Source organism: Heterocephalus glaber, unplaced genomic scaffold (genome assembly GCF_053883595.1).
Source record: "Heterocephalus glaber isolate CG9 unplaced genomic scaffold, H.glaber_assembly_v1.0 deba00001523, whole genome shotgun sequence".
In the NCBI taxonomy this organism is placed as follows: Eukaryota; Metazoa; Chordata; class Mammalia; order Rodentia; family Bathyergidae; genus Heterocephalus; species Heterocephalus glaber.
Window position 1 is genome coordinate 10,914,418 of NW_028258327.1, and position 72,089 is coordinate 10,986,506.

Here is a 72,089-nt window from a genome sequence, read left to right on the forward strand (position 1 = left end):
CAAATAATTCTCTAAATTAGCTATTCTGCTGTTTCAAACATTTTTAATTTATATGCTAATTTTTTCAGTTATACTACAGGTTTCTTTTAGTGCATTGAAAAGAAAGTTTTGTGGTATTATCCATTTTATCTCTATAACCATGAATCTTTTTTTGGTCATTGAATAACTACTTTGAGGATAATAATACAGTGTAATAACTATTGTTATTCTCATATTATTTTATCATTAAATTTTATTTTTTGTAAAGTGAAAAAGGAATATTACTGAAAAGAATTAAAAAATATTGTTCATAATAAATATAAACAATTTCAATCTTTAAATTCAGTATGGAGTTCACAAGGAATCAGAATTTGATTTGTATTCTCTTTAAAATAACAGAATAGTCTTCAGTTTGGCTGTAGGAGAGAAAAACTATGATACTATAGGGGGAAAAATATAGAGACTTTCCTTATCTTTGATACAGGTTTCCAGAATAAGTGTGCTTTATTACTTAATTGTGATGCTTGCTCTTAATTCAAATCTATAATTGTATTATGGTTGCATTTAGAAACATTTAATTAAATTCTACTTTGTTAAGAACATAGAGATCCAAGTTTATATCTCTTCTATAAGCATTACGTACAACCTAAAAGTTGAGCCCCTAAATAGTTGGGCTGTAGTGATCATGTCGTTTTTTGAGGATAGTTAAAAACTGGGGTTACCACTTGGGTCAGTGTGTGATGAAATGCATGCTGGCTTATTCCTCACAGCCTCGCAGGCTCCCAAATATTTACTGGACTGTAGCTAGAACATTGCTTGAGAGTAGAATCCTTTTTATGTTTTCCTATGTGGCATTCTCTATCAAATAAGCTAAAAGTATCTCTAATATATCTAGGACTGTTTTATTCCATTCTCTTTGAAGTTACTGTAATTGTATTTTGCTGTGGAATATTTTTTTGGTAGATGAATAGAAATTGGACAAGAGGAAAAGAAGAGGCTAAAGGGTAAAAATATTCAAAAACAAAGATTACTTAGCAAGAACCAAAGGGAGTAAGTAATAATTTTCAAAAGCCATATGTCAGAAAGAGACATATAAAGCCTGGAAAGGATGCACTGATTATATAGCAATAGAAAGTGTGGAAAACCTCAGTATACTTGTTGTATTTTCCTTCTTTTTGCATAATGAGTAGTGTTAACAAAGCATTCTTCTTTGTGGATAGGAAATAATAATTTTCTTCTTTTTCTTCAAATTCACATGCAATTTCAAATTGTGGCCAAAGAGCTCAATTAGCTGCTTAGTCCTCATCCTTCACCATGTTATTTTATTCCTGAACACAAAAAGTGCTTTCCTCAAAGGTGTATGCACAGGCAGAAATGTATACAGACACAGAATCTGTAGATTGGGCTCTGGAAAATATTCCATAAAGTTACAATCTGGTCCCTGTTCTGAAGAAATTTATGATTTATCAAGGCCAAGCCTCAACACTCAGGCATGAATGGTGAACCAGAATGTAAAACATTTTCAACTTGCATAAATTTCCGTTATGTTCTGAGAGATTACTCTTCTAAAAACAAAAGTAGCACATAGCCTGTGACAGACTATTGGTTTTTAGAAATATTAATTATGAGAGGTACTATTTATTTCTACTATGAATTACTAATTTTTTGCTTGATTGTATTTGTTTTATGTTAAAAGATAAATAATTCACATTATGGAATTTTAAAGTGACATTTAGAAATGATATCCAAATTCTATTTTAGTGGTCTTTCATGATCACTGCTGTAGTTATTGTTATGAAATAATAGTCTCTAGATGGCAGCATTTCAAGCCTTTAAAATACATGTTTTAAAATATAAGAAGTGAGGTGCTTTTGAGTGTGACTAGTGATAATTTGGAGAAAGTATGATAAGATTACTTAATTTTTAGTTTTTATTGGTGCATATTTGCGGTACATCATGGTAACATCCCCCTTTGGGATGTCCCCTTGGGGAGTTGGTATATATATATATATATATATATATATATATATATATATATATATATAACACATCTTAATTCTTTTTTCATCCTCTTCTCCTCCCTTCTTCCCCCTACCTCCATCGCTTGGTCCCCTTCCTTCTGCAAAAGATTTGTGCCTATTTCCTATTATCTATTTTTTATTTTGTTCTTTACTTATATTTTGGGTTTCTCAATAAAAGAAATCATAAGATATTTAAGCTTGTCTGATTTATTTCACTTAACATTATGATCTCCAGTTGTATCCATTTTCATACAAATGACTCAAATTTCTCCTTCTTTATAGCAGAGTAGCACTCCACTGTGTATAAATACCATAAGACTGCTTAATTTAATGAGAACAGAATCAAAGACTTGTTGAGTTTTCAGAACATGTTTGTCATTAACTGAAACCAAATTGGCAAAAAAGTAAATGCTAACAAAATAAAGTAAGGGTCTTTTTGTTCACAACAGGACTTTCCAAGGATTATCAGTGTGACTCTATACACCACTCTAAGCTCTAATGGAAAGAAAACTTTCTTCAGCCATCCTTCTCAGAATGTATGAGTGCAAAAAGAACTCTGCTTCAGTGGTCTCTGTGGTTGAAAACAGTTGGCAAAGGGACACAGCCCTGGGCTATATTCACAGGACAATAGCAGATTTGTTGCTCATCATTATGACCACAATAATTGTTTGATTGTATGTCAGCTTCAGTCTACTTACTTTACATAAATTTAGGAATTTATTTCTCACAATAACCATAACAGGTAGGCAACAATAGTCTCCATTGTGTAGGTTGTTATAATTTTGATCTAGAATGTCCCCCAAACCTTATGTATTCAGAGGTGAGGCTTTTTGAAAGTGATTGGATTATGGATGTATTATTTAATCCTCAAATGAGTTTAGAGCTCACTGAACTGAAGAGAATAATCACTTAATCTCTATCGTAGTTTGGAGGTGAAACGTAGTTGGAGATAGGTCACCAAGGACGTGACCTGGAAGAGCATATCTCCTTCCGTGGCTCCTCCCTTTCCTCACTATTTCTTGGCTGTCATGGGTGAAACAGCTTTCCTCCATTATACCCCTCTGCCTTATTATTTCTGCTTTGGATCAGGCTGATGGTGGACTAAACTTTGAACCAAAATAAACCTCTCTTCCTGTAAGTTGTGGGGATTGGGTATTTTTCTCAGTGGCAAGAAAATAAGAGACAAACTACAGGGACATAGTGATTGGCCAATGTTACAGAACTGATTTGAACTCAATCAGCCTTGTTCTACAGACTTTGCTATTATCTACCATGCTGCTCTGTATAGTCTTTGTCAGGGAAAAGGTCTGGATAGAGACAAAATTATAGCAGCGAGTATAGTGTGGCTTTACAGAGAATTCTCAAGGCTCTACAGAGAATTCTTCAAAAGTTTTTGAGCCTACTTTCTGACCTGATACTTAAATTCAGTTCAGCATGCATTAATCAAGTGCCACTTATGATCTAGGAATCAAGCAAGGCACTAGGGACAAAAAGATAGGTAAGATATAGATAAGACTCACACTAAATCTTAGAAAGATGTTCTTTATTTTATAAATGTCCTCAGATGACATTTCTTTGCTGATGTCCTTGAAGTAGCAGTAAAATGCAGAGCTCTAAATGCACACGTGTTTCTAACTAGAGGTTATCATCTCATTTCATTCACCTCTCAAGTCATTCAGCAAAGTACAGCAAAAGATGACATCAAATGAATCTGATTCATGGTGTCCTCTCTAGCTATAAGCAGCAGGCCATGGCTGCTCACAGCTGCTTATTACCCACTGGCTTTCTGATGAGCTTTTTGGACCACAAATATGCAATAATTTTAATGGAAGAGAATAAATCAACTTTATTCTTCCATTCCTCTAATTTGTATTATTTTCACGTCTTGACATGTAGAAAAAACTATCATTTGATAAACAGTCCAGCAAAAAGAAAATGACAGAATGAAGACATGATCTAAAATAGTTTTGCTATTGAAGTTCATGAATTATATGTAATAAACAAATGAAAACCTCATCCTTTAACTGTTTAGCAACAACTACAACTTTTGATTATGGTTATTTTCCACAAGTGAAATGAAGCAATTAATTAGGGAGCCCAGAAATTAGAAAATGCAAAAAGAGAATACTTGTACCCCATAAATAAATGAGTGCACAAGATGAACTTCAAAGGACTTATTTCCAAGTCTCTTGAACCTATGTTTAAGTGCTAGCCTTGTTGGTAGAGATTATTTGGGACCATACTACTGATGACAACCCAAGCATTTTGAGATAATCAAAATAAAAACTAACATCAATTGAATTAAGTCCTATGGTAAATGTTTAACATATACTCTCTCATTTAATCCTTCCAAATATCCATTTTACGTACAAGGAAGTTGAGGCTTAGAAAGATTACCTGTTTAAGGCCATATACATAGTTGTGACAGAATAGGGCTCATGTTTACCTTCCCATACTCTCTGACAAAGTCATTTTACATTTTCCCCTTCACCACATTTAGTGCCCATTCATCCAGCATAGGCCAGCTATAAACCCTTACTGACTTTTTGAATATTTGTGTTATTGTAAGAAATAAATTTACTTTACACTTCTATATTCTCATTGCTTCAGTTACCTTTTCATTTTATAACTTGTTATAGTCATCATCTTACATTCATTTGTGTGGTGATTTCATTAGTGTCAATGTGAGTTAGGCATCCATGTTGCAAATTACTCCAAAATGTTGTGGCTTAAATCAGCAAACATCATTTGTTCTCTTATGGTTTCTGGGGGCCAGAAACTCAAACAAGGCATAGAAAAGAGGCTTAGTTTCTGCTCCATGGTGTTTTAATTCTCAGCTGTGGAGAAATCCTCAAGAGACTTGTGGACTTTATAACCTGGCAATTGGTACTGGTTGTCAACTTAGGATGGGCTTTGGTTAGAACATGTGTGGGCTTTCTTACAACATAATGGCTGGTTCCAAAGCAAACATGAAGATGGGGATGGATAGAGTGGGGGAGGGGGGAGAACAAGAACCAAAGTAGAAGCCACATCACCTTTTCTGTGGAAGGAGGAAGACAGTTTTAAGAGGTATAATTTATATACCATACAATCCTCTCAATGTAAATACAGTATACAGTTCAATGCTAAATTTTAGTAAATGTATATAGTTGTGCAACTATCACCACAATCCAGTTTTAGAATACTCTCATCAACACAAGAAAATCCTGTGATTTTTATTTGTAGTCAATCTCTGCTCCTATTTCCAATCTGGGCTCACCAATGAAGAACTCTATAATTATTTCTTTTCTGAAATTTCATATATTGTACAAGAAATCACATGATATGTAGTTTTTAATATATAACTTCTTTTACTTAGCATAATGTTTTCAGGTTCATCTCAAGTTTTAATTTTTCACTAGTTTGTTATATTTTGTTGCTGAATACTTTTTTATTGTATAAATTTAACACATTTGGTTCATCCATTTACCAATTGGGAGACATTTTTTTCCAGTTTATGGAAAGTCTGAGTACAGCTGCTATAAACATTAATGTATAAAATTTTCACTGGATACGTACATTTTTCACCAGAGAATAAATGAATACATAAATATATATTTATTTATTTTGTAGCTATACTTCGGAGTGAAACCCCAATGTGATATGCCCAATAATACTAACTGGAAATTTTTATTGAGTTCATTGGAAATAATGTTGCAAGTATATTGCTTAGTACTGTAATTTAATTTATTAGATTCTTCTTGTGAAACTACTACTTGAATTCTCATCTGTGCCATGTGTAGTTTTATGTAGTTATTTTCTTGCTTATTGGGACTTGTTGATTCAACTGTAGATTTTCTATGGCATGCTTTGACATTTTTCATCTTTTATTTGTGCACGTTGACTCCTAATTCTTTATAAATTTCTTATTACCATGTACTAAGAATAGAGAAAAATGAATTTTATTATAGCATATTCAAAATGCAAGCATAATTTGATCTTACCTATCCCCTATTCATTACTCTACCCCACTCCCTCCCCCATCCTCTTCCTCTTCTTTAATAGTATCTCCTCTACTTTCCTATTGTCATTTTTTTCTAGATTCCACATATAAAAGAAAATGTGATACAAGGGGTGATCAAAAATATAGAAAATGTTAAAAAATGTTTTAAAACCCCTTATTAATGCAAAACTTATTGCTAAGAATGATGGGATAATTTTGTTATAAGCAAGGGGGAATATTTTGAGTATTCAGGGGAATTAACAGCAATGTGTCTTTTACTGTGATAAAATTCTTTAAACATAAACATATGTTTTGATCCCGCTTCTTGCTTATCATTCTGAGTGTGACTTCTCTATACACACATGCTCTGTATGTTTGTCTGGAACTTTACCTGACTAATCCAAAATAGTTGATAAATGTTGTTTCTGTTGTGGTAGAAGAAAGAGTTCCAGCTGTAGACACTACTGACTGGCTTCTCCATGTTGTTTTCTCCTACTTCATTCAGAGTTCAACAAAACTCTGAATTTGTTCAAATTTATGATTGAAATGTGAGCAAGAAAGTTAGAGTTCTACTCATAACTCCTAGTTTCAGGGAATAAACCATGAACTAAAGTCTGTACTCTTTGTTCATCCTGAGAGAGAGATGGTGTGGGGGAAAGAAGATGGAGGTGCTCTGTTCTGTGACAATGAAAAGCAGCCAACAAAGAAGCAGGGAAGCCAACTTAGAGTTTTAATATCTTCCAGCAGATAATGTAAAAACACTGAAACTTCTGCTTCCAGGGGGCTTAATAAGTGAGATATTAACTCATAGATTCTGTTACTTGAAGACACAATTCCCAACTGTGAAAAGAACAAATTATATTTGTCTCTTTTGATAACAGAACAAAAAATATACAAGTACTTGCTGTCATTCACAGACTTGCTATACATTATGAATTATTCCTAAGATTATTAAAATGTTTCTTTTGGAAAATCAGGGATAGTAATAGTGTTATGTATCTTCTATGCAATTGAGTCCATAAGAACTGGATGTTAAAGCAATAAGTTAAGATTGCAACTAGAAATGTCTTATCCAAGTTTTAAAAATTTACACTTTCAGATCTTAGAGGAGATAGGGAGAAAGCTCTGAAGATTTGAGTAGATGACTTAGAAATAAATGACTTGGGAATTGGAAACCATAAAATATCTCTATAGAAGGGGCATAGACTGCTAAGCTAGGGATCAATTTGAACTGCTGAATTGTGTGCAGGACTCCCACTGGAGTTAATCAGAGTCACATAAAAAAATCAATGGAAGGATATTGCCCTGAAACTTTAAGTGAAAAAAGCCGAAACATCTGAACTATTTCTTGATAAATGTCTAGGAGTGGGGCAGTCTTTGGGGAAGTCAGATACTTGATGGAAAAGAATGTTCTTATAACTTTAATATTGCTAGATAAATTAACAGAAAAGAGAAAATCCTATTCACTTTTTAAAAACTTGGAATGATTTGTTATTTTTAGAAAGCCTTTCACACTTGTTCAATTATTACTTTTTCCAGGTGGTTGAATATTTTAATGAATAATACTCAGTCTTTGAAGAAATGGTATAAAATTAGACTTTAGTCTTAGAAAAAAAATCCTTTTGTTGAGGCTAAACTAAAACTGTGTCCCAGGGGGAAAATTTTGTGTGTTTTTGTTTCTGGAATAGGATGTAGTATTTAGATGAGCATGCACTGTACTACTGTGAGTATACTGGAATGAATAAGGGAGGGTGAAACATTTCAGGCAAGGTTAACTTCCTGAAGTCCATTACGGAAGTATTTTCTCTCTGGTTCAGGGAGTCATTAAGAATCTTCTTCTGGTTCTTGATATGATTTGATAAGGAGTGATTTATTTTTTACAAAACATTTTAATTGACTGGTATTGGAAGAGTGGGTAAACAGAATCTTGCTTACAGTTTATGTTGATAAGAAAATACATGTATCAGTTGTAATTGGAGAGGAAGTTTTTAAACATCTGAATTTTAATGTTTAGTTGTGAAAATTTTCATGAGCTTTACCAAACCAGTTCTGTAATTTGTAAGCTCATTATTTATAGGAGTAAATGGTTAATGTATTTTGTTGTTGCTTTGTTATTATGAGATATTTTCATCATTTGTTAGAATTTTATTACTCTATAACATATATATTAAATTGGTATCAGAGATTATATGATGCAACATTTTAGGATATGTTACATGGCAACTCAGTTTTTGATAAAAAGTGATAGTACTGAAAATGATCTAAGGTGTTTTTTGTGTGTGTGGAAATGGTAGGATATGCTTAATCTAATGTTTGTATTCAGAGCCTTCAAAACATTTGCAGGTAGTGGGACTCCATGATATTGTGTGGAATTTGGGGCTTTAGAGATGACCTTTTCAGTTCTTTTACACTCTAGTGTCTAGGGGATCTCCTCATAAGTTCATTATCTTGTTGAAGACCATACAAACGGTTAGTGAAATAGAAGGAAGCCCGCATATTCTGACTCCTGTCGAGGGGTCTGTTGAGTATGTCATAATATTATCATCAAATACTACCAGGTTTCCCTAATAATTCATTGAACACCTATCATTTCATAGTTACCTAAACCTTTGTTTTTCTAAGACATTTTCAGGGTCACAGGTTCAATTGAATTAACTCATCAGTACACAAAATTTACATTCATTATTTTTGCCCACATATGATCTCTTTAAAATTTCAAGCTTACTTCTGGTTTCAATGTTCTGAGATTTAGTAAATTACTATGCAATATACTTATACCCTCTATAATATAGCTTCTCTTGATTTCAAAGGGCTCATCAGAAAATGAGGGTCTTGCTATAATTGATCTCCAAGGCCCAGACCTAGAATTCTATTAATCTGCTTACAATTTCCACTTATTCTTTGGGTAAACTCTCTTTGGTATTAGTATTTTCTTCTGTTTTTTTCCCACTGGGGAATCAAGGGGTTTTTGGTGTATCCTAAATTAATTATAGCCATGGATGGGTAGAAATATTTTCTGCCGAGTGTCTGCTTCAGTCCTGAATTAAATTGAGTTTAATACTGACCCTGAGGATAAAATAGCTGTAGTCTTTTAGATTCCTAAAGAGTCTAAATTAACAGTATTTTTTCATGTTCTTTAATGCAAGTCTCTCAGTTCTCAGATTGTTAAGAGCCAGAGGTACAGAAACATTCCTTAATTTATCTCCTACCACTTTCTACCTATCTGTGCTTATTGAACTAGCATCCTGAGATGGGTAAGCTATGACTTCATTCTCCAAATTCATAAGTCCTGAAAGTCATGAGTGGCCTGGTGCTCCTAGGACACCAGGCAGTGTGCAGGTAACAGCAAGCTGCTCAAAAACTTCTGGGATTGTTGTGATAACATGAGCATAAGTGACATCAGCTGTGGGACGTGGGGTAGGAGTCAGCAGTGCAAGAATTTCAGACTCTGATTTTTCTGATGCATCAGGATCAGTGTGAAAGTGATTATATTGATGACGATAGCTAAACAGCAAATGCGACTGTTAAAACTTGAAATCTGTACTAATAATAAATAAAACCTAAGGAAAAATTAGTTTGGCTATGCAAAAAATACCAATTATAGTACTTCTACAACCTTTATAATTTAAATTATTGAGCATCAAAATAAAAATTTGTATACAGCTAAATATGTCATATAAATTCTATTCTATTCATTACAATATTCAGTTTTACTTGTGCGCTTTCATTATTTGTATAAACTAGTTCATACTTAGCAATGGAATTATTGTTTTAGAGATCAAGAATATTAGAATGCATCTTGAATAAGTTAATTTCGAGCATAAAGGATTTATACAAATGCTAACAAATCCTTACCCAGTAGCTGTCAGGTGCACGCAGGGAGATCTTGAAAAGCATTTTGGAATTGGGGGACTTATTTTTTTTTAAAACATGTTTTGTTTGTTTCTACAGGTGCATTTCAAAGATAATTAAAATAGAACAAAATATAAAACAAGCATAACTTAGAAATATTGCAGGGTTTTTTTCCAGAACATCAAAATAAAGTGAATATCACTATAAAGTGAATCACACATTGTTTTTTGGTTTTCTAGTGCAAATAAATTTTTAGGCTATACTGTACTTTATTAAGTTTGCAACATCATTATGTTTAAAAATAAAATGCCTATACTTTAATTAAAAATACTTTACTGCCCAAATATGCTAACAGTTATCTGGGGTTTCAGTGAGTGGTAATCCTTCTAGTGGTGGAGGGTCTGGTCTTCATGTCAATGGCTGCTGATCCATCAGGGTGGAGGTGGAATGGCTATAGCAGTTTCTTACTATGAGACAACCATGAAGTTTGCCTCACTGTTTGACTTTTCCTTCCTTGAAATTTTTCTTTGTAGTATGCAATGCCTTTTGATAACATTTTATTCACAGTAGAATTTCTTTCAAAACTAGGGTCAATCTTCTCAAACCCCGTCAATTGCTTTATCAACTAAGCTCATGTAAATTCTAAATACATCATTGTCATTTCAATGATATCACAGTAGTTTTGAACAGGAATAGATTCTATCTCAAAGAATGGAAAGAAATCACTTTCTTTGCTCATCTTTAGGAAGCAACTATTCATCAGTTAAATTCTTATTATAAGATTTCATCAATTCAGTCATATTTTCAGGCTATATTTCTAATTCCAGCATTTCTGCTGTTTCTACCACATCAGCAATTATTTCCTTCACTGAAGTCTTGAACCTCTCAAAGTTATCCATGAAGGTTGGACTCAATTTTTTTGAAATTCTACTTAGTGCTGACATTTTGACCGCCTATGATCACAAATGTTCTTAATGGCATCTAGAATGGCGAATCCTGTTCAGTGGGTTTTCAATTTACTTTGCCAAGATCTATCAGAGGAATCATTTCGACAGCTATAAGCTTATATAGTGTACGTTTTAAATAATCAAACTTGAAAGTTGAAATTGTTCCTTTATCTATGGGCCAAAGAATGTGTGTTGTATTAGCAGGCATAAAAACAACATTAATCTCATTGTACAGCTCCATCAGAGCTCTTGGGTGACTAGGTGCTATGCTAATAATTTGTAAGGTTTTGAAAAGAATCTTTTTTTCCTGTGCATTAAGTCTCAACAATAGGCTTAAAATATTTGTAAACCATACTATGAACGATACCACCCAGGCATTGTGGTCTTACTTATAGATAACAAGAAGAATAGATTTGGTACTGTTCTTAAAGGCCTTAGGTTTTCAGAATGGTACATAAGCATTGCATCGTCTTAAAGGCACACACTGTCTTATGCTTTCATGAGAGAGACAGCCTGCCCTTTGAAGCTTTGAGTCAAACATTGACTTCTCTCTAGCTATGCAAGTCCTAGGTGGCATCTTTTTCAAGTGTAAGGTTATTTCATCTACATTGAAAATCTGTTGTTCAGTGTGGCCACCTTCTGGATAACTTGCGGTAGCTTATGCACCAGCACTTTTTGCTTTATTTTATACTTGTCTTATGCACATGGCTTATTTCCTCAAACTTCATCAATCAAACTCTATTAGCTTCAAATTTTTCTCCTGCAGTGTCCTCACCTCTCTGTATGGAATTGAAGAGAGTTAGGGCTTTGTTCTGGATTAGGTTTTGGGTTGAGGGAATATTGTGGATAGTTTGATCTTCTATCTAGGAGGCCACTAAAACTTTCTTTACATCAGCAATAGCCAGTTATGTTTTTTCATCATTTACATTTTCTTTGGAGAAGCACTTTTAATTTCCTTCAAAAACTTTTCATTTGATTCACAACTTAGCAAACCCGTGCAAGAGTCCCGGCTTTCTGCCTATCTTGGCTTTCTATAGGCTTTCCTCATTAAGCTTGATCATTTTTATCTTTTGTTTGAAGTGAAAAATAAGTGACTCTTTCACTTGAACTCTTAAAGATCATTTTAGGGGTATTAATTGGTCTAACTTCAATGTTTCTGTGTCTCAGAAAATAGGGAGGGAGAGAAGCAGTGGAATGGGCAGTCAATGCAGCAGGCAGAATGCACATATTTATGAGTTAAGTTAGCCATCAACATGGGCATAGTTTGTGACACCAAAAAAATCACAATAGTAACAATAGATATTACAGATCACAGATCTCTATAACAGATGCAATAATAATGAGAACATCTTAAATGCAGAAATATCCAAATGTGACACAGAAACACAAAGTGAGCCCATGTTGCTGGAGAGCTGGCACTGATAAAATTGCTCAAGGCAGAGTTGAAACAAATTTTCACTTTGTAAAAAACACAGTATCTACAAAGTGCAATAAAATGAAGCAACATAAAACAAGGTATATAGGAAAGTTCCTTATGCATAATCACAACATAGGAAGAAAAGAACCAGTAACATTTTGGTGTAAACATGATTCATTCACAACACATGCACACGCACACACTTTTTTCCATGAAAAACTGCTCTCAATAGTCTATGTCTTTTATTTCTATTTTAAAAATTTAAGTTTTCTGAGTTTCAGTGCATTTATCAAAAAATGAAAGTAAGTTATAATTAATCTCCCAAGTCTAATTCCCTTCCTCCCTACCCCCTGCAATTTTATGAATCTTTAAAAATTTTTTATCTATTCTTTGGATAATACTTTTGCACCACAATATATATTGTGAAGTTTATGTTATTAAACATAACTCAATAATATGTTTCTTAATGGTGTTGCAGTGTTTTGTGATTTTATTATAATGTTCTTATCAATTTTTTTAAACATTAAGAATTATTTTTTTTTAATTTTCCAGTGTTGTATTTTATGCTGTCATCATCCTGTACATAAACTTTTATAAACATGTCTGATGATTTGTGGACATAAATTCCTAAGGTGTAATTCATAGATCCTCAAAATAAATGTTTTACAAATTATAGTAAAATGATCTCCATAAATGATGTACCAGTTTATATAATTCCAAATTTTAGTTTAGTGTGTTATTTTAAATATTTATTAACTAAGTTTCATATCATAGTTTTAGCTTATTTTATTTACTAATTTTTATATATTTTTAATCACTTGTCTTCTATAGATTTTTATGAATATTCACTTTATTGGCTCCTTCAGATATTAACATTTTGTTGTTTTATAAGTTTATATTCTCCTTAGTTTATTTCTTGTGATCTTGAACAACATGTTTATCTTGCCTAAACTTCAATATATTTTTAAAGTATAAGTGACTTGAGTTAATGCATTCTGGATCTGAAAACTGGATCAAATTTGAGTGTTGAGTGGAGTTGTGGCTCTTTATTGAGGTGACCACTTTCAGCTTCTTGTTCTCCCATGCTTGCCATTTTATCCGGTTGTAGATATTAAGCAGTATTATTGTTGGCTGTGTGTCTATCAGCCCCCTACTGACAGCAAAATCTATTAATACCTGGCCTATTAAAGTCTCTGGGTTACTTTTCTGATCCTGCCAGCTGTTAAGGTGATGTGGCCTCTCTACTTCTGGTGTCTAAGCACCTCTACTGGACTCTGTTCTGTTATTGCAGGTCCTCTCATCTCCACAGATATTAAGGAACCCAGCTTTGTGCCACCACTCTCGTAGTAAGCCTAGGTCTCCAACGGTCACCAGAGAACTTCTGAGTGAGGCTGATGCCTCTCCCATCTGTGCATTCTTGATGACCTTGCTGAAAAGTGTGCTATTTGGTGTCCCATTCTTACAGTGGAACACAGTCCTCTGGTCAGTATTCTGACCTTGTGTATCTATTACAGCATGCACACTTCTCTTAGTTCCTCTATTCTTTCCTCTGCTACCTGTTAGGCAACTCACACTTTCCCCCTTCACTCATCATAGGCAGTCCCTTTCCTCAGACTTTTAAGAGCCACTCTGACAACAAGAATACCCACTCTCTGTGTTTCATGTTTTAAGAAAGTACCCCAAGTAAATAAGACTTTGTTTATTTCGTCATATTCCAGTCCTTTTGCTCAAATCCTCTTTAAAGCCAATATCAGAGCAATTCTTCTGGCTCTTTCTGGTTTAGACCAGCTACTTTTCCCTCTCCTTTGGATTATATCCTGTTTCCTCTGTTACCAGGATCACCATGTCCCTGTGCAGGTTGTGTTAGGATTTAATCCTAGTTATCAGGCTGCTGGCTAGAAGAGAAAGTGTGGACAGCTCCCAAGAGGGATACCTATTGCTTTGTATGGCAAAGCCTCTTCAGCATCTCTAGCAGAAGGAATCATGTGTCAGTGCTCTATGGTTTTCCACTCAGGGCCCTGCCTTAGGGCAACAGATCTTCCTTGACTGTGTATTTAATCATTGGTGGAGCTCTGTGACTTTCAGTTTTCAAATCTTCATGTGCTGTTTACTGGTTTATTCCCTTCCATTTTGTGAACAATTAATCAGGTTCCTACCTTTCACCTTCAGTTTTTAACTGCTTAAAAACCCTCAGTTTTTCGTTACTCCTTTGTAGTTACCAGTACAATTTAGCAGGAATATGCCAACACTGCTTTCTTTCTGAGCATTGTTCACCTATTTTCCAAAAGCCTTCCCATGTCACCCCTTTAGCAGCTGGGTTGTCTTATACTAGTGCTATCTGTGCCTTATATACCACTCAGTGTGACATTCTTTTAAGAAGGCAGCAGGTGAACTGGTTCCACAGCACCCTCTTATTGCTTCTTTTCTTCAACCACAAATGGTGTCATTTGTGGTTGAATAATTTGTGCTAATAAGATCTTCAAGAAGCACTGTGAAATATTTCTTAGCCATAAAGAAGAATGAAATCATGTCATTTCAGGAAAATATATGGAAGTAGAAATCATCATGTGAAATTAGCCAGACACAGAAAGATGAATATCACCTGATTTCTCTTACATGTGAAAAGTAGATAATATATAAATATATAAATAAGTAACTAAACTAAGGGAGAGAGGACAGGAAAAAAGAAGATAGACATCTGGAATGAGTAAAGGGGACAAGCAGGATGGGAGAGGAAAGAGAGAAGGAGTAACAGAACTGAAACTGATTAGAATAATTAAATGCATGTGCCAGCATTCCAAAATAAACCCATTGTCATATAAAATTAACATGCTGTAATAAATTTTTTAAAAAATGAAGCAAGTGAGGTCTGCGGACTCCCTACTGAGGTCGCCAGTAGCGCGGAACACGCCAAATCAGTCCACTGCAGACAGGCAGGTCTGTGGACACCCTATGAGGTTGGGAGTCACGCGAAGGTGCCGAATCAGCCCACTGCAGACAGGCAGGTCTGCGGATGCCTTAGCAATGTCGAGAGTCACGCAGAACTCGCTGAATCAGCCCGCTCCCCAGCAGCAATCCACTGGACTCCCCCACCCCCGTTCCTCTGCCTTCTTCTCTGTACAGCCACCTGGTTTCACACTATAAAGATGCAGAGGACACAGGACCACCAGACCACTGTACTGGGTAAGTTGGAGTCATCTTCACCTCCCGTCAGGACTGGGACTATCTTCGGGGAAGGGCAGCTGGAACCTGCAGTACAACCCTGCATAGTTCAACCCTAAAGGAGGACAGGGAACCCAACTTGGGACTTGCAGCCAGAAATCTGCCTGAAACTAATGGGTCTGTGACTAGCTTGCTGAGACTCATTGACTTATATCTGCACACTGCTACCCATGTTGTCTATTGTGACAGTAGAGACATACACTAAAAGAGGCCCTACATCTTCATTTTTTTAATTCCCAAAATTAGTATTATTAGTTTGTTTTTTTTCTTTCTTTTCTTTTGCTCCTCTTATCTTTAATTTTTTTCCTACTCTTTGCAAATATTTGTTTTCCTCTCCTTTTTTTTCTTTTCTTTTCTCCTTTCTTTCTCTTTCCTTTCTCTCCTACACTCACTCTCTTGCTCTCCCACATTGTTCATCTTCCCTTTTTGTCCCTGTTTTGGTCCTCATTTGGAGTTCTTCTTTATTTTACTATTATTCTCTTTTTCCTTCTCACCTGTGTCCTCTGGCCACACTGATAACCTTCCCCTATTCTTCTTCCCATCTGTCCCTCCCTCCACAACCCCTTCTAACTCCCCATCCCAAAGGGTAAAGTTGTTATATTGAAGAGTTTATTCACTACATATTGGGATGTTCCTCGATCTTGATTTAATTCATACAGCTAAAGGGGATAGCTTAATAACTACCACAAAATGTCATTTTGGAAGATGTACTTGATGCAATGGTGTTGCTGATTGTATCACTTGGGCTAAGGTGTTGATACTGATCTAGTCAATGAACCTTCCTAGTATAAGGAAAATGAGATAGCCTTAGAGTCATTAGAGACTCAAAACTTAAAGACCAGCTATATCTGGAAGACACCTCTGAGAAGCAATCATTCCATGAGGGTACTAATTACAAGGAACAAAGATACCTACAATAAGCAATTTCAAACTATCAACCCAGGAGTTAAATCAAGGACAGTACCAAAAAAAAAAAAATGAGAGGACATTTAAGCAAGGCACAAACTCAGACTTCCACCACACCAAGGGTAAATCCTGGGGGAAATGAGATAGAAAAGTCCCATAACCAACCACCTGGATACACTGAACTGATAGCAGAGGAAGTAACAAAACAGATGAATGAGGCTCTACAAAAATTCAAAGCAGAAGTAATCTCCCAGATATCTGCAGAGATGGTGAGCAGAGTGAAAGACATGATTAGAGGATCTAGAACAGAAACAGATAAAAAAATAGATGAGCTCAGAAACATGCTCGAAGCCATGAATACCCAGCATAAGAAAGAAATGGAAACTATGATCACCCAACATAAGAAAGAAATGGAATCCAAGAAACAGATTCAAACAGATATTCAGGAGATCAAAAACTCCACTGAAAGTATCCACAGCCAATTAAGGGAATCTGAAGATAGAATATCAGATATAGAAGACAAGATCATGATTAGAGACCATGAAAATAGAGATTTCTTAAAAATAGTAAGGGACCATGCGAAATAAGTCCAACAACTGCTAGATGATGCAAAGAAGAATAACTTAAGACTGATAGGAGTCCATGAAAAAACAAGAGAAAGCCCAATTGACATAAAAAAACTGTTCACAGAAGTAATAGTGGAAAACTTCCCAGGCAGAGGTAGAGAATTGGACATACAGATAAGTGAGGCATATAGAATTCCAACTAGCCATGATCAAAAAAAATCTACATCTAGACATATAATAGTCAAGATCCCAGAGACCCAACAGAATAACAAAATCCTACAAGCAGTTAGAGAAAAGAAACAAATCACCTACAAAGGAAAGCCCAACAGAGTCACAGTAGACTTCTCAACACAAACCCTCAAATCAAGGAGAGCCCAGACTGAAGGATTTTAAGCCCTAAAAGAAAATAACTTCCAACCTAGACTGTTGTATCCTGCAAAATTATCTTTCAAAATTGATGAGGAAATTAGATACTTCCACGACAACAAACACCTGAGAAATTTCATGAACGCCGAACCACCATGACAAGGAATTGTAAACAATATCCTAGAAAAAAGCAAGGAAGGCCACAACTCCATGAGGCCCAACAGAGGGAAGCGACCAGGCAAGGTAAGACACTAAAGGGAAAGGGGGAAAAATAAGAAATAAAAGAGCCAACAAAAATAAAACAGCATGACAAGGATGAGTCAATATCTCTCAATTATAACCCTCAATGTTAATGGCCTCAATTCACTAATCAAAAGAAATAGACTGGCAGAATGTATTAAAAAGGAAAATGCAACAATATGCTGTATACAAGAAACATACCTAACTCAAAAAGAAACTCATAGACTGAAAGTAAAAGGATGGAAAACAGTTCTCCATGCCACAGGAACCCAGAAGAGAGCAGGGGTAGCAATCTTATTTGCAGACAAAGTAGATTTCAAATCAAAACTCATTAATAGAGACAAAGATGGTCACTACATCCTTGTGAAGGGAACAATCCAAGAGGAAGAGATGACAATCCTAAATATATATGCACCAAATACAAATGCCCCCAACTATAGAAAACAAATAGACATGAAAAACCAAATAAACACTAACACAATTGTATTGGGGGACCTCAATACCCCACTATCACAAATAGACAGATCATCTAGACAAAAAGTTAACAAGGAAATTCTAGAACTGAACCAAGCTATTGAACAAATGGACTTAATAGATGTTTACAGAGTGTTCCACCCCACAAAATCAGAATACACATTCTTTTTGGCTGCACATGGGTCATCCTGGAGAATAGAACACATGCTAGCTCATAGGACATATCTAAGTAAATGTAAAAGAATTGAAGTTACCCCCTGTATATTATCAGACCATAGTGCAATAAAATTGGAGATCAATGACATAAGAAACTGAAAAACCCCAACAAACACATGGAAACTGAATAACACCCTCTTGAAAAATGAATGAGTCACAGAAGCAGTTAAAGAAGAAATTAAACAGTTTCTACAAGTAAATGAAAATGCCAGTACAACATACAGGAATCTATGGGACACAATGAAAGCAGTTCTACATGAGAAATTCATAGCCGTGAATATCTATATTAGGAAAACAGACAAAACTCAGATAAATAACCTAATGCAGAACCTCAAGCTCCTAGAAAAAGAAGAGCATAACAAATCCAAAGCTCATACAAGACAAGAAATTATAAAGATCAGAGCAGAAATCAATGCAATGGAGACTAAGAGAACAATACAAAAAAATCAATGTATCAAAGAGTCAGTTTTTTGAAAGAATAAATAAAATCAATAAACCTTTAGCCAACCTTATCAAAAAAAGGAAAGAAAAGAAACAAATACATGCAATTAAGAGTGAAAAAGGTGAAGTCACAACAGGTCCAACAGAAACCCAGAGGATCTTCAATACCTACTTTGAGAACCTGTACTCTAATAAAATGGAAAACACAGAAGAAATGGACAGATTACTAGGCACATACGAACTGCCATAGTTAAATGAAGAAGCTATAGAAATTCTAAACACCCCAATTACAATGAGTGAAATTGAAAATGTAATAAAATTTTTACCAACAAAGATAAGCACAGGTCCGGATGGCTTCACTGCTGAATTTTACAAGACATTTAAAAAGAACTAATGCCATTACTCTTTAAACTCATCAAGGATATTGAAAGGGAAGCAATACTTCCAAATTCATTCCTGGAAGCAAGTGTTACTTTGATTCCAAAACCAGGGAAAGACCCAACCCAAAAAGAAAACTACAGGCCAATCTCCCTAATGAACATAGATGCAAAAATCCTCAACAAGATACTGGCAAACAGAATACAGAGGGTCATCAAGAAGATCATACACCCTGACCAAGTCGGATTTATCCCAGGGATGCAAGGATGCTTCAACATTTGTCAATCAATAAATGTAATAAACCATATTAACAGAGTCAAGGACAAAAACCATATGATCATCTCAATAGATGCAGAAAAAGCATTTGACAAAATCCATCACCCATTCATGATAAAAACCCTACAGAAAATTGGAATAGAAGGTCTTTAACTCAACCTGATTAAGGCTATCTATGTAAAACCAACAGCCAACATCATACTAAATGGTCAAAAACTGAAAATTTTCATGCTAAAATCAGGAACAAGATAAGGATGCCCACTATCACCACGCCTGTTCAATATAGTTCTGGAAACATTAGCCACAGCAATTAGAAAAGAGAGATAAATAAAAGGAATAAAGATAGGAAAGGAAGAAGTTAAACTGTCATTATTTGCTGACGATATGATACTTTACATAGAAGACCCAAAAAACTCTGCCAAAAGACTTCTAGACTTAATTGACAGATTCAGTAGAGTAGCTGGATACAATGTCAACACTCAAAAAACAATAGCCTTCTTGTACACAAATAACCGACTCACTGAGAGAGAAATTAGGGAAATAATTCCTTTTACAATAGCATCGAAAAAAATGAAGTATCTAGGAATCAGTCTTACAAAGGGTGCAAAAGACTTCTACACTGAAAGCTACAGGACTCTGAGAAAAGAGATCAAAGAGGATACAAGAAAATGGAAAGACATCCCTTGCTCCTGGGTAGGAAGAACCAATATAGTGAAAATGGCCATACTTCCAAAACTACTATATAGATTCAATGCAATGCCAATTGAAATTCCAACAATATACTTCACAGAACTAGAGAAAACAATCCAAACATTCATTTGGAACCATAAGAGACCTAGACTAGCTAAAGCAATTCTAAGCAACAGAGACATGGCTGGGGTTATCACAATCCCCAACTTGAAACTATACTACAAAGCTACTGTGATAAAATCAGCATGGTACTGGCAAAGGAACAGACCTGAGGATCAGTGGAATAGATTAGAAGATGCAGAAACAACTCCAGACATGCTCAGCCACCTCATCTTTGCCAAAGGAGCCAACCACCCTCATTGGAGGAAAGATAGCCTATTTAATAAATGGTGTTGGGAAAACTGGAACTCAACCTTCCAAAGATTAAAACTAGACCCATACCTATCACCATGCACTAAACTAAGATCGAAGTGGATTAAAGATCTAAATATTAAGACAGAAACACTAAACTTGCTGGAAGATAAGTTAGGTGGGACTCTTGAACACATTGGCATAGGAAAAGAGTTTATGAACAAAACCTCAGCAGCACGGGAACTAGCAGAAAGAATCAACAACTGGGATCTCATCTTATTAAAAAGCTTCTGCACTGCAAAAGAAACCACCAACAGAGCTAACAGACAACCTACAATATGGGAAAAAATTTTTAGCAGCTGTACCTCAGACAAAGGACTACTATCTAGAATATGTAAAGAATTGAAAAAAATCAGACCCCCCAAATTCAAAGACCCAATTCAAAAATGGGCATCTGAAATGAACAGACATTTTTCAGACAAGGAAGTAAAAGCAGCAAATAAATATATGAAAGAATGTTCAACATCACTCATCATTGGAGAGATGCAGATGAAAACAACCCTGAGATTCCACCTCACCCCAGAAAGAATGGCTGCTATCAAGAAATCAACAAATAACAAATGCTGGCAGGGTTGTGAGGAGAAAGGAAACCTTCTCCATTGCTGGTGGGAGTGCAGACTGGTGCAACCACTGTGGAATTCAGTATGCAGATACTTCAAAGAACTAGGATTAGAGGCCCCATTTGACCTAGCTATTCCCCTTCTGGGTATCTTCCCAAAAGAATTAAAAGAATCATACCACAGTGATATATGTGTACCCCTGTTCATAGCGGCACAGTTTCTAATAGCTAAATCTTGGAAGCAGCCCAAGTGCCCATCAACTGGGAACTGGATAAAGAAAACATGTTTTTTTAATAAAATGGAGTACTACTCAGCCATAAATAATGAAAAACTAGTCATGTATAGCTAAATGGATGCATATTGAGGCCATACTCTTAAGTGAAATAAATGGGACACACATGTAAATACCGAATAGTTTCACTGTGTGAGAGACTGATAGTGTACACAAGGGTTAAAATGATTAAAATGTATAATTGATAATTTGAAATAGGAAAAAAGGTCCAAAGACGAAGGAGTGATGGGAAGGGAAGGGGAAAGGAAAAGAGGGAAAGGAAAAAGTATGAGAAAAGAAAAAAAAGAAATGAAATCTATGTAAATAGGTAAGGGCGGAGGGGGTGAAGGGTGCACAGGTAATGGGGAAAAAAATAAGGACCAAGATATATTATGTACAGGTACAAACACCCAATGATAAATGTAAATGAATTTTTTACCTAAAATGTACCAATAAAATGTACCAAAAAATTAATTTAAAAAAATGAAGCAAGCATCAAGATAGAATTAAACATGTATGTTATTTCCTTGTGATTATTCTAACAAATTACCATAAATTTAGTAGTTCCAGGCACCATACATCAAGGTTTTGGAGTCCAGAAATTGTGGGGTTTTTTTTCCTTTTTCTTTTTGAGAAAAGGTCTCACTATGTAGTCCAGGCTGGCCTTGAATTGTGGTCCTGGCTGACCTTGAATTGTAGTCCTGGCTTCAAATTTATGGTGATCCTCCTGCCTTAGCCTCCCTAGAGCTTGGATTATAGGCATGCACTACCACGCCTGGCCAGAAATTCTGAAATAAAAGTATCAGGTGAGTAAAATTCTCTCCAGAGGTTCTATTGGAGACTATGTTCCTCACCTCCTTCAGCCTTTGGTGGCTCTTATCATTCCCTGGCATTACCAGCTCCTCTCTCTCTCTCTCTCTCTCTCTCTCTCTCTCTCTCACACCCCTAATTTTCACATCTCTTTTCACTATTTGTATTTATGTGAAATCTTTCTCTGCTTCTCTCTTAAGGCCACTTGTGTTTAGGAATCAGCCAAATAATCTAAGATAATCTTCTCACTTTCCTTAACTAATTACATATGCAATGTACTTTTCCAAAATGAGTATATCAGGGATTATGGTTTGATATTCTTGCAGGGTATATTTTAGTCTATTACAGCATACAAGATGTTTATTGGGACATAGTTGTGAAAATGAGAAAGAACTAGAGAAAATGGGGAAAACCTCCAATGCAGATCTGGTATTACTTTTTGAAATTTTTATGTTTATTAGTACATGTTTGCAGTACATAATGATCACATTCATTGTGGGGAGAGATACCTAACATATCTTAGTTCTTTTTATGTCCCTTTTCCCTCCCCTGCTCCTCTTCTCCATCTCTTGTTCTCCTTCCCTTTTGCAAAACATCTATCTTCCTGTTTTCTATTATCTATCTTTTATTTTGCTCTTATTTCATTTATACTTTGGGTTTCTTATATAAGAGAAACCATGTGATAGTTAAGCTTGTGTGTCTGATTTATTTTACTTAAAATCCATTTTCCTGAAAATGACTAAAATTTATCCTTCTTTATAGTAGGGTAGTACTCTATCATGTATATATATCATGTTTTAAAAATCCATTTATCTGTTGATGGGCATATAGACTGCTTCCAAGATTTAACTATGAGGAATCGTGCTTCTATAAACATGGGTATGCACATATCACCGCAATATGGTGTATTTAACTCTTTTGGGAAGAGATTAAAAGGGGAATATCTGGGCCAAATGAGAGTTAGAAGAAAAGAGCAATGTATAGTTTCAGAAAAATTTTCAATTCCAGAAAAATTTTCCCCAGGCCAATGTGAGTCTTTGACCCAAACCACTGTATTAAAAAAAATCTGTGTCTGCAGGAATAGGTTTGTGTTAATAAGTCTGTTGTATAAAGTTATTAGTTCAGTGTAGCACATGGGAAGTGTGGCTTGGGTAGGATGAGGTGGTGGATCCAGAAAACCAATAGTTTGAGACAATAGTTTTTTTATGCTTTCTGCAGCAGGAGATCTGAGCAATGCAATTTCATATCCACCACATGTATCTGTGTTCTCTCCCTTAATCCTTTTGCTTCCAATCTTTCATATTTCTGAATGTTCCTGATCTATGAGCCAAACTCATAACTATTAACCAAAATTTAGTTTAGATTTTTATCTATTTCTTTTTTCACAGAAAGTGATAGATTATTACATAAAATTCTTTTCAGTGAGAGACTTTCCCTTTGCTACTATGTTTCAGAGACATCTTTATGTGGAACTATGACAAAATAGTGTTGTGCTCTTTGCTGGCAACAGAATACCTTGTAGACTTACCTCTAAACAAGGCCTGTGTTTTTTCCTCCTCCATGAAGTTGTTAGAAGAACTGCTTATGAATCTATAGGTGCTGTTGAGGGCATGATGTCAAGGCCGTAAGGGTAGGACCCACTGAATGAAACCTCGGATTCATTGGCTGGGATGATTATTTACACTGTTGAGCCTTTTATTTTGGTGTGGGCAATCAACCCCAGAGCCTCGTGCTTGGTAGACAAATGCCCGAGCCCTTCTTTCTGAGGTGTGGAATGCATATGTCCAACTTTGTAATTTGACAAATTAAATAAGGCCCAGTACATGAGGGATATCCCTGGTCACATAGTCACATGCTATCTAGTGTCTACCAGACCAGGTTCCAAATTAAAACCTACATTTCAATTAAAGATAGTTTTTGGAAGAAGATTTCATGCCCTTACCCTTACATTTTAACAGTTTTGTGATTCTTCTATTAAGATTTCTGTATAGAAATGTACTTTAAGTATCAATCAGCTTTGTCATAAAGCCCAAATGACACAGCCACTCAAAATGATAAAGCCACTCATAGCTTGTGGCCAATGTTGAGTTTTCTCTTACTTTGGGAGCCACTTAAAGATAGAAGCTTTGAAAATTAACTTGCAAATGGTTGGGGCAATGTACCAAGATATGGTATATGTTCTCTGTAAAAATCTGAAATGATCTACCAAGCATAGTGCCACTTTCTTCAGGGAGCGAGAACAAAAGGCAATAGTTTTCCCTCAATTTAGTAGAGCTATCCAGACCTGCCACAGACCACTGGTTCTCTAAAACTTCACATATGTGGCAAGTGTTTGAATTTTTACGCACTTTATCTAATCTTCCTCTGACATGCAAGTCCAAGCAACTGATTTTACTATTTCCTGATCATCAAGTTAATTAGCAGAATGCTATCAATGTAATGAATGAGCATGCCACTCTAAAATATTAAAGAAAACAAGATTCCTATAGGATATAGTATACTAATATAGAGAGATGGAGAGCTGTCATATAGGTCTCCATGAGAAGAGTGAAGTTTTTCTTCATTAAATGTTGTAGAAAATAAAATGTTCGCAGGGTCAATGACTGCATAAAAGGTTCCAAGGGCTGTGATGAGTTTTTTAGTGATGATATCACACATGAAAGTGCAGCTGTAATTTGTGTTGCAATTTGATCGGGTTAATGTAGTGCATAGGTATCACTGAACATAAATCTGGCTTTTGTACTAGGTAAATGGTAGAGTCCAAAGAGGAGGTGATAGAAATCGCCACCTTGCATTCTGACCTTGCATCGATGGGGCACTTATCCTTGCAACACCCAGGGAAACTTTTCAATGGGAGAAGCAAGTGAGTGTGGTGGTTTTGTATTGTAAGAGCCCTTATAGAACCAGTGTGCATGCTATTAAAATTCTTCAAGGTTTTTGAGCATAACCTCATATCATCAGTCCACAAATAAAATTTCACCTTAATTATTTTTATGGTTTTAGAAATCTCTTTGATTAATACTTTGCATTACAGTGAGTTCTCAGTACTGGCATATTGCTTATTAATTCTCATTTTGAAAGTGTACATTATAAAGTTTATTACTTACATTGCATTTCACTAAAATTGCAATTTTAAATTTCTAATATCTTAACGTTAAATTTTATATATTCTTGTTTTGTTTCTGTTTACAGCTCCTAAATTTTTCACTCTTCTTGGTCTTTTAGTTAAAGTGATATCTTCCTTTATCTTGTTGTAGTGTAAGGTATTTAAAAGTCTTTTTTTTATGGTTTGGATTTCATATGGAGTGAATTTGTTGGTTGTCTATCCCAGTATTGAAATTTCTATTGGTTTTCAATGCTGAATAACAAATCACTACAAACTCAATGCCTTAAAACAGCATCCATTTACAAACATATACTTTCAAAGTTTCAGAAGTCTTAGAAAAATCTTAGAACAGGGTCTAATAGGCTGCAATTAAGGGTTTTGCCAAAGCTATACCTTTATCTGAAGTTTGGAGTTCTTTTCCAAGCTCAAGTGGTTATTGGTAGAATCTATTTCCTTGCAGTTGTAGAATTAATGGTGACTTACCTCTTCATGTTCAACAGGAAAGGTGATTTGTGACCTCTTTAAAAAGACCTTATCTGGTTAGATCAGGTCTCTCCAGGATAATCTCAAGGTGAATTAAGGACCTTAGTTACATCTGTTACATCTCTAAGGTCCTTTAACCCTTGTCATATAATGTAGCTCCATCCATGGAGGGTTATTTATCATATTCACAGAATTGCCTACACTCAAGGGGATCTAATTAGGCAATGGGTAGAAATCTTGAGTCATCTTAGAATTCTGCTTACCACAAATATGTTTTAAATTACTTTTAGGGGGATGGGGACATCTGTTTTCTGTGGATGTTTTATCTCTTACTTTTCTTTTATTCTTCTGGGGATCAAAACTATGCTAAGGAAGCACTCTACCACAGATACATCATTAATATTTTTTATTTTGAGACAGGACCTCACTAAATTGCCCAGGCTGGCTTCAAACTTCTGATCCACTTGCCTCACCCTCCCAAGTAGCCAGGATCACAGGTGTGAGCCACCATGTCCATCTCTTCTTTGTTATCTTTATTCACTGTTTGGACTGGTTTTGTTATTGCCAACACTCAGTCTCTTTTCCCCAATCTGGAAGTAGATCATATACTTTTTTGGACATTAGTTCTCTACGATGATATTTGGGATGTTGAAGACAGAGTTAGGGTGGCAGAGAAGAGAAAGTTTTCTGGTCTTATATTCTGGTCAAGTGCTGTTCTAAGTCTTCTGTCTCTACTTAGAGTAGAACTATAATCCTAGAAAGCCCTCTGCAAGATTTTTGATTATTTTGTTATTATGATTACTCATTTATAAACTTCCTTGCAGGATTTGGAGGAACCAAACTCACACTTTGGCTTTAATAAATGAGACTGGCACTGCTTTTAGATGGAACTTTTTAATTTCCTTTGTTCCCACTGGCAATGTTTGGTCCAGAGTCAGCCATTCTGTGGATTCAGACCCACTGTCCATTTTGCTTTTGTCTGTCTCTATCTCTAGTCCTCCATGATGTTTAATTACTAAGTTGTTTTATTTTATTTTATTGTTTGCATTACAACCTCTTCTCCATATCTGTGAATTCTGCCTTGGCAGATTCAACCAATCTCAGGTTGAAAATATTGAAAAAAAAAAGAAACCCTGTATCTGTACTGAACATGTATAGACTTTTTTGGGAGCAGTATTCCATAAACAATACATTATAAAATGATTGATATAACATTTGCATTTGTATTTGACATTATAAGTAATCTTGAGATGATTTAAAATATGTGTGTAGGCTGTATGAAAATACTACATTATATTAAATACAGTACTTGAACATCCACAAGTTTTGCTTCTCATGAAGGGTCATGGAAATAATCTTCCATGAACACTGAGGTGTGTCTGCATTTTTTTGTTACTTTTATATCTGAGGAACAGAGATGGTTTTGGAAACAGGAGCCCACTGTACCATTTTCATCTAAAAATTTGTGATTTTTTTTTCTTGTGAAGTATATTTAGATAGCTGTTTTTGGACTCAAATTGAAGATTATTGTGATTTAATGAGGAAATTTAGCCCACTTACATTTATTACGTCACTTACATAATGCATGGATTTGCTCTTTGTGGTATACTAGTACTCTGTGGATTCTTGTTCGTGGGGATGAGTAGCAACAAGAAATCTCATGAATGCTATCTGATGACAAAGTTTTATCCCCTTGGATTATTGTATTGATTTTTGCCCTTTAAGAATGTTTCCTTAAGAATATTTGAACATTAAAACTCTGTCAGTTTCCATTACTAGAATAAAGTTGATTTATTTAATAGAACAGATAATATAATAAAATATTTATATGAGGTTAAAATTCAGATTCAATATCAATCTTCTAAAGAGCCTGCCTGAAACGCTGCTGGCTGTTGTCTTATTGCAAAGACTTTTGGGTATACAAAGCAGTGATTTCATTTAGCCATTTTCTTCAATTGCTACAAAGTGCTGCACTTTTGGATCTGGTGAGAAAAGCAATTAAAAAAAAACCAACTTATTTGGAATAATTTAGATTTATGAAAGATTAAATACAAGGACAATATGGAGAATTTCAGTACATCAATCACCCAGTTTTCCCTAAAGTTAATGCGTAATTTTACCATGGTACATTTGTCAAAGATAAAGGATATTTCACTTTAGCTGAATTCCATTTTTTCAGATTTCACCAATTTTCTACTAATTTCTTTTTTCCATTTCAAGATCCAATTAGGAATACCAGATTGCATTTGGTCATGGTGAAGAGGCTTAAAAGACTAAATCATGTAGATTAAAAAACTTGGTTTATCAATTATTGAATATCAATTTGGTATCTGAGACCAGTTTGAAGCCATGATGCTTCTTTTTGTGGAGCGCCTTACTATTTAGGGTCTAAAAACATCACAGTTAAGTAAGCATTTCTGTTGTTTTCCCTAACTTTGTGGAGTGTGTTGAAAGAGGAGAGAAGGTAAAAAAAACATCAAGGCACTGATATGATATTTAGCTGTGCCTTCTCATGAGTACAAACCTTTCACTAACATAAGAAAGAAGTATTAGGAATTCAAGATTGGTCAAACTGACCTAAATGAGAATCTCAAGATGGGAGCAGCCCATTTAACACCTCCCAGAGCTGTACTCTTTAAACCAGTTTTCCTGGCCACTGCACTTCTTCTCAGTGCAGCTGAATGATCGATCATTGAGTGTTTGAGCAAGTGATCAGGAAAGGTACTGTTTTAATGCTGGAGTGTAGACTCACTAAAGAGACAAAAGTCTCTGAGAAGGTCATTATGTAAATTAAGGAGGAGGATACTGTAAACAAAGATACAGCCTGATTTATCAGCAAAATAGTATTTGTGTAATTCTGAGACTCTTGTGTACTTACTAGTAGGTAGGAGGGGTAGAACTTTCTAGTACTAAATGTTTAACCACCCAAATATGCACAAGATTCATAAATTAGCAAAAAGTAGTACTACAATCTTGTGTCTGATCTTCCAATCCCCAGAATCCAGTGGGATTGGGGATGTAGGAATGCCTTCTCTGTACCATTCATCTCATGCCTTGAGCTCTTCAGCCTCAACTATCAAGTTGCCTTATGATGAGTCCCCCCTCATAGTCATTAGGAAATTAAGAACTTTTATTTCTTTTGACCCTATATCTGTTTTCTTTCACATCTTCCAGCTACAGTTGGTCTCAGTGTACCCCTCATCTTCAGGGGAATTATTACTCAGTTCTATTGGCTTTTGTTTGAGATAGGGTTGGGATTGTGGGAAGGTGGATGCATTTTGGATTCTGTGGGCTTTGAAGCCATATTACACAGACCTGCCAAAATGTGTATGTCTTGCACACTATTATGCTAAGAGAATCTTTGTTTCTTTCTCTGGGTTTGATTGCAATTCCAAATGCCTAATTTTCTTGTCCCTGCTTAGATATGTAACAGAAACCAGGAAAGGGGTTGCCATTTTTAGGAATTAAGAATGGAAGGTGGAAGTTAAATGATGAGAATGAGGAAAATACTTTGTTATGTTTAATTTGTTATCTGTTATTTTTCAGATTTGCCAGTTTCTCTATCTCCCATTCTTTCTGTGTTGCTACTTGGATTCTATATATTGGCTTATCTTTCTCCTCTGTGAATTGGTAAGTCTACATTCTATTTTTGTTGTGTGGTTATTTTTTACTTTTCATGCCATATTTAAAGTGATTTATCTCTATTGATTAATGTCAAATAAAGAAGAATGTTATTGCAGAGCTTAAATTCAAACCAAAACAGCTGTATTCTAACATTGTTGATTTGCATTATTTAGCATGTACATAATGTACATAATGCTATTTCCAAGGTCTTCTCAACTAGCCTTTATGTTTAAGCTTATTTTCATACATTTTAAACAGATAGATATTACTGAAAGCAAGATTCTTTTAAAAATAGTGTTATATACTTCTAGAGTATAACTTGTCTAACTTTATTTTAAACAGTTAAAGATGATTTTTTTCTACTAACATTTTTTTACGTGAAGACTTGGAAAGGTATTGAGTGTGCCTGTTTGTATGTCTGTGTGTGTGTGTGTGTGTGTGTGTGTGTGTGTGTGTATCAACAGAATTCTAGATTTCTATGTTAGTCTGCTATGGATTATATCCAGATATCCTCCCAAAGCCTTAGGGTCTCATAGGTAAGGCTCTGGGGAATGATTGGGTCACCGGAGCTTGACACTTTTCAGTGGATTAGTTCACTGATGAGTTTATAGCTAAAGGTGATGTTGAGTGAAGCCTGGTTGGAGAAGGTGGATTACTGGAGGTGTGGCCTGGAAAGGTCTATTTCCCTCCTTCCTCCCTTGATGGCTTTTTTTTTGTTTCCTGCCCACCATGCTATGAGCAGTTCTCCTTTGCCATGCCCCTCTGCCTTGCTGCCTTGCCTTTCAGCCAGCCTACTATCTGAAACTTCTGCAAACTGTGAGTCAAAATAAATCTTTCCTCCTGTAAGTGGTGGGTGTCAGGTATTGTGTCTCAGCTATAAGAAAGTACAGTAACTAAGTCATAGGCCACCTAGTTTTTTCTGTCTGCATATAATCTGTGTATATTAGTATGTATGTATCTGTGTGTGTGTGAGAGAGAGAAAGAGAGAGGAGGCATTTAAAAGAAGAAAAATATACAAAAAGTATTTAGAAAATTTGCATTTTTTTCACAAATGTTAGATTTATATGTTATTTGTAGATTTATATGTTGTTTATATGGATTTATATTTGTATAGATTTGTATGTTAGGTGAAGCAAAGTGGAGTATGGCATGATGTCAAAATTACATGCTCATGTCATATACCCCTATGGCTTTTGCAAGTCTACCAGACAGAGAGTAAGGCTGTGTAATAATTTACTAAGTCTGTGGAAGTCCATATGGCTGTTTTGTGAAAACAACATTTACCACATTAGAAAACATTGCTTTTGTTCTCCACTGCAATTAACTACCAACCAATAAAAATTCAGCTCCATCAGTTGAATGAATTCAAATTTGTACTACAATTTTGCTTTTTTAACTGTTTATTTATAAATGCATAACATTACTACCTTCCATTTGCCAATAAAATTGAGCATTAAACCAAAACTCTTGACACTGAGGATCTCAAGAAAGGTAGGGAGCCATTAACATGCTAATCAGAAAATGATCAAGTCATGGGACAAGTTCCACAACTGCCAGAAACAAGGTAGTGGAAATAGGTCTACTACACTAAGAACCAAGAGCATAATGGAAACTTGGGGAAGGAAAATATAAATTGTTTATATTAAACCTACTTTGGCTATTGACCAGAGTGGTGGAATAATGCAAAGCAAGGAAAATATTGGGAGAGGAGACTCTTTCTGGCTGTGGTTAATATTTGTAAGCAGGATAGGTGACACCTGGTGGTGTCAAGGTTTCAACACACCTTTGGGAACGTGAGTCTTTCCTTGGTTTGGCTCCTAACTGTTAACTAATTCTCTCTCTCCACTTTCATCCTCAGGTCCATGGAATTAAATTTAGGACATCTCAAGAACTTTCTCTTACAAGAGTCTTTTCAGAAAAATACAATCAATTGTTCCTGTTTATTAGTTTGCTTTTCCTCTTATACCTTATTTAGTCTTCATTTACCATAAATTTTAAAATTGTATTTCTATTAGGAAGCAGGATCTATAAATCACAATCATGAGTTGAGTGAAAGTACAAAGCATCATAAGGAAATACAGAACAATATGAAATAATCATGATTACAGTAGATGAAGACACTATCCCTTAGCTTTCCACAGTGAGCTGACCACAAGAATAATAATAGCTCTTTCAATCACAACCATTAAATTGATATCAAGCAATAGTTATCAATCTAAAGAAACATTGGGCATACTTAGATGCCAATTGAAAAGTATAGGCTTTTATTATTGTAGATATACAAATAAGCCTAAAATTTGGTGTATTTTATGTAGAAAACAATGGGTGGTAACTTCATAAAATAATTTTGTTTTACCATTTATAAAAAACACACCCATTTTCTATGTATAAAATTTTTGTTTCATTTTTTCCATTTTTCTAATTCAGATATTTCACCAGAATAAATCTAGATATATTTTCAGTAATTATTCCTGGAACTCCGAGCTTTTCAATCTTTTGATTTGTAGACTCAGGTTTTTCTTTAGTTAGGAAATGCTGCTTTTTATTGGTTTTTGAACTGTTCCTTCTCTTCATCTTTTCTTGGGATTTCTTTTATGTAAAGAATGAATATTTTATATTTGTCATTTGCATGTGAACATTTCCATCTTGTCCTTTTGTAGGCATTTTTTCTATTAGTCTACTACTTCATATACTTAGGTCTTAGATATCATTTTCTACTATGCTTGAGGCTCCAAATAAGTTTTTAAAAAATATCTGTTAACAGTATGCTCCAGGATATGAGGGCTGGGGTTGTAGCTCAGTGGCAAAAAACTGGTCTAATACATGCAAGTTCCTGGGTTCCATCCTCACCACTGAAAAACAAACAACCATAAGCAATATACTATTTTATAGAGTTTTTCTTCTATAAGTGAAGACAGCTTTTGGACTACTGAAGAACAGCTTAACAGAGTGATAAAATTACTAGAAGAGTTATAAAAACAAAACTATGAACAAAAAAAATCTGATTGAAGGTACCCCGACTATATTGTTGCAAGACTATGATGTGAAGAGAAGGGAAGGTCATGGAGGCATGTGTCAAACATTTGGTCCTATTTTTGTCTGTCATTACACCTGACAATTTGAAAGTAGCTACTTAAATACTTGGAAGCTATGCAGTACTTCTGGTCATCTCACAGAACTGGCAGCACAAACATTGAGCTGACTGGATGTGGAAGTGTACAAATAAACACACAAGATTTTCACCTGGAACCCTGAAGGGCCACCCTTCACTGTAAAATAGCACTGTAAAGTAGACCTTAGTTCAAAGTGTATTTGTATCTTATTGTGCAAAAGTTAAAACTCAAAATGATTGAGCAACTTCCTAAAAGTAACACAGCTAGTGAATGGTAAAGGGAATTTTGAACTTAATTCAATCTGATTCCAGAGGTGCTACTCTTTCTGACAATTTAGTAGGGATTATACAGGTGACCACAACTGTCAAACAGTTCATTTATTTGTGCTTCCCAATATAAGGAAAACTCATGGGAGACAGGAAACAACTTATCAGAATTTGTACCAACAGGAGTCAACAAAGAGCTTGACACAAAGTAGTCTTTTCATAAATGATGAATAAATAGCTGATTTACTCAAATAACTCAGGTGAATTAGCTGCCCTGGAGAGACTGAATGATTAATTTTGTTGTGTCTATTGATCATGAGAGTGTTCTTTGAGTGTAATCACTTTGCTCAAGATTTCAAGTTTAGTCACATAGGACTAAATGTATGCAGCCTCGGGCACAAAGAATGGGAGGGTTGTTTACCTATTAATCTGGGAACTAAGAAAGTATGGCTTGATTCAATTATTCCACATGGTTTTCATACATCATAACATCACTTTGTACAGCTACATTTATACAATTTTAAACTGTCAATTTTACAGTCATAATTAAAGGATGAGGGAGAGGAAAAGCAGCTTATATTTTTCTTCCAATAGTATAAAACAATGAAAAGATTTTCTAAAAACTTTTACACAAATCCAACCTGAATGCTTGGTTAAAATTTTATTCACTCAGAAGCCCATCTGGACAACAACAGCACGGGCATGCAGATGCCAGCCAGGGCCCTACCCAGACACTATTGGATTGGGTGCTCAGGCCCCAACAAGAGACCTGCCCAGACACCAACAGAATTGACACAGTGGTGAGCAATAGAGAGAAGGCCTCTCTGAGGCTTGTTAAGATTTTAAGCCCACTGAGAGAACAGAGTTACCTAAATAAAGGTACAGGGGAACTGTATTGGTTGAAATGAAAAGACACCTAAATAAGACTCAAAACCAGACTTCCAGATCACCAAAGGCAATCCCAAGAGTCAACAAGTTGGAACAATCTGAAACTCAACCACCTGGACTCCCTGAACTGGCAATGAAAGAGGATCTGGAAAAAATAAAATAAAAAATGATTTCTCAGATAACAACAGAGATTGTGCCCACAGTGAAAGACATGATTAATAACTCTAGAGCTGACACAGATTTAAAAAAATAGAAGAGCTGAAGAACATGATGGAATCCCAGCTTAGGAAACAAACGGAATCCATAAAACAGATGCAAACAGATTTCCAGGAAATTAAAAACTCCACTGAAAGTTTACATAGCAGAATGAGCCAATGTGAGGACAGAATATCAGATATAGAAGATAGGATTGAAATTAGTGACCAGGAAAAGAAAGACTTCTTAAAAATAGCAAGGGACGATAAGAAATTGATCCAGCAGCTGCTAGATGATGCAAAGAAGAATAACATAAGCCTGATCAAAGTCAATGAAGAAACATGAGAGAGTGCAAACAACATTAAAAAAAAAAAAACTGTTCACAGAAGTAATGGGAGAAAACTTCCCAAGCAGGGGAAAACAACTTGACATACAGATAAGTGAGCTATGTAGGACTCCAACTAGCCATGATAAAAAAAAAAACTTTACCTAGGCATGTAATAGTTAAGATTCCAGAAATGCAACAGAAGAACAAAATACTACAAGCAGTTAGAGAAAAGAAATAAATCACATTACAGAAGAAAGCCCATCAAAATCACAGCTGACTTCTCAACACAGACCCTCAAGTCAAGAAGAGCCTGGAGTGAAGTTTTTCAAGCTCTAAAAAAAGACAATCTCCAACCTGATTGATTGCAAAACTATCTTTCAAAATTGATGAAGAAATAAGATACTTTCATGACAAAGAACACCTGAGGAACTTCATGAATACCAAACCAGCACTCCAAAAATATTTAAACAATATCCTAGGAGAAGACAGAGAGGGTCACAACTTCATGAGGTGCAGCAGAATGAATCTACAAGGCAAGACAAGAAATTAAATGCAAAGGGGGAAATTTAGCAAGACAAGGATAAGTCATGGCAAGGATAATACATATCAGTTACAACCATCAATGTTAATGGTGTCAATTCACCAGTCAAAAGAAATAGACTAGCAGAATGGGTCAAGAAGCAAGATCCAACAATATACTGCATACAAGAAACACACTTAATTAGAAAAGAAACTCATAGACTGAAAATTAAAGGGTGAAAAACAATATTCCATGTGACAGGAACCTGAATAAAAAGCAGGAGTAGCTATCTTATTTGCAGATCAAATGAATTTCAAACCAAGAGTAATTAAGAGAGACAAAAAAGGCCACTACATCCTTGTAAAGGGAACAATTGAAGAGAAAGAGGTGACAATCCCAAATATATATGCACCAAATACTAGTGCAAGAACTATAAAAAACAAATGTTAATAGACATGAAATATCAAATATGCATGAATACAACAGTAATAGGAGACCTGAATACTCTACTGTCACAAAAAGATAGATCAACTAGACAAACAATAAACAACAAAATACTAGAACTTAACCAAACTCTTGAACAAATGGACTTAACATCTATTAGACAAAAGAAAGAAATAAAAGGAATAAAGATAGGAAACAAGTTAAATTTTCATTATTTGCAGATGACATGATACTCTATATAGAAGACTCCAACAACTCCATTAAAAATCTTTTAGACTTAATAACCAAATTCAGTAAAGTAGCTGGATACAAAGTCAACACACAAAAATCAATAGCCTTCCTGTACGCAAACAACAGACTCACTGAGAGAGAAATGGAGCAATCAATTCCTTTCACAATAGCATCCAAAAAATTGAAATACCTAGGAATAAACCTAACAAAAGAAATCAAAGACCTCTTCTCTGAAAACTATAGCACTCTGAAAAGAGAGATTGAAGATGATATCAGAAAATGGAAAGACATTCTTTGCTCCTGTGTGGGAAGAATCAACATAGTGAAAATGGCCATACTTCCAAAACTGCTATACAGATTCAATGCAATCCCAATAGAAATTCCAGCAGCACACTTCACAGACCCTGAGAAGACAATCCAAAAATTCATTTGGAACAAGAAGAGACCTAGAATAGCAAAAGCAATTCTAGGCAACAGAGACAAAGCAGGGGGTATCACAATGCCCAACTTGAAGCTATACTACAAAGCTACTATGATAAAAACAGCATATTACTGACAATGAAACAGACTCGAGTATCAGTGGAACGATTAGAAGATGCAGAAACAACTCCAGACATACTCGGTCATCTCATCTATTTTGTTTTTTCACAGCTGTGTAGAAATCCTTTTTTTCATTAAGTTTATTGGTATGTTTCAGGTATACAATACAGTTACATTCATCATTGGGAACTTATTCTTTTACATGGTGTATTTTGGTTACTTTTTCCCACTTCCTTGCCCTCCTTTCAACCCCTCTACCCCTCCCTATCTACGGAGACTTTGTTTCCATTTTTTCATTTTTTCATATTTTTTTCCTTTCCCTTTCCTCCCACTTTCCCTACCCCTTTAGACCTTTCTTCCTATTTCACATTATCAGTTATACATTTTGATCCTTATTTACATTTTTAGTTTCTCATACAAGAGAAACTTTTCAGTAATTACACATGTATCTTATTTCACTGAAGAGTATGGCCTCAATGTGCATCCATTTAGCTATAAATGTCTCTCATTTTAAATGTCTCTAATTTCTCATTCTTTATTGCTAAGTAGTACTTCATTTTTTTTTTTTAAATGACATCTTCTTTATCCAGTCGCCAGTTGATGGGCATTTGGGCTGTTTCCAAGCTTTAGCTATTACAAACTGTGCTGCTATAAATATGGGTGCACACATATCGCTGTGGTAGATTCTTTTAATTCTTTTTGGAAGATACCCAGAATAGCTGGGTCAAATGGGACCTCTAATCCTATTTTGAGGATATTATGAGATACCTCCATACTGATTTCCACAGTGGTTGCACCACTCTGGACTCCCACCAGCAATGGAGAAGGGTTCCTTTTCCCTCACACCCCTGCCAGCATTTGTTATTGGTTGGTTTCCTGATAGCAGCCATTCTTTTTGGGGTGAGGTGGAATCTCAGTGTTGTTTTCATTTGCATCTCTCAAATGACCGGTGATATTGAACATTTTTTCATATGTTTATTTGCTGCTTTTACTTCTTTGTCTGAAAACTGTCTGTTCATTTCAGATGTCCATTTTTGAACTGGGTTTTTAAGTTTGGGGTATCTGATTTTTTAAAGTTCCTTGTATATTCTAGATAGTAGACATTTGTCTAAGGAACAACTGGTAAAATTTTTTTCCTACATTGTAGGTTGTCTCTTACCTCTGTTGGTGGTTTCTTTTACAGTGAAGAAGCTTTTTAATAAGATGAGATCCCACTTGGCTGGCTCTTTTGTCTAAGATCAGCCACCTCAGCTTTGACCAAGGATCCAAATATCCTTACTGGAGGAAAGATAGCCACTTTAGTAAGTGATGCTGGAAAAATTGGATTTCAAATTGCCAAAGATTAAAACTACACCTATATCTCTCACCATGCACTAAACTAAAATTGAAAGATGTTAAAGATCTAAACATTAAAATAGAAACACTAAACTGACTGGAAGAGAGATTAGGTAGAACTCTTGAAGATATTGGTTTAGAAAAAGATTTTATGAAAAAAACCTCAGTCACACGTGAAGTAGCACAAAGAATCAACAAGCAGGATCTTTTCTTATTAAAAAGCTTCTGCACAGCAAGAGAAATGACCAACAGAGTAAACAGACAGCCTACAATGTGGAAAAAATTTTTACCAGCTGTTCCTCAGACAAAGGTCTATGACTTAGAATATAAAATGAACTTAAAAAAAATCATACCTCCCAAATTTAAAGACTGAATAAAAAAATGGGCATCTGAAATGAACAGACAGTTTTCAGATGAAGTAGAAACAGCAAATAAACATATGAAAAAATGTTCAACTTCACCAGTCATTCGAGAGATGCAAATGAAAACAATGCTGAAACTCCACTTCACCCCAGAAATAATGGCTGCTATCAAGAAACATGCTGACAGGGCTGTGCGGATAAAAGAACCCTTCTCCACTGCTGGTGGGAGTGCAGACTGGTGCAACCACTGTGGAAATCAGTATGGAGGTACCTCAAAAACTCTGCTGCTGGGTATCTTCCCAAAAGAATTAAAAGATTCATACCACAATGATATATGTGGACCCGTGGTTATAGTGGCACAGTTTGAATAGCTAAAACTTGGAAACAGCCCAATTGCCCATCAACTGGAGATTGGATAAAGAAGTGGTTTTTTGTTGTTGTTTTTTTTTATAAATTGGGGTACTACTCAGCCATAAAGAATGAAACACTAGAGACATTTATAGCTAAATAGATGCACATTGAGGCCATACTCTTAAGTGAAATAAATAAGGCACACGTGTAAATACTGAATAGTTTTTCTGGTGTGAGAACTGAAAGTGTAAATAAGGATCAAAATGTATAATTGATAATGTGAAATAGGAAGAAAAGGTGTAAAAGGACAGGCGAAGTGGGAGCAGTAGGGAAAAGGAAAAAAGGGAAAGGAATAAATATGAGAAAAGTGAAAAACAGAAACAAAGTCTTTGTAAATAGGGAGAGGTGTGGAGTTTGAAGGGAGGGCAGGGGAATGGGCAAAAAATAAGAAGCAAGATATATTATGGAAAGGTACAAATTCCCAGTGATGAATGTAATCATATTCTTGAGTATTTTATATGATACTCAAATAGTCCCTAATGATTGTGGAGTTTCCCCTTACATCAATTAATTCACCTGGAATTTGATTTATTTTTGAATTTATAAAGAGGAACAACAATTTTTCCATCAGCATGGATTAAGTGACTATACATTTCTAAATGACTGCATTTTAAGGAAAGTCTGTGCATGTATTTCTGAAGATCTCAAATCATTTGAGATTTCTTATTGCCACCTGTGAATTGACTTTTAGCTTCCAAGAGGTATTATGGAAAATATTTCTAAAAAATTTGTCAGACTAAGGGTATGGTGGAACATGCCTGTAATGCTAATACTCTGGAAGCTGAGGCAGGAAGAGCTGAAGTTTAAATCTACCTGGGAAATTTAACCACTTACTGTGATCCTGGCTTAAAATAAAAATTTTAAAAGGCCTGGGGATAGAGTTCAGTGCAAAGGCCCTGGGTTCAATCCCTACTATCACAAAACAAAACAAAACAAACAAGTAAACAAAAGTCCCTCAGAATTCATAGACATATACTTATTTTAAAGTATGAAAATATGTTATGTAGATACAAAAAATGAGAGTATTTATGGAATTAAGATTAGTAAGGGATAGTAGATAGTTCTACTCATAATGATAAAAGAACTTAAGCAAAATTATTAATTTCTGGTTTAGCTTCAAAAATTGAATGTAAATTTATGTTCCTTAATGTTTTCCCAATGAAAATAAAGCTCCCCTATTTTAATTTATTAATCAACTATAAGACTCTCCATATAATCACAAATTTAACAAGAGCTAAAGCAACGAGGGAATCTTTTTTTCATGCTAGTCTGACAATTACCTAAAATATCAAGAAAGAGGGAAATAGAAATTACCTTATTTCATTAATGTTGGGGATGTGACTGTCAAGAAATGAAATAAAAAGGGAACAATATCATCAGGACAGTTAGACTTTTATCTCAGAAGAAAATTTAGCTCCATTAACATTCAAACTTCTGATTTTATACTTGAGGCAAAGTGATTAATATGTATTTTCAATATTCTGTTAGATGTGAATAGTGTGCGTCTGTGTGTGTGTGTGTGTGTGTGTGTGTTTGTGTGTGTGCGTGTGTGAGAAAGATGGATGTGTTTCTGGTTCAATTTACATTTGTCAGTTGTGCTAGAATCAATTTTTGATAGATTTAGCCTGAGGACTACCTCTGGCTATTACCTTCTTTTCAAAGTTAGGGCCCAAAATATGAATGCAGAACGTTAGATTTTATCTCTGTGGAAAATAAATGAGGGATGCTTAGAGTAGGGAAATTTGCACCATTCTCTTATAATTAAGACAGTGGAAAAGAGGAGATTATTGCCCTTTGCTCTGAGCTGGCATCCTCTCTGATGAATTCTCTTTGAAGTATAAAGAGGTTTTTCGAAGCATGGACTTTAAAAAATGATAGTTTCGAACCAGGTGACCATTATGATGAGAGAAACACTTCTACTCATCATGTAGGTTTATACTTTGCTGTGTGGGATTAGGGAAGAGAAACATACTTTTTGCACAAATATCAGTAAAATAATTCTCAGTAATAAATGCAAAGTTGAATTTTATAATCCAAAATTAATTAATGTTGGCAATAAAAATTACCTCAAAGCCAATATTGATCAAACATTTAAAATAATTTAAAACCATGAATAGTATCAATAACTTCATACAGATAATTTGAAAAATCTCAAAACTAACCACTTAGGTAAATTTTTTTGTGTGTGTATTGCCAGAATTAAGTAAATAACCTTAGTGGATGAGGTAGTAGATAAGAATCCACAAGGTAAGAGATACCATCTCAATAGGAAACATGCCCGCCTGCCGTTCATAATAGTATTGCTCAATCTGATGATCTCTTCTAGTAAGTTCTGGTAGTTCTACTCAACAATACCTGGAAAGATTTAGTATACAGAGTTCACAAAACATTAAATGAAACTTGAACTTAAATCACCTGTGTGTCCAAGACCTAATTAGAAAACCATTCTCCTACAGAAGCATGCAACTGTGTATGAGGCAAAAAAATTTAAATAAGAGGAATAGAGGGAAGTCAGAGAAGCCAGGCAGCAAACTGGATACAATATTTGAGAGCAAGGGTATGTAGATGTGGAAAAGAGTTAAGACTGAATGGCAGGATTGCCATGTTCAGCTGAGAACTGAGTGGGGGCAGTGATGAAGATTTTGCCCAAACAGAAACCTGAAAAGCAGGTGAGATGGCAGGAGGTAAAGATAGTGAGTTATCTAAATTAATTAGGTAGACTGTGTTTCTTCCTGGCCTAGGGGTGTTCATAATAGGCTGGCTGAGTGTGTGGCATCAAAAGTGCTAAATTAGTGGCTGAAATGAAATACTGTAGACCATAAATTAGGTTGAGGCTGATAGTGCTTCTGAAAAGCTTGCTGCATTTACTTTCTGGCATACTTTGTTCTCGGGTAGTGCCTCTAGTTCTATGGTTCATGTGCTATGTTCATCTCACTGCTTCTTGGTATATGATCAACTGGTAGTTTTTAAACAGGGAATTTGAGGTCATCTGTATAATAAGCACATTTTGAAGGGAGTGGAAGCTGAAAAAGTCTCACAAACAACCAGAAAACAAGCTACTGTTGTAAGTGTCCTGTGGAATATTAGCATTCATGTTGAGTGAAGGCACCAAAATGGGCAGATCCCAAAAGATCGGTGGGAATAAATACCAAGAGTTTTCCTCAGGATGTTGCTATTCCATAGCCCATGAAATCACATTTTAGAGTATAAAAAGTATATCAGCCCAAATAGTGGTCTACGAATGGTTCTTATTGCTTAGATTTGCAGTATAGAATCTTGGTTTAGAATATAGAACCTTTATTGTTTAGTCTGTGTGTAAGCAAGAGAAAACACATGGAGACTTCAGTAGGAGAGAATGAATGGAATCTGAAAAACATCACTAGAGTTTGACTGTGTCTTTGGAGATGCACTTTTTCAAATCTGTTGGCTCTGTATCTTCTTTTGGTGCATCATGACTGCTTCCATTTCTCGTATTGATGGTCTATGCCACACTTCTCTGGGAGTTTCCTGGCATCACAGGTCAACCTTTCATTTGTATAATGTGTAGTTGTTAAGTGTATGAATGAACTCTGGAGCTAGACTAGTTCTGTCACTACTAACTTCAGCCAAGTTATTTAAGTTTTCTATGCCTCTGTCCCCTTGAATATAAAACAGTTACGAAGAAAGTATTTACCTTTGAAGCTGTTCATAGAGAGCTCAGAATAGTGCTGGTCACTTATAAACATGATAAAAGTATTAGCTAATATTGTTGTGAATTGCTTTAAACTTCTAGCTGTTTGGAAGTGCTCAAGGTTGTCCTGAAACTACAAAGTCTTTCTCACTCAACTTTATAAACTGCAATTCAGTGATAGAGGTTCTCATTCATTTATTTAACATTTTCTAAATAAATGTGTCAAATGCAATGTATCAGACACTATAGTAATATGTAAGACATAGGAGAGAGAGGGGGAGGGGGAGGGAAGGGGAGGGGAGAGAGAGAGAGAGAGAGAGAGAGAGAGAGAGAGAGAGAGAGAGAGAGAGAGAGAGAGAGAAGAGAGAGAGAGAGAATATTGGAAACTTAGCCAGGGCGGAGGTATCAGAATAGATTTCCAAGTGGTATGATTCCCTCTTGAGCTGAGTTCTGACATCTGCATTGGAGTTGTCTAGGGAGCAAAGGTGTTCAAAGGTCAGTGAGTTGAGATGTGTGGTAGGACTTTCCAGGATGAGTAAAAGCCTGGAGATGAGAGTGGGGCACAAGTATAAAGGGACTGGAAAATGGTGGTGGTGAGAGATGAAGTTGAAGAGGAAAGAAAGGATGAGATTATGAGGGCCTTTGTGTTATAATAGGAAACTTTGGACTTTAGCCTCATGACCGTGGGAGCTCAAAATTTTTAAATGGTAGAATGTTATGATCATATTTGTATCTAGGAAACCATTCTGTTGGCACTAGAAAGGATTTATTAGAGTTGGTGAGACTAGAGAGGGGAAGACAGTTAAAAGGCAATCACAGTAGCTGAGGAGAGAGAATGGTGACTTAAACTGTGGTAGTGAGAGTGAAATTTTATATAAGTGGAAGGATTGGAGAGCGATTAAGGAGATTGAGTCAGCTTTTAGGAGATTGAGTCTGCTTTATTATTTCTACTGCATAGGTCTCTACAATGATAAAAAATTCAGATATGGCTTTCTCTTCAGTATATCTTGTCCAATGACTTCTGCTAAAGGTTTCGTATATAAGAATGCTTTCTGTGACTACATGGTGGTGTATTTCATGTGCTTGCATGAGTTTGAGTGGTAAACAGTACATGTCAAATGCTGTGTTCAATAGAAGAAATCCATTATTCAGATGATTTCTTTTTGTGATTGCTTGCTGTCTCACACCGTCAGCCATACAGGTGGGTCTCAAGCTTTTTGTGTTCAGTATTACATAAGTGTTTCTGGTTGTCTGTTTAATGCTTACTCATGCTGGAAAATATCCTTGTCTGTCCTAGTGTCTCTGATGATACTTCAACAGCAAGGTCAATGCTTAGCAAACATTTGCTTTTTAAAGAATCTTTTGGGAACCTAGTTAAATAAAAGATTCCTAGTCTCTGCCTTCAAGTACTGTGATTCAGAAGGTGCAGGATTGAGGTCCAAATTTTCAATTTTAGTAAATGCTTTATGTGATTTGGAAAGAAATAAAAGATAACCTTATACCTGCTATACTCCTCAAACATTATAACTTTACTAAATTTGATTATTTGTAATTTACCTGATAGCTGAAGTAGAACTTGAGATAAATCTGTTACAGAAAACGGTTAATAAATTATTACTGCATTTTTACCTTTCACTATTTTTACAGCTTTAATCAATTTAAAATAACAAAGGTATGGAGCTTGTTAGATGAATGGTAAGATACTTCAAGACATTAGAAGTGCCTGGCATGATGTTGAGAAATTAGAATATCTCAATTATGGGGTAGGCATGAGTTGTATCTTGCTGTGAAATATATACAATTATGCGTATGCTAGTAGTGGCGGTGTATTCTGAGGCAGTGGGGCGGTATGTTTTCTGTAGTCAGGCAGCATCACCATTACTTGGGAAGTTGTTAGAAAAGCAAATTCTCAGCCCCCTCCTGACCTACTGAATCAGATCATTGCAGGTGGGATACTACAGTCTGTGTTTTAACAAGCAATCCAGGGGATTTTGACAAACATAAAAGTTTGAGAATGTTAAGTCTAGTGCACTTAGGTCTCTACACGAAGAATGTAAATTTGGGCTTTTAAAGTCTGGTGGTGTATTTTAAACTGTGGAGATGTTGTCTGGCTTATTTTGCTACAGTAAATTCATGTCCTTGAGCATATATAAATTAGGATTTGGTTTAGCCAAAAGTGAAACTAAAGAAAATTGGTTTAAAGGGTAGAAACTGATTTTTCTGTAGGGTACAAGTTTAGAAAAAGAAATCCAGCACCCTTGACCCTTAATGGTGTTAGAGACACAGGCTCCTTTCATGTTATTGCTCAGTTTTGAAAGCACTGAATTGTCAAATTCAGTGATTATCTCAGAAGGCTGTTCTGGCTGGAGCACAGACACCTACACTCCTGTCAGCTGGAAGGGAGAATGCAGAGAGGGTGCACATTCCACAGGAGATGCACATATGACATTCATTTTCATTCCTTTGGCCAAACTAAGCTGCTTTCACTTTTAGCTTTGCAGAAGGTGGGAAATGTAGTCTTGATTTTGTGATGTTTTATTGTTGTGAAATAGAATGGAAAAATTGGGAGATGGGCATAAAATGGTTGCTTCTGTTGATGTGGGAGTACACACTTATCTAGGAAGTGTATATTTCTGGCATGTTCTTTTTCTCCCCTCCTCCTCCTTCTTCTGTGCCTTCTTCTCCTCTTTCTCTTTCTCCTACTTTAACCTTTTTCTTATCCTATATATAGCTATTTATTACACTTTCTATCTTTCCATTTCAGATTTTAATCTAGTTCTCAGTCTTCTCAATGATTTGGGGAAAAAGAGATGCCTAATCAAACAGAAGTTATAGTGACCAAATGATTTTTATTATCTATCTAGTGCTGTCTGAATTTGGACATAATGTTTTCATGGCAAAGCTGTGCTCTTCTTACATGTCTTTATCTGCTTCTATATGTGATGTTTGTGAATGCATAAGAAAAATTCTCATTTTGTTACAGTGTTTCTTATGGTCCATTTTCTTAGAGTTTTTGAGTTATGTCATGTCAGAGAATGATTCCAGAACCTTTAGGCAAAATATCAGATTTACATGATAATATCAATGACTTATTTTAGATAGCTTTAAATAATTTGTTCTTCATTTTTTCCTACTGAATATTTCCTGACATTTGAACTAGACAATGGCTGAATACAAAAGTTTTATGTGCTCTTTAGTGGAGACACCTATTGCACAATGATTATAAAAAGGCTATGAATCATCCCTTTCTCTAAAATATTCAGTGCTTTAAGCTGATTGCTATTAGCTGTTCATATTATTTTAATTAGAGGAAAACATGACTGCTGAAAATCAGCTGAAGTTCTATAAATAAAAGTATCCATCTTGTGGAGTCAAATTTTAATTAACCTTTTAACATGATAACCTTCTACTAGAATTTTTCAGGGCTTGCAGCTATTCATTTTTCTCCAAAGCCATATGGGCTATTTTTCATCCATATGTAATTTAAATGAGAGAGAGAGAGAGAGAGAGAGAGAGAGAGAGAGAGAGAGAGAAAGGGAAAGTTATTTGTTAGTTTCTGGAATACAAACTCAGTGTTCCTTACCTATCACTTGAATACCTTTATCAAAATGGAAAGACAAGCAAATGATACAGTGTGGTGTGGTAGTGGTGCAAGGGACAGACCAAATAAAATAACTGTGTTTTCTTTTTTCTCATTTCTTTTTTTAATTTAAGACACTATTTGTATCCTGACCTGCTTTGAGCCTGTTTGGTTTTTTAGAGATAGAGTATTGGCGATTAAAGAAATGCAGGGCTGTAATTACTCAGAATCAGATGGTCCACTTTTTACCTCTAAGTCATTATCCACATGAAAGGTGTTTTCATAAGCTATTTGTTGGAAAATCCATATTTGACATAAATAAGCATTTTCTGTTGATTGATTTTGTAGGTTACTATGACTGAGTTTGTGAAAGAAATGTAAGATCAAAGACGAGAGGATGACTGGACTGTCTGAATTCACATCAGTCCCTGGGTGCCAGAAAAACCAGTTTTGAGGAAGATGTTTCTACTTGTTATGCAGTCAATGAAAGCCATCAAACACAACCATGGCAACCACTGTCAGAAGCTGACCTTAATAAGCAAAAGCATTGATATTAACTCAGTTTCTATGGTTATATTAAAAATAAATATTTCTCTAAGATTTACAACTCTCACACCTCTTCATGGTTATTACAGTAATAAAGTATCAACTACTTTAAATTTACTAAATTTACTTAAACACTAAATTATAAAGCTTTCTAGTTTGCAAATGACACCCTGTGTCTACAGTGACTGATTTAATGAGTCTAGTTTTAGTTGGAAATTATAAGGCTCTTAAATAACCACTGAATACATAAAACTGCACATTGCTAAAACTTTGCACTACTTTGACCACTGTGTTTCTGCGTTTTGTTAATATTCCTTCCTGAAACTCAGGTCCTAAGAGGAAAAATCTGTACATACATTGAAACAAATGGTAAAAACTACAGGCTCAGTGAAAGAGTCTGCAATGTTGAATTAAAGGAAACAAGGTATAGACGTGGAGTGGATCAGCCATAGATGCAGAGCATAGGTAGCTTCTGACTTGGCTTCACTCCCTGAGCTCCTCCAACCTCTACAAACACTTTTCCTTCCCCTCAGGCTAAGTCCATTTGATAAGCAGTTTCTGAAGTGGTTCCAAATAATCCCCATGTTTGGTATTTACACCCTGAGTAACCCTTTCCTCATGAGAGTAGACTGGATCTAGTGATTTGTGTCAAATGAATAGAATACACCAAAATTGCCTGCCACTTTTATGATTTGACTACAAAAGACAGTGATTCCATTGTGATGGTATTCTTTCACTTGTTGGCCACTCTCATGAAGTAAGCTGCCATGTTGTGTTGTAAAGTCCTTGATGGAGAGCTCCAGATAATAAAAAACAAAGGAGGGCTCTGACCAGCAGCTGTAGGAAAAGAAATCTTGCTAACTGTCACAAGAATGAGCATCAAAATGATCTTTCCCAGATGAGCCTGGGAGCTATGTAATGACTAAACAAACTCCTGATCCACAGAAAGCATGATGTAATTTCTATTTTTTTAAGATATCAAATTTTACATAGCACTAGACAAATAATATAGCTAGACTCTGAAACACTTATAAAACCCTGCCATGCAGAAGGCAAGTGAGGGTGGGAGGGAAGGGTCATGTCAGCAGAGAGGTAGAGAACAGTAGTATCCAGACATATAGATCAGAGAATGAAGAAAGGAAAGAGAGAAAGAGAAGCAATAAGAATAATCTTACCCAAAGGTCAGTGTTTAAACTGGAATAGGACAAAAACAATATGAAAACAGGACAATATGGAGATCATCCAAACAAGACAGACAGGCTGTACCATAGGCTAGACAAAGAAAACCTGGCTCTCAAGGTGGAACATACTGCAAAATCTGCTACTTCTCACAGGTTATTACAGATCAGAGGAATTACTATTGGAGTTTATCCTTTGTGCTCTTGGTATATCTCCCCATATGGTCCTTCATTAAAAAAATGATTGCAATATTTATACTATTGCAGGACAAATAGAAATCAGATTGTGAATCAAAATTTTTGTATCCCATAGTTCATGTTCTATCATATTTTATATTTCATACTTGATTTCAGAGTTGTCTTTTTCCTCTTATTCATGCAGATGTTTCAGGAAGATGTGAAGGGTGTGTGTGTGTGTGTGTGTGTGTGTGTGTGTGTGTGTGTAAGATAATCCAAGAAAAGTACTGGCAAAGTACTATTGGAAGCCACTTGCTGCAGCTGTTCCCAACTGGGTTGCCTCTCACTCAGCAAGGTTGGTATATGCAGGATCTGTCATGCAGAAAAAAGCATGTTTCTGCAGACATCTGTGCCCCAGCTGATAATAGCAAAGAGGTTTCAGCAATTGTCATTCAGATTGGATTTTCAGAATTCCATCAGAGGCAGTTGAGAATACTGTTTCAGGAATATAGTCAGTAATAATATGAGATCTCACATATAAAATGTTCTCTTAGGCCTGGTGAATTTGACTTTTTATTTTCAATAGGACTTGCTTTAGCAGTTTACACCCAAATCCACTAAATGAATAGCTTCATCTAACTGACAGGCAGGCTCTCAGCACTCCCCACTTCATGTGCTTCTCAGATATTCCAAAAGAGATTTGACTGGGGTGACAGTAGAAATGACAACTATAATCAGGGTCAGAGTTCCTGCTGCCCTTTACCCCAGTTACTGATCTGGCCATTATATCCCTGAAGATGGTCCCCTGGCCTACCTGTGCAGTGGAGCCGATCCACACTTCCTGTAGTGTGCTGTAAGTGTTGGCATGTTCTCAATGTTTTTTCACCTTCTTCCTCTTTGCACATGTATCTCTGCACCCAATAGGCCAATGGTACCCTGCTCAGAGTTAAGGTTTACTAGAGTTGACTGCCGGTCACCCACTTCAGGTGCTGCTTTCTACTGCTCCTGGAACCATAGCTTCCACCAGTAGTCATGTTGCTGAAAAGTTCACATGCTGAAAACATCTTGTGATTTAAAAAAAATTCTTTCTCCATGTCTTCATCTTGTCTTAGAGCTTGGTTTCTGGAGAAGAGTGGGGCATGGAAAAAGGAAACTTCTCTAGCTATGTCATTATAGACCCATGTATGCATATGAAAATATGATTATTATAAATATATTTGGACATGATTGTTATAGGTATATGAATAAAAGATAGAAAATTATATTTGAGTAAAGTTTCAAGTATTATCTGATTTCATTTTAATAGTTGAAAGTTTATCTCATACCACTACCTTCTTTTCTATTTCTTTTTATATAATAGTATCTTTTTAAAATTTTTTATATTGGTTATTTTGTAATTTTAAATAATACACTTGAAACTTTATCTTGATATGTCACTTTTAGATAGCTTTTTTTCTCCCTTATGCTAGATGAATCGCTATTCAAGTTATAAGGAAAAGACTGTTTTACAAACATTGGCACTAATACCTGTGTAGTTTCCCCCTACTATTCTGTGCATTTTCCCAGCAGTTAACGAAAAAGGAAGGGAAGTTTTGTGAACCTTTGTGGGTCTGAAAATATATTTATTCTATGCTTATCTTTAAATGAAAAAAATTCAAGGTTGAAAATCATTTTTGCTCTGAATTAGTAGGAGCTATTGATTACAAATGTCATGTTATACTGATTCACCTTTTTGTGAATGTCATATCTTTTTAAATGAGAATTGTTTAGGTCTGTCTTTTTATTATGGTATTCTGAAATGTCATGAAAATATGCTCTATTTTATTTTTATTTTATTTATTTATTTTGGTACCGGGGATTGAACCCGGGACTGTGCGCTGGCGAGGCAGGCAGCGGAACCACTGAGCTAAATCCTTGGCCCGAAAATATGCTTTATTTTTATAAAATTAATTATGTTTGTACCTTTCAGGGTTTTTCAAATCTAGAAATGTTTACTCTTTCATTCTGAAAATCTTTTTCTTTAATTCATTAAGTTTATTGGTACATTTTAGGTATACAATATGATGACATTTATCAATGGGAATTTGTACCTTTATATGACATATCCTGGTTCTTATTTTTCCTCATTTTCCTACCCTCCCTTCAACTCCTCCATCCCTCCCTATTTATAAAGACTTTGTTTCCGTTTTTTCCTTTTCTCATGCTTTTTCCTTTCCCTTCTTTCCTTTCCCCTCCCCCTCCCACTTCCCTTTACCCTTTGGATCTTTTCTTCCTATTTCACATATCTATTATACATATTGATCCTCATTTACGTTTTCAGTTTCTCACACGAGAGAAACTATAAACCTGCTGGAAGAGAGGTTAAGTAGAACCCTTGAAGACACTGGCATAGAAAAAGACTTCATGAACAAAACCTCAGTTGGATGTGAACTAGAACAAAGAGTCAACTGGGAGCTCATCTTATTAAAAAGCTTCTGCACAGCAAGAAAAATCACCAACAGAGTGAAGAGACAACCCACAAGATGGGAAAAAAATTTTTATCAGCTCTTCCTCAGACAAAGGTCTACTATCTAGAATATATAAAGAACTTAAAAAAATCAGGCCTCCCACATTTAATGACTCAATCCAAAAATTGGCATCTGAAATGAACAGGCATTTCTCAGAAAAAGAAGTAGAAACAGCAAAAAATCATATAAAAAATCTCTTTTTAAACATTATTTTTATCCTCACATATTCTTTCTGTTCTCTGGATAGAACCCATATTAATTGGCAATTACAATTCTTGGTTTGGTGTTCACAGTTCTTAGTTTTGGACTATATTTTCTATCTTCTTGATGTTTTGTTTACTTCTAAACTTCCATAGGATTTTTTATTTCAATTGTGTTTTTTGACCGTTAATCACTCTTCTAAATGTCACCCATTTTTAATTGACACAAAAGTGTACATTTCTCTAATGCTTTACTTTGCATTTGGGTTTTAATTTGGAAATTACTTCCTGGGCTTTGTTTTGAATTTCTTTTCATTGTTTTGCTTACTGACTTCTCCTTATGTTCTGAAGCTTTATGGAGGATGTTTCATGGCCCTTATTGACCTTTATTATTAAAGCAAGGCCCTCAAATTTTTATTGGAAGTTCTGTGATTGCTGTTGTTTTCAAAGAGCATTCCTTGCTCTTGTGAAATTAATTCCAACTATGATAATCATGCAAGGCCTAAAACATCAGTATAAGGAAGTCTCTCTTTGGCTTCCTCTTTTGTGAATGTCTTAACAGGTATAGTAAAAATAAGATGAGTGCTGCTATCAAGTGCCATCTAACAGAAAGGCAGGTTTGTTAAAACATAATGGTGTGTCCTCATCAAACTCATTTACTGTGATTTCTCACTTTTCTTCAAAGTCAAAATGACTATGAAATATGAATGTTTTGAAATAATTCAAGACATTAAGGTAGCAATGATAATACAATAAAACCACAAAAGAAGATTTCCAGAATTGTTTCACATAGTGGTAAGAATGATGGGATGTATTCAAAATAAGGAGGAGTATTTTGAGTGGAATTAATGGAAAAGTGTCTTTTATTATAATGTATGTTTTTTTAATTTAAAAATTCATTTTATTATCATCACATCCGTGCCTCATTCTTATTCCACTAGGTATCTTATATCCCAGCGTCCTTATCATTATTCGATATTTCTAGAGGTTAAGTTTCCAGTTTCTGACTTCTACAATTATGATACCTGGCTACATGTACTCAGTGTGCTGCAGTGGAGAGAGAACACTAAGAATAACAAACCTAGTCTCAACCTTTCACTCATCTCCCTCCTCTCCCCACACCACCCAATACACACAATACTGTTTCTCTTCTAACTCTCTGGCCTCCTCTCAATCAAATACTGGTAATGCCTATGCTGTCACAGTTCCTAGGGGCTGCTGGAGGCAAATAGCTCATATTTTATCAGCACTTCCTTCTGCATAACTCTTAAGGTTCTGTTTTCCAATGTTTCTGCTGCTGTTTTTCCTCTTAAGTTTTTAAAATCTCTTATTTCTTTATCTCTGAATGGATAAATACAATATATTTTCAACATGCTATTTTAAACTTGAAGCCATATAAAATAAAAAATTATATATGTGTATCATTTATTGAGCGGATATTGGGTGTCAGACACTTTGTATTTTTATTTAAAATTCACAATTTACACTTTACATTTGGAGAAATTTTTAATGATACATATAGACTTTCAACATATCATTCAGAGAGGTTCCAGAATGGTAGGTTGGGAAGCTCAGAGAGATAATAAATGATGAGATAAATATAAGATGTTCACTACATGAACAACTACTTTGATAACAATGTTGATAACCTAGAAGAAATGGACAAATTTCAGGACCTATGCACTTTACCAGGACTGAGTCATGAAGAAATAGAGACTTGAACAGACCAATAATTAGTAACAAGATCAAATCAGTGATAAAAATTTTCCCATCAGAGAAAAGCCCAGGTTGGCTTCAGAGCTGAGTTCTACTAAACCTTTAAAGAAGAACTAATGCCAATTCTTTTTAAATTATTTAAAAAAGCTGAAGAGGAAGGGATTCTTTTAAACTCAGGAGGCCAACATTATCCTGATACCAAAAGCAGATAAAGACACACAAACACAACATAGCCAAAGGTCAATATCTTGGTGAACTTAGATGCAAAGGTCCTCAATGAATTACTAGCAAACTGAATCCAACAGCACTTTACAAAGGTTATTCAAACTGATCAAGGAGAATTCATTCTAGGGGGTCTACGTATGGAAATCAATAAATATGATGCAGTGCATCAACAGAATAATAATGAAAAGCATATGATTATCTCAACAGCTGCAGAAAAAGCATTTGTTAAATTTAACATCCCTTCATGATGAAGAACTATGAACAAAATTTGAATAAAAAAACAACATAATGAACACTCTATATAACAGGTTAACAGCTAACTGACATCATACTGAGTGGGGGAAAACTGAAAACATTTTATCTCAAATCTGAAACAAGATAAAAATGCACATTTTAATCACTTTTTATCACTTGTGTAATACTAGACATCAATATATCTATGTATTTAAACTTTACATGGCACCCCATATATATGTACTTTTTTGTTCTTAGGTGTCAATTAAAAATATATTTACATTATGAAAGTTTAAAATAAAATATAAAAAAGAAGAAATGAGTTTTTTTAAGTGGCTAAGCTGTATAATCTGTAGAAGGGCTTAATGTTGCACTTTAGGTAATCAATCTAGATTTATTTCCTGCTAGGTCTAAAAAAAAGTCCACTACAAGTGAATTTTTAGTGCAATCAGAAATTCTTTAACTGCTTTGCTTTGAAATGTTTTCAACTGTAAGAAAATAGACTTTTAATTCACCCAGACACTAGCTTGAGCTAATGTCATGGCAACATGTATGTATTCTTGTAGTAAGATTATATATTAGTCCTATTATACTTAGCTGAATGACAGAATGTGTCATTCCCAATAAATATTGCAAAATTTAGGAAGAATGAATAGCATATTATTATGAGTTTTTCAAAGTTTCTGAGGGTTTATCTCAAATATACACATATACTTTCCCATGCAACTTTGTCATACATAGTATCTTCACAGCTTAGATTCTAATGAGGGTGCGTTAGTGGTTGAATATAAAGGCTATTGATCACAAGATATAGATACAATAATAAATACCATGGCAAGAGAAAGGATGTAAATATTTAGGGATCCTACTCTCCACAAACTTACTCTTTTTCCTTCCCAAATAAAAAGTATCTTGATTGCACTAAAAAGAATGTCAAAACTTCACACAGTTAATGATAGACAGTGCTCAAGCTGCTACGTGCGTTTTGGGTCTTCAGGATAGCTGTAGGCTTACAAATACCTAGCTACTTTAGAAAAAGTTTTCTTTATCATTCATAAAAAATGCTTCAAAAATCTTTCAATAACAATAAAGGATATTTTCCCTTAAGGCAAAAAAATAATCAGCCTGATTCTTGCCTCTGTATCCTTGTTCTTGAATTCAGACAAGATAGAACCAGGCTATCCCATGCTGTGAGATGAAGGATTATGTTACCTTCAGGGATTTTCCCTAGTGAGGCTAAGGCAGCTTTCTTCCATCTTATGTTTAGGAAATATCCACTAAAGATCCTGGAGCTAGAAACACTGCAATACAGTACTGCACTTTTTTTTTTTTTTTTTTTTTTTTTTTAACTTACTCTACCCTGTATATGGCCTGTTGGGGGAAGTTGGGGCCTGACTTCTATTTATTTATTTGTAACTTTTATTTTTACATACTTTCAAACTTACAGAAAAGTGTCAAGGGTACAACAAAGAACTAAGAATTTCTGAGTAATCTATTTCAGATTCATCAATTGTTTACATTTTGCCCTGTTCACCTCCTTTCTATATACAGTACTTGCATTTATCTGTCTTCAATTTATCTGAAAGTAAATTGGAAACATCATAAATTTCTACCCCTAAGGAATTTACTGTATGTTTCTTAAGCATATGTTCGTTCTCTTTTCTATGATTTATATAATTATCAAAATCAGGATATTTCCTTATTTTATCTCTTCAAAATTCAAACTAAGAGCTTAGATTCCATTTATTTTTCATATCTTTTTGGTATGCTTTAATTTGGAACAGATTCTTGGTCATAGTAGGTCATTTTGTCCCTAGATTTTTGAAGCATATACATCAGTTATTCCATAGAATAGCTCATAATTTGAATTAATTTGATATTTCATCATTTTTGTTTCAGGTTATGGATTTCTGTCAAAAATTCCATTAATGTGATATTTTATCCTTTTCAGTGAACCATATTATGTAGCACACAATTTAGACTCACTAATATTAGTGATATTAATTTTGAACACTAGAATAAAGTGGTCTCCAACAGGTTTCTCTGTGACAAAGCAATTATTTTTCTTTTCTATAAATAGTTACTTGTGGAGAGATACTTTCAGATTATGTAAATATCTTGTTTACTAAACTTTTATCTACTAGGTTTTGCTAACTCTCATAGTTTTCTAACCTCATTTCTGAACTTTCTTCATTCTTCTTATGATTTGCTTTGTACCATAAGGTAGATGCTTTTCTTCCCCTATTATTATTTTTAAATTAAATTAAATTAAATTTATTTTAAACTGATACTTAAAAATATAAATTTGCTGCACATTTTGGGGGTATATGTGATGTTTTCATACATAGATACATTGTAATGCTCAAATCAGGGTATTTAAATATATCTATCTCCTCAAATATTCATTTATGATGAAAACATGGAAAATCCTTTTTTTCTAACCCTTTTGAAATATACAGTTCATTTTCCTTTTCTATAGTCACCCTATTAATCTATCTATGCATCTATCATCTACTTATTTAAGTGAGAATGAGGTCATTGATTCTTATTTTATTCATCAGATCATAAACTATTACAACAAATACTTATTTTGGTGGTCAAATTGTCCCAGATGTGGCTAGTGGAAATCTTTTCAAGTTAACTCATGTATTAATGTAACATATCCCCTTATTCTTCACTTCCGTACTTTCTGTCCCAAGAGATTTCAGGTTTGTACTTTCCCTGCATTATGGCTTATATCTAAATGTCCTCTTCTCAAAGCACTCAAAGTGTAGCTTTTGGGAGTGACTGGATCATGGGTATGCAATACTGGATTAGTTCACTGATTGGTTTAGCATAGTTCTGGGTGTGGGTGATGGAGTTACTGAAGAGGGAAGACCCACTCTGGATGTGGGTAGCATCAACCAACAGGCTTGTAGCTTGGATGGAATAAAAAGAAAAGCAGAAGGAAGGCTGCTGCTTCCTGTCTGCCAGGCCATCAACTGTGTATTGTCTGCTGTTCCTTTCTGCCATGCTGCACTGCCTTAGAGCCAGCTATGGACTGAAACCTCTACAAACTGTGAACTAAAATAAGCTTTTCTTCCTTTAACTTGTGGTTTTAGGTATATTGTCCTAACAATGAAAAAGTAATTAAGGCAATCACTGTATCAATTATTTCTCTTAGGAGTCTTGAAATGACTAAGAGAGAGAAAATGTAACTTAGAAACCAGTACTTGGATAAGTCAATACACTATTACTACTGATATGTCTTATAGAAAACATGTAGGTATGTGTGTAGAAATTAGAAGTTTCATCTCATTTATCCTCATTATTTCTATTCATTTGCTCAGGCTAAAATACACAAAAGGGAATTTGAAAATTGATGTTACGAAAGAAAATCCATTAGAGCCTACTATTTGTAAAAGTTTTAAAGTAAAAACAATAGAAACTAGAATATAAACATCATAAAAGTATAATGAAGTATGAATTAATTTCATCAATTACCCCTGTAATTCATTTCTTAAGGTATAGGATATCTTTTACCAGAAAAAGCCCCTTTCTCAATCAGTGTACGCTCATAAGTCCTAAGGAAACCAACTCTTCTGATTTTCACCTTCCATTAATTTTACCTATTCAAGAACTTTATGTAATTAGGATCTTGAACACACACACACACACACACACACACAAACTCACGCCTCATACATATTCTTTTTGTCTGCCTCTTTTGCTTTGTATAATGTTTTTGAGATTTACACGTATCAGTAACTCATGACTTCTTATTGGTCAATAGTATTCTATTTAATGTTTATTCCTTTTCCTACTGATAAACGTTTAGGTTGTTTCCAGTATTAGGCTGTTATGCGTAAAATTGCTGTGAACATTTGTGTACAAGTCTTGTGTGGACATACGTTTTCATTTATTTTAGGTAAGTATTTAGGAGTGCAATTGCTGTTAAATGTGTGCCCACCTTATATGAAACTGTTAAACTGTTTTCCAAAATGGCTGCATCATTTTAATTTCCAGCACATCATGCTAGAGTACCAGTTCCTCCACATACTGTCCAACATTTGGTATGGTCAGTCTTTTTAATTTTGTGAATGTGTAGTATTATCTCACTGCTTATTTATTATTTTTTAAAAATTCTTTTATTGGTACATTTTAGGTATACAACACAATTACATTTCTCATTGGGAACTTGTACCATTACATGATGCATCTTGATTCTTATTTTTTCCCCATTCTTAGCCCTCCCTTCACCCCCTCCATCCTTCCCTATTTACAAAGACTTTATTTCCAATTTTTCCATTTCTCATCATTTTTTTCTTTCCCTTCTCTCCTTTCCCCTGCCCCTCCCACTACCCCTACCCCTTTGGACATTTTCTTCCTATTTGACATTATCGATTATTCATTCTAATCATTGGTACATCTTAGGTATACAATATAATGACATTCATTATTGGAAGTTTGCACCTTTACATAATCTCTCTTGGTTCTCATTTTTCACCCTTGCCCAGCCTTCCTTTCAACCCCTCCATTCCTCCCTATTTGCAAAGATTTTGTTCCTATTTTTCCATTTTCTCATATTAATTCCATACCTTTCTTTCCTTTCCCCTACCCCTCCCACTTCCTTCCCCTTTGCCCCTTTTCTTCCTATTTCACATTACCTATTATACATTTTAGTCCTTATTTACACTTTCAGTTTCTCACACTAGAGAAACTATTCGATATTTATACATGTGTGTCCTATTTATTTCACTTAAGAGTATCGCCTCAATGTGCCTCCATTTAGCTATAAATGTCTCTAATTTCTAATTTTTTATGGCTGAGTAGTACTCCATTTTATAAAAAAACCACATTTTCTTTATCCAGTCTCCAGTTGATGGGCATTTGGGCTGTTTCCAAGTTTTAGCTATCAAAAACTGTGCTGCTATGAACATGGGTGCACATATATCACTGTGGTATGATTCTTTTAATTCTTTGGGGAAGATCCCCAGCAGTGGAATAGCGGGGTCAAATGGGACTTCTGCTATCTCACTGTGTTTTTAACTTGAATTTTCCTGAATATTAATTTCATTAAAACCTTTAAAATGTACTTAGAGATATTTTTAATAATTTGTGTGTTCCATTGGTTACTATTAATAACTTAATGAATACTTTAAAAAATTATGAACAGATGTTAACTTTTGTAAAATACAACCTGCATTTTCTTGAGATGATTTTGGCTGATTTTATGTTCTTTTAATATGATGAATTATATTAATAGATATCTTCAAAGAACTAAATTTGATTTTTTAAGTTATCCACATTTTTTTGTTTATAACCTTTTCCTCTTACCTTTTTATTTTCTTTGTTCTACTAATTTGCACTTTTACAGGATTCCTAAGACAGAAACTTAAGTTTCTGTTTTCACATATTTTTTGTTTTCTAGTATAACCATTTACAACTATAAAACACTCTGTAACCATAGTTGTCTGTCTTATTAGTATCAATATAAAGCAGTAATTATAGAGAATAAATTATTGATATGCTGTAAATTTACTTTTTAGAAATAAATCATTTATTCATGCAGTCATACCATGTTGGCAACTGTTTTCATTCCTTATATGTAGAGCTCCTACTATCTGCTTTCATGACCTGTCTTGGTCACAGTTATCTAAATGACAGTCAAAAACTGTATCTGATCTCAGAGTTTGTCATTTCAAATATCCTAGCATCCACCATTCCAAATTAACTACAAAAAATTTTGCCTGCAACTCATATTTGAAGTTAATTCTATGAATTTATTATCAAAAAATGCACATCCCTTCCCCAACCTCCAATGATGAATTACCACATGTGTGGTCCTTTGGAGGTGTTGTAAAAGATGTTTGTTTGGCTGCCATCTTCCAGACTCTTTCTGTATTTTAAGAAGCACCCTATTCCTAGAATCCTGGTAAGATCCAATGCCCCACCTTCCAATACAAAAGCCAAAGGAGGACAAACTTTTTCTCCTCACTCCTGCCATTATGCGTGGGTAATAGTGGCAGAGCATATTGAATACATCAGCTAGGGCTCTTGACTTGAGTTATAAATATAAAGATAAAGGGAGTTTCAAATATATTCCTGGTTGCTGTTCAGAATAGTGACTGTAATGGCATCCAGTGGCAATGGTGTCTTGCCATGATGAGGTCAGTGGGCTCAAGACTGCTCTGACCAGATGTTCCACAGAGTGACATTGCTCATTGCTGTCCTGCTTGTCTTTACTTGGCTCCTTCCTGTCTGGGGAGGTCGATTTCCAGTTTTTATGACAGTTCCAGACTTTTAAATCTTCTAGTAAAACCCATTTCTGCTTAAATTAGTAAGAATTTATTTCTCTTCCTTCAAACCAAGAACCTTAATAGTTACAAGACTCAAGGATAAAGTTCACAGGGACAGTTTAACCAACAAATAGAACTGTCAGTAAATGAAAAGCTAATGTGTCTCCAGTCTCATAACTAGGTAGCAATAGCACCAACTTCTCAATCAACTTGCAGCAGTAAGTCATATAAGTCTGACCTAGAATAACATAGTTTATTATATTCTTGGGTATTGAATGATGAAACTTGCAGGTTACTAAATATAAATGGTATGTTGTAGGAAATGACAAAAGACAAATATTAATTCTCATGTACAAATATTAGTATCCATCAGTCACACTAAAGTTTGAAAAGTTTTACAAACATGGATCATTTAATACTTCGATAGGTTGATATACATGTATCCTAAAAAACATCTGTCAATAAAGAATACTATATATGAAGAAAATTCTATATGATTTTGTGGCAAAAGTTGCTTAACACACACACTCACACATATCCATACTTATCATATATATATATACTGATTCTATATATATGTATACACAGACACAGACACACAGACACACACACACACAATGCTGGACAGTTGCAGTATAACAGTTATGGTGAAGACATTATCAGGATGTTACTTGGCTGAGTGCTAACAGTGAGATTTAACATTTAATTTACTGCCTTCCCGATAATTTAGAAGATTTTTGTTATTACCACCTCTTTAACTTTTTAAAAAGATAGTAAATGTTAAGGTAGTGCACAAATTTGGAAGGCTACAGGGGCACATGAATAGAGTCACAGGTGCTGGGAAAAGCATATAGGCACAAATAACATTAAACATTGTGCTCATTTTTGTTTGCAACACCATAACTAGTCTCCTAAAGTGCAACTCTCAGAAAACAAAATGATTTTTGTATTTTTAAACCTGTTTCCTAGAAAACTGGCTCATGTGAAATCAAGATCAGAGCCTTGATGGAGGGCAGCAGGGCTGGAAATCAGTGCTTTCAGAAAGCTCCCCAGGTGATTCTATTGTGTAGTCAAGTTCAAGAACCTGTTGCCTCAGAATCTCACCTCGACCTTGTGTTGCTTCCCCCAAGGAGTTGTGGTACAAGTTTTTTTTATATAGAAGAAAATAACTCATTTTCCATTTAGCTTTGTAATTGCAGACTTACAAAAGCTATTTAATAATAGATTATTATAAAAATACTCTCAGAGAATAAAAAATAACCTTAAACTTTTAATTACCTAAGAATCACTGGTGTAACCAAATATAATACATTTTGTCACAACACACATTTTCTGGGAATGTTTACTTTTAATATAATGTTAGATGAGAAATTATATTGGTGAATGTTCTGCTAGTCATTCCCGAGTAGGTAAACATTCGGTCAGATGTGTTTTCAACTTACAGCAAACTTACACTCCTGTTAAGTCTTTAGTACAGTATTGAAGACCTTGGTCGTTGAGTTGACCTGTGGAAGAGATATGAGGAATGCTTATAAATTATGTATTCTTTTCCTTTTTCAATTACTCGACATGTCTTTACCTTCACTGGCCAAAGTCTTCAGGATGATTCTACAGTTACCAACAAAGGAGATTGTCTTGGAAAAATCATGTGGAGAATCTAAAAAACATATTACTTCTTCCTTGGGTTTGGAGGTTGAGTAGGGAGATGAATAAAGTTGTGTGTCTGTTTATATTTCATGATTTATACATTCAAGTATAATTTTATAAAATATAACAGAATAAAGGAAAAGGAGTGAACAAAGTGTCATGAAAGATGTAATAATTATATTTACTACTAGTGAGTCAAATTGAGATGAATTTATACACTTTGAATAACCTAAAAAGTTTGAACATTTTATATATATATATATACATACTTTTTTTTGTCTTATATTCAGAATTTTATTTCAAACAAAAATTCAAATGGAAACTAAGTACATTCTTTCTATACCATCCAAGATGGTGGCTGGAATTCCAATGTTGTGCTGAGTGATAAGGTGAGCACCACAATGCACTATTCTAAAGGTCGGCTTCAATGCTTTGTTTCCGACTGCTGTGCAGCTATCTGCCTAATAGCCACTCATATTTTCCTGTTTGATCTCCAGAGAGCTGGGCTAATAAGGAATTATTCAGTACAGTTTCCTTGAAAATGGTATTCTCTAGCAAAGACTGCAGTTACCACAGATGAAGATATTGAAATGCTTTCCGTTTTAGGAATGAACGAGATGAATTATTTTGGAAAGCACTCAGTATTCCTAAATCACCTCTAGGCATTTTTCACATTTCCACTGAAATAGCCAACCAGATAAGGTTCCCAAGGTAAATTTGATCACCAGGTATTCTTGAAAATATAGAATATATTTAGTCATCATTCCTAATTGTCTTTTCAAATATACTTTACTTGTCCTTGTATTATCAGAAAGCAAATCTAATAAAAATGTGAAGTTGTAAGACTTTTTCCTAGTTTTCATAATTTATCAATTCAGAGCAAATAGTTTGAAGTGATTTCCTTTCCCTTTTATACAATGTCAGAACACTAATCTAGCTTGTAGCCTGCTATATTCAGGGTGATACCCAGAGGACGGGAGGGGAGAGAAAAGCATCTAATTACTGAGGTATTAAGACCTCCCCTCTCCCTTTCAAGTTCCTCCCCAAAGTAAGGTTAGGGTTTCTCAAGCCTCTGCTTCTTATGGGGAGCTTCTTTGGCCCTTGCGGGGGCACTCTTTCACTCTGATTTCTCTTTAACGAAGCAGGTGAAAGGCCATTTGGCACCAGCCAGTTCCTTTTACTCCAGCTGACTGTGAAGAGCGCGGTTGCCAGGCAACCAAGTCTCAGCCTTGCTTTGTGCCTACATCGAGCTAGGAAATTTGGAGGTTTTGAGGCTGTTTTAGACAACTTACACTGAAATGCCTTTAAGTTTCGAGAACTATTTTTTAATTCCTTACAAGAAAACTACATTACCCTTCCCCATTTTCTTCCTTTTGTGGAAGGGACTATTTTAGTGTATATAGCTATATTTCCAAAGGAAACTATCCAGACCTGGGCCTGCAAATCAGAAGTAATTTACATTTTAAATGAACAGCAAATCAGCATCACAGCTGCATTTCACATATTCCTTCCTGTCAGTTTAATTTCTTTCATTTTCTTTCCTGTTCTTTCACTTTTAAAGTCTTTGCTTTCCTTTCTGTTTTTATCCTCTCCCACTTCCCCATATGTTTTTTTTTGTCTTTTTCTCTCTTCCTAGATCCAGAGATAAAAACTATGTGTCCTTTATATATTCATCTTCAAACAATTGCTCATTTATTAGAAAAATGAGTCAACGTGAACCAAGATTTTCTTCACAACTTCACTGATTGATATTTTATTCATTCTTTTGGACTTCTTTAATTTTTATTTTAACTTGTGACTAAAGAAGGTTATGGAGAAATAACTGAAAAAGTATTCTCAGCTTTCCTTTGGGCTTTTCTTGTTCTTGGAAGAAAAACCTACCCCCTTCCTTATGAGCCTGAAAAGACATGAAAAGGATATGCTTCCTTTTCTTTATTTCTCAGTGTGGAGAAGACTCATAAAATACAGACAGCAAGTTGGCCTATATTTTTATTATTATGGTGGACTTTGGGGAAATACTTAGTAATGATAAAAAAGGTTGAAGTTCTCCTGGAAAGAGACAGCACTGCACTCAAGATAGCAATGTACTTAGACAGGTGACCTCACTTGCCTCTCAAAATCAAGCACTTGTATATCGATTTATTATTGCAAGGTAACAAGTAGGACACAGATTTATTTATTCACCAGTGGTTCCTTATAGTATGGAGGTGCAACTAAGATCACTATTTGAAAATCCACTATTGCAGATGAATTCATGCATCGAAATTGTTAAAAATAGGCTTAATTGCTAATTATAACAACACTATCATAGACAGCCACATTAAATAGATATTATTATACAGTCAGAGAGGGATTGGGCCCTCCGGGAAGTCAGCACAAAAAATAAAGGCATCAGAATTATGGCTGGGGGCAAATCTGAAGAGAGCCAGGCGTCAGTATGGAGACTGAATAACTTTCCTATCTTTACTTACGTAATACCTATATGTCAATAACCAGGGCTGGGAGATAAACAGCAACTTGAGTTTATACTATAATTAGTACCATCTGGTCCAGTGGGCCCAGCTGGGCATCAGACATATAGGTGGGTGACCAGAACATCTGGACCCATATTCCCCTCCCTTTCTAAGAATGCTTTTATTCTTTCCATGTACCCTTGGTAGGGGACTCTTTCCCCTCTTGGATCAACATTAACTAAGTGACTATACTTGTAATTCTATAGATTGATTGTAGATTGACCTGCATTGTACCCATGTTGTGATTTTGCAGTATAAATTACCCCTAAAAAATAGACTTGTGGCCACCCAGTCGGGACTCCCCTTGGAAATCCAGGAGCTCTTAACTTCATTCCTCAATATAGTGAGATCTGAACTTGGCATATCTAACATTTAACAGGTCAGCAGTTAGATTTTTCCATGTCAGCACTCGTAAATTTGAATGAGTAGGCACATAATCAATCACATACATTTCTGGAATTTATAAGTAAAAATTTAACTCTCCCTTTATGAGTCAATAATGTGATGTTCTGTGTTCACTATGAAAAACATAATACAAGTGAGATATCCTTTCCCATACAATTAAATCAGAGTATTTGCTGTAGTAGACCAGAAAGCAGGAGATATGGATTTTAATCTAAGTTTAGTTCATAGTTAGCCTTTATACTTTGGGCAATTCCCTTAATTCCTTCTTCTGTAAAGTTGTGAGGTTAGGGTAGATATTCTCTGAGGTACAATCTGCTGTTAAAATTCCATTATTAAATTGGAAAACCACTAAACATATCAATGAATGTGGTTTAGGAAAGGAACAATGTAGCTTTTTAAAAAGCTAGTTCAATTTTTAAGTGAAAAAACGTATTTAAACTTCCTTATATTTGTTAATTGCACTATTTTTTACTTAGACACGCAAGTTCAAAATTTATAGCTGTTTTTTACGGTATAGCCAGTTATAAAGCACAGTTTCTAGAGACTGTCCACATTTGAATCTAGCTCCATCATTTAGTTTTGAAACATGGGTGTTTAAAAAAAAACATCTTGTGTCTAGTTTACTCATCTGTCAGTGGGGAACAATAACAGTGTCTGTCTCATAGTGGTATTGGGAGGAACAAGATGCTTCACAAACGTCCTCTACAAATGGCTAGTGTTCATGTGTGTGCGATGCAGGTGATCACTCTCATGGCACCAGCTATTCCAGGATATTACTACCCTGTACTTTATTAGTGTAATAATAGCCACCTAGTTTTAATATTTCTTCCTTTGAAATCTATTCTATACATTTTTCTCTGCTTATACTGACCAAAATACAATTCTTTTGATTTCCCTATAACCTTAGCCCCAGTAGAATTCAGCATAAATTAAGCTGAAATTTAAGACTCTTATTAATATTGGCTCCATTTATCTTCCTAGTTTTATTCCATTGTTTCATACACACACACAGATACATACACACACACACACACACACTCACACGCTCCACACTCTTGGGTAAATGGAACATTCCAAATAATCCTGGGAACATGTATATTACTTCCATGGGTTATGTTCTTAAAAGTAGAGGCAGAAATTTAGGATGTGGCACACAATAAGCATGCAATATTTGTTGGTATGAACTACATTGGTCATACTGTTTTTCTCCCAGAAGCTCTTTCTTCTTATCTTATTTACATAACACCTTTCTGTCCAGGTCCCATCAAAGATCATGTTATCACCATCATATGCTGCTCACTTCCTCTCATTAATATCATGTATTTATCTTCTACCATTTATATTTCACTGTGATAATAATTATTTTTGTCATTATATCATGCTCTAATTTCTAAATGTCATTGAGAGCAGTGTACTATGTCTTATTTAGTTTTTTTTTTTGCAATGCCTAACATATTGCTTTTATATTTCAATGGCCAGTGGCTAATTGATGACTGAATTTATTGTCTATTGTTTTTGTCACATTAAAAAATCCTATCCTAATATCATCGAACTAAATCTACATTCTTTGCCAGTCAAGTTTGACTTTGGTGGTTGCTGAATTTCTACTGGCTTCTCATTATTCCTTTGGCATGCCAGGTTCATTCTTGTTTCATTCCTTCACTTTAGTGTAATTTTGTCTTTATTTTTTTAAAAAATAAAAGCCTTATTTTAGGTCCTGTTTCAGTTCCCAGTTTCTCTAGAGAGCATGACTTCTCCCATGTTTCTTTTTTTCATCATTGGAAAGAGAAATTTATGTATTTAATTTAGTGTTAACCATACATAGAGTCCAAAACAGTGAAACAGAGAAGTAATGCGAAAGTGCATTATTGTGGAGATTCTAATATTAACACTCTTGAGTGCATTGTTGCATATTCAACAATTCTATAATCCTTTCCTCCTCTTCACTGAAATACCTCTTATATTATCTACACAGATATCATTCTTGACTGTTTTTAAGTCACTTAAGCAATGTTATATTTTTGAAATCATCTCTAACATATGGCAAATCTTACATATGATGTTTATTAAAGTTTCAGTTCAATAGAAAAATATGGTTTGAATTTATATTCTAATTTTCATCAGCTTTAGTCTTTATAACTAAATTATTATGGTTATAAATTAACATTATATTGGAAGAAGAATTTGTGTCTGTAATTTTCTTTTGATTTTTCATATTAGGAAGCATGACCCTGATTATGCTGTAGATTTTCAACATATAAACAATATTCATTATTAGATGGAACCAGTTTGTCAAAATGGGTTATCTCATTTTAAATTTATTTAATAATATGTGACACTCTTACTTCATTTTTTCTGTTCTATTCTCTTGGTTCTAAGTTATTTTTACTTTATAGTCTTTTTCTGGTTGGCTGGTTTCTAATTTATTGTCATATTTACTGGACCTCTCAATAACCAGAGCAACTAAAGCTATATATCTGGAGAAGACTTAGAAACATCTTGGAGTTTGGTAAAAGGGGTCCAAAAGATTTGCTCTTTATACTGAATTAATACTCTTTTTTACCTTATGACTAAATATGAAAGTAGAAATACTATCAATAGCCTACATAAAGTGGATTGTTTTGAATACTTTATATGAGATGTGATTGAAATATACGGCCAATTCTCTTTAAACTCTTCAGTGAAATAGAAAGGGAAATAATACTCCCAAAATCATTCCTGAAAGCAAGTATTACCCTGATATCAAAACCAGAGAAGGACCCAACCAAAACAGAAAACTACAGGCCAATCTCCCTAATGAACATAGATGGAAAAATCCTCAATAAGGTACTGGCAAATACAACAAATCATCATGAAGATTATACATGATGACCAAGTAGGATTCATCCCAGGGATGCAGAGATGGTTCCACATATGCAAATCAATAAATGTAATGCACCATATCAACAGAGCCAAAACCAAAAATCACATAATCATCTCAATAGATGTATAAAAAGCACTTGACAAAGTCCAGCACCCATTCATGATAAAAACCCTACAGAAAACTGGAACAGAATGTCTTTATCTCTACTTGATAAAAGCCATCTATGACAAACTCACAGTTAACATAATACTAAATAGTCAAAAATTGAAAGCTTTCACATTAAAATCAGAAATATGACAAGGATGTCCACTATCACAACTCCCATTCAACATATTTCTGGAAACATTAGCCAGAGCAATTAGAGAAGAAAAAGAAATAAAAGGAATAAAGATAGGAAAAGAAGAAATTAAATTCACATTATTTGCAGATGACAGGATTCTCTACATAGAAGACACCCAAAATTCCACCGAAAAACTTCTAGATTTAATAACCAAATTCACTACCACAGCTGGATACAAAGGCAATACTCAGAAATATACTGTGAATGTTTAAATGAAAAATATTATTACAGTAAAAGATACATTGCGATTACTCATCCTCAAAATACTCCCCCTTGCTTCAAACACACTTATCCATCCCATTGTTTTTGCCATTTTATGAAGAGTCCTCTTTTGTGACTTTCTTATCAGATGTGATAAAAAAAATATGGCGAATGCTGCTGCCATATACCATACAAAGGAAAGGCAAGCTTTTCAAAATGTTGTGGTGTGTCCTCATTCACTTTATTCACTTGATCTGGCATCATAAGGCATCTTGCTCTTCCCCATTGTCAAAATGACCTGAGAAGTAAATGTTTTAAATCACTTCAGGGCATCAAGGCAACTATGACAGTGCAATTGCAGATAATCAAGAAAGAGGACTTCCAGAACTGCTTCAGAAAGAGACAAGAATGATGGAGTAAAAGTGTTTGAAGCTAGAAAGAATATTTTGAGAGGCATTAATGGCAACAAGTCTTTAATTGTAATACATTTTTTAAATAATTAAACATTCACCATAACATCTGATTTTATTTTCTCTAACAACCTAGGTAGTTGATGATGCTAAGCTATTTTTAGTAGACAAGAAAATTAAAGCTAATAAAGAAAGTAATTTACTCTAGACAGATTCCTAATTTGACCTCATACCTATCTAATTCCAAGGCCCCTGACCACAGCAAGGGACAGCTTGATCTTCAATTTCAATGTACAGAAGAACCAACCAAAGAACTTAAAATATATATTATTGGGATATGCTCAGAAGATTCCAGATTCCAGGCATATTTTAACAAAATATATTTTAAGGAAAACAAAAATGAATTCATTAAAAAGTTTTTGATTCAGGAGTTAAGATAATAATAGTAATTATCACAAGATAGTAACTGTAATAATAGCAACTATACAACACATAAATCAATATTACACTATTATTTACAGTATCACCTACTGTTCTCAGACAGTGTGTTTGAGAACATTTTATAATATTTTGTCAATTAATTTTCACAACCACCACATGATGTATATGTTATCATCATCTTTTTTTTACATGAAGAGCAAATAGAGTCAGAGAGATTACATAGTTGGTAAATAGTAGGAATAATCTGATTTAAAGCCTATGCCTATATCTCTTGGAAAGAAGCAGAAAAATGAAAAGAGCCAGAGAGCCTCCTGTGACAGCACAAAGGAAGAGAGTACAAATTGCAGAGCCACAAAGGGGTTAAGTGGCATCGGTAGTGTTATGCTGTGATCTAGAATGTCTACCCAAAAGCCTCCTGTGTTCAGAGATGGAGTTTTTGGAAGGTGATTGGATTGGGGAAGTGATGTACTCATCAGTGGACTAGTCCACAGATGAATTAATGACTGAATGTGCTAGTAAAAGGTGGAGCCTGTTGGAAGAGGGGGTTACTATTACATCACTTGGAAGAGTACATCTCCTGCCCCAGTTCCTCCTTTCATTCTCTGCTTCTTAGCTGCCATGATATGAGCGGCTTTCCTTCACAATACCCTTCCACCATGCCCTTCCTGCCTTGGTGCCAGCCAACCATGGACTGAAATATGAGCTAAAATAAAACTGTAGCCTCCTTTTTGTTTTGAGTATTGGGTATTTTGTCCCAGTGGAAAGAAAGTGAATAAGATAGGTAGTGAAGGTGTTCCCTAAATTTGTAGATGAGGTCATCATTGTTGCCATTAGCAAGGCCAACTTGAGTAAGAAGATAGAGCATTAAGGCAGAATTTAGAGTTAAAGAATTAATGAAATATGTAAAAAATAGAATGTTTGAGTCATTATTTAATGAATTTCTAACAAAATATAAACAAAATGTAAAATGTTGTTTCAGGGGATGATGCAAATTTGGAGAAGAATTTTATTTAATTTTATTTTTAAAATGGTCATGAAAATATTGAGGGAAAATAACAGAAGAAAAAGACTATTACAGTTGAATAAAAGTAAAATTAATGAGATAAAGCTTTGGAGTAGATGAGATAAACACATTAACTTTATGTAGAATCACTTACTTGTCTTGAGAGATGATAAACTGACAAAATGTGTACACAGCCATGGATACAGATATAGGTTTTAGGCTACAGAAATGGACAATAATATTTACGTGTAGGAGGACTGAAAGTTAAAGTAGTTCATGTGTGAGAGCCTTCGAGCAAATTGATGAAAATTGAGTAGCTACTGTAGGGAAAAAGAGACAGAATTGACTAGAAATATATAAAAAAAATTGCTATGAGGTTACAAGCCCCGTTTGGGGGAAACATCTGTATTGGAGTGGGTTTTATTCATTATTTTTAGAGGAAGCAGAAACGTCAACACCAGGGTAGACTTTGCCTTTAAGTTTAGGAGTTTAGTGAAACAAGTGATGTGGGAGAACAATAAAGGGGACTTGAGCATGTGACAGGCTTGGGAAAATGAAGGACTCTGGGTAGGCAGCTTAGGGAGGACAGCTAATCTAGTAGAGAAAAGAACAACCAATGAATTGTGTTTTAAAAAAATGATAAAGTAATAAGGATAGTGAAAGTGCTGAAAAAATATCCAGTTGTGGACTCAAATTGGAAGCTAGTGGGACCTAATGGATTTCAGTGTATGTGGCAGCAACCTAAATAATGTGCTGTTTTTCAGATTCCAAAATCTAAATATATTTTTTGTGTTACTTTTTAGAAATTCGAGGCCCTAAAGACTGAGCTCCATCTTTTACCTTGTTTCATTCTTGAGTTTTGTTACCTGAACATTTTATTCTCTGTCTCCTTACTGTCCATTAGTGTCAATTCTACCATAAGTTACTCATTGTCAGTTAAGTCAGGACAAATAAGTATTTAGTCCTTTAATTTCAAGAATAATGAAGAGGACGTGTTCCAAGATCATCAGGGGTGCATATTAAAATTTTAAACTTCTAGATTTTATGGTTCCTTCATCAGAGTATCTATGGGCATGTGTCCCAAAGAATCTGCATTTTAAATAATTTCCACAGGATGTTCTCAATTCCATTTTTTAAAAAATTACAATTTCAATAAGCCATGGTTTATTACATGTTTCTCTATTAACTTAACAATCCATACTCAGTAACAGTGAAGCAACAATGCTGCTGCTGGTGGATTTTGAGGTTGAGATGGAAAGGCAAGAGAATAACAATTTGATCTTGAAATTGATACACTTCATAAATGCCTTTCTTACATACAACTTCCTTTAAATGCACACCATATTTCCAGCCACTGGTGACAATAACATTGGACACATTTTACAAAATGGAATGAAAAGAGAAATCAAAGGGGAGATTAAAGGATACAAACCTTGACAGAAAAACTGCAAACAGTAGAAATGATTATATTTAAAGGCATTTTGGAAAACAGGTAGGTGTTGAGAATGGAGAGGTAAATAAGAGTTTCAATTCAGAATGGATTGGAGATAGCTAGGTGGTAACTGCAGATGCACTGTCCTACTTTTAGTTCAAGGCATCTGGCAGATATCTACATATTTAAAATCTGCCACAACTACAATTTTCTTCTTTAGTAGTTGTGTGATTAGTGAATGATCAATGCTTTCTCTTGCTACTGAACTCTTCAACTATTGGATCTCCCATATTGAAAAATTTCAGTTTACAAACAAGGGGAAATCTTAATTTTGGTATCCTGGTAGATAGAATATATGTTATCCCTCTCCTTGTTTGTTAACAGTTTTCAAGGAACAATGGTACAGTGCTTCATCTAAAAGTGGAGTTTCTGGCAGAAAGTCAAGCTTCTGTATATTGAAGTCATGACTCATACAACAAATGAACACATGGATAAACAAAATCACAAGTAATGTTTCTGTCACTTGATAATATTCTGTTTGGTAATACAGTAATACATGAGCAGTGAAAATATAGAAGTATACTTTAGGGAATGAAATATATCTTTGATAAATTTGCCTTATTATGTGCAAATTTTGCTTTTATTAAATCTTTACTAATGATTTCAGTTTAACCTAATACAATGGCACACTTTTTCTCTAGCCCCAACATCCTCCCTCCACCCTAACACTTTTCTTTATTTTTCTAGGTGTCTATTGAGATGTATTAGTATATATTTTTTTCTATTAGAGATCTTACTTTAGAAAACATTGCTAAAGAATGGAAAAACTCGAAACACAAAATTTCAGAATCTGAATAAGCTTTAGAATAATGTGAAAAAAATTTGTAGGTTGGGGCCAGATGATTCAATATTGATTCATTTTATTCAGGTAATAAATTATGTCTAGTATTAGCTGTTTTAAAAATGAATTTATGGACTCTATCTTCTAAATTCCTATCTGGATGCCCTATTCAGTTTGGATTCTAGATAATGACACCAATAACCTATACCTAAGCTGTATTTCTTTGATTTGCTCATATTTTCAGAATCATGCCTATCTTTGTGCTAACTAACTATTGACATTTACAGTGTTTCTGTTTTAGGATTCTAGACATAAGCCCAACTCCGTTTTGTAAGTACTCTGCTCTTAGTCTTCTTAGATCTAAATTCTAGGGCATAAACTAAATCCTGGCCATGCAGTTCTGTTTTGATCACAATATATTTGATTCTGTATTCATTATGTTTTCTTTTACAGCATTATAATCATCCACTTTCATTTAGGTGTAATCATTTCATACCTTAATGAAAAATTCTCCTAAATTATCTGTATGTTACTTTTCCTCAAGAAGGAACTACTCAAAAGTAATTACTGCTATATTATTATAATATTAATTGTCCTAAAATATACATTGACTAGGATACCTTCCCTAGAGGAAAACTTTCATGGTTCTATAATACTTAAAAAATCAAATTTAGATTACTTAGTTCATGTCCTTATTCACAATATGACTCTGAGTCTTAGTTCATTTTGTGTTGATTTACTAAGACACTTGATATTGCATGTTTTATAAGGAAAAGCAGTACATTTTGGCTCAAAATTATAGAAGCTGAAGAGTCCAAGCTTGGATGGCCATGTCTGTTGAGGGCCTTGTGCTATCCCATAACATGGTGGATGGTATTACATGGGGCATGATACCACATCTCAGGAGTGCATGGAGAGTTGTGTGTGTAGAAGAGGTCATGTGAGGTGGTCTTGTCTTTTAACAAGGCACTCTCATAGCAACTAATCCAGTCCTGGGAGACTTAACTCATTCCCTCAAGATGGCTATTAATTCCTTTATGACCTATCTCCCACAAGGCTCACCTCTTAAGATTCTACTGTCTCTCAATACTGTTATATTGGGGCCCAATCTTCCAGGGCACGATGTTTTTGGGAAACAAATCCTATCCAAAACAGCATTCTTACTGTCTTGATATTGTTTGATTATGCACCATACAGCTTTTATTTATCATATTTTTTCTCCCTGAAATGCTATTCTTAATTTGGCTATAAAAATCATACTCATTTTCTAAGGTTCAGTTAGATTCTGCTTATTTCATGAAATTTTCCTAATCCATTCTTATAGGAAGTTATGTCCTTTCTCTGGATTTCAAGTTTTATGTTTTGCTAATTTGGTACTCATTAGATTTTGTTATAACTATTCCAAAACATATCTACCAAACCAGATAGCAAATCTGTAGAAAAAGTCTCTCTCTCTTTTTCTTTCTCTCTCTCTGTCTAAATCTATATCTATATCTGTATCTATTTATATATCTATATATATCAAACAAAAATTTGGGCTCAGTGTGTATGTGGAAAGCATTTGTAATAAAACATAAAGGCAATACATCAAAGCAAGAGACCACAAATTTAATATTAATTTTTAAGAGAATAATAATCATCCATAAAGCATGAGAACAGAAATTTATTTGCCTATAAGACAATTTCCATGGTGCCCATATAATCTTAGTAGGATAAATTTGACTTGTAAAACTATAAACAACTAGCATACCATAAGATTTAAATAGAACTCACAAAGGGATCATTGCTTTCTTGATGTATACATAATGTGA

At 34.8% G+C, this 72,089-nt stretch overlaps 1 long non-coding RNA gene across 2 annotated transcripts; it reads left to right on the forward strand.

Annotated features, from left to right (window-relative positions):
• The first annotated feature begins 4,979 nt into the window (after positions 1-4,979).
• LOC110345387 (uncharacterized) lies at positions 4,980-45,722 on the forward strand. 2 transcript variants are annotated; one of them, XR_002388696.2, is made up of 4 exons: positions 4,980-5,069; positions 29,161-29,244; positions 29,981-30,054; positions 45,470-45,722. It is a non-coding gene; the product is annotated as an uncharacterized LOC110345387 (long non-coding RNA). The 2 variants fall into 2 exon arrangements; XR_002388697.2 differs by lacking the exon at positions 29,981-30,054 and having other exon boundaries at positions 4,999-5,069.
• The last annotated feature ends 26,367 nt before the right edge of the window (positions 45,723-72,089 follow it).